The sequence below is a fragment of the Rhinolophus ferrumequinum genome, chromosome 22 (genome assembly GCF_004115265.2).
Source record: "Rhinolophus ferrumequinum isolate MPI-CBG mRhiFer1 chromosome 22, mRhiFer1_v1.p, whole genome shotgun sequence".
Lineage (NCBI taxonomy): Eukaryota > Metazoa > Chordata > Mammalia > Chiroptera > Rhinolophidae > Rhinolophus > Rhinolophus ferrumequinum.
In genome coordinates, this window is record NC_046305.1 from 23464149 (window position 1) to 23536237 (window position 72089).

General features: G+C 41.7%; 1 protein-coding gene across 1 annotated transcript; it reads left to right on the forward strand.

The window, feature by feature from the left end:
* Positions 1 to 35857: 35857 nt before the first annotated feature.
* Positions 35858 to 57698, forward strand: CD34 (CD34 molecule). Its single transcript, XM_033094028.1, has 8 exons — positions 35858 to 36115; positions 45625 to 45807; positions 46481 to 46722; positions 47771 to 47851; positions 55401 to 55551; positions 55801 to 55853; positions 56169 to 56336; positions 56940 to 57698. Exons 1-8 carry the CDS (start codon positions 36037 to 36039, stop codon positions 57120 to 57122), a joined length of 1140 nt encoding a protein of 379 aa, XP_032949919.1. The 5' UTR covers positions 35858 to 36036; the 3' UTR covers positions 57123 to 57698.
* The last annotated feature ends 14391 nt before the right edge of the window (positions 57699 to 72089 follow it).

Sequence of the window (72089 nt, forward strand, 5' to 3'; positions counted from 1 at the left end):
CATTGCTTTATGTTAAATGGCATAGTTGGCCTTAAGATAGGAAGATTATCCAGGTGGGCCAAATCTAGCCATTCAAGCCCCTTAAGAGCAGAGAGTTTCCTCTAACCGGTGGCAGAAGAGGAAGTCAGTGATCTGAAGCAGAAGGAGTCACGATACCATTGCTGGCTTGAAGACAGAGGGGGCTACCTGTCAAGAAATTGAGTGGCCTTCAGGATCCAAGAGCAGCCTCTGCTAACAGCCAGCAAGGAAACAGGGATCTCAGTCCTACAACCACAGGAACTGAGTTCTACCACCAACAAGAATGAGCTCAGAAATGGATTCTTCCCCAGTGCCTTCAGGTGAGAGCCCAGCCTGCTCAACTCCGTGGTGCTAGCCTTGTGATACCCCAAGCGGGAACCAGCCACTCCGTACCAGATTCAAAACCTGAACTGGGTGTTGTTGTAAGCCACTCGGTTTATGATCATTTCTTATGCAGCAATAGAAAACTAATACAGCTCAATGAAGAACTATGTGGTTGAGTCTCAGGACTTAGAGGTGTGTCCATCTTCATCTGATTTAACTTTGGTTCTTTCTAAATGTATTTCCTTTTTGTTTTCCATTAGCTTCTTTATAATTTTTTTTTAAATCCACAATCTGATTACCACAGGCTAGAAAGAATTTGACTATACTTACATGTTGATAAAATATAAGAAAGCATAAGAAAAATATAAAATCTGCATCCTGCTTCTGCCACTTAATTTGTGTAGCTTTGGGGAAATTTTTTAATCTTCTTACATCCTAGTTGCTCATCTATAAATTAGAAATTTTAATGCTGACACTGCATTTAAGTCAAACTCAAGTCACATAATGTATTCAAATGAGCTTTATAACCTATAAAGCTGTATACAAATATGAGTGACTATATTTATGAAGCCAGAATAACCAGCAGGATGCCTGGGGAAGCAAAAGGAAGAGCCAGAGGCAGTTAAAATCCCTGAAAAACCTAATAGAAAGGAGAAAATTAGTAAAGAGGGCCCCTTGGACAATGCGTTGAGGAATAGCTGCAAGGGCTACTTCCCCTCTTGAGTGTGCTTTCCTTATGCACATGAAAAGGGTGTAAGACTGAGAAATATGCTAGACCAAGCCTCTATATCACCAAGAGCAGGGTTTCAAATCCTAGGCGGGAGAAAAAAGTAATATGACCCTCAAAATAGCCAAATTGCTTAGAGAGCTAAAGCAAAAAAGGAAGCCACACTACAGTACATTATGTAACAAGGATATTAAACAGAACCAATGAATGAAATCAAACACTTATAAAGCACAAGAGAAGCAGAAGGAAATTTCTTGGAGGAAATGTTATCATTGGCTAAAGACAGAACACGCCTGTGCTTAACAATGGTGTGTAAAACATCTTACACAGGAAAGAGGTCCTTGGAAAGAAAGGCTGCAGGCTCTGCGTATGGAAATTCAATCTATAACAAAGAAAATCAGACGAGATGGATGATAAGCACACCCAAGAAGGACAAAACGACAGATGTGAAAATCAGATGAGTTCTCCAACTACTAAAAGCATCCAAATTAGCAGAACGTTTATTAAAGATCAGATTACAGTAGCTATACAGAGAAATTCTTTGGAGAAGATTCAGAAAACAAAAAACCAGCACCAGTTGCTATATTTACCCAACAATGACAACAAAGTGTTTTGTTTCCTGCCTGTTCCATTGTTCATTGGCAATGAAGCTGCATTTTAAAAAACATAAACCCAGGTAATATGAAAAACAAAAACAACAGCATAGAAAAAATAAAATTCTAGATAAATATACAGAAGTAATTAACAGCTTTCAAAAGCACATAAAATTTTGTACTCATTCTAGAAATGGGCAAAACTGAGAACCAACTGAGACCAGGTAACTCCATGCTATGGAGAAGACCCATGTTTAGGATCTTGAGTTAACTTGAGAATAGACAGTTTTGAGTTCAGAGCTCAGCTCTATAATTTACCATTTGTGAGATGCTCAGCATGTTAAGTAGCCTTTGAAAGCATCCGTTTCTTGATCTGTAAAACTGAGATCATGAATACTTTATAGGGTTTTGGAGAGGACTAAGTGGGAGAATGTATATAGAATGGCTGTCATACAGTCAAAGATCAAAACGATAACTAATTTTTAAACTACTAATGTCTCCCCAGGCGAAATATGCTCCAGGATCCTTTCTGTTTGTAAGCATTATGGTTCTACCCATGTACATTGTTGGTGAGAATGTAAAATGGTGCCATCACCATGGAAAACAGTTTGGCAGTTGCTCAAAAAGCTAAACATAGAATCAGCATACAACCCAGAAATTCTACTCCTAGCTATATACTCAAAATAATTGAAAGTAGGGATTTAAACAGATATTTGTACACCAAAGTTCATTAAAGCACTATTTACAGTAGCCAAAAGGTGGAAATAACCCAGTGTCCATCAACAAATGAATGGACAAATAAATGTGATACATATATACAGTGGAATATTACTCAAACATCAAAAGGAATGAAGTTCTGTCATATGCTACAACATGGATGAACCTTGAAGACTTTATGCTAGGTGAAATAAGCCAGACAAATATTAAATGATTCCACTTATATGAAATATGTAGACTAGGGAATTAAAAGATACAGATATTAATAGTACAAAGTATTATGGGCTGAGGGAAGCCAGAGGAAGAGTTACTGCTTACTGGGTTCTGAGTGTCTATTTGGGATGATGAACATGTTTTTGGAAACAGATTATGGTGGTGGTTACACAACAGTATAAATGTAATTGATGCCACTGAGTTATACACTTAAAAACCGTTAAAATGGCATATTTTATGTTATTTAATATTTTTGCCACCAAAAAAAGTGTTTTTCTACCTTTCAGACTCTTCTCCTGCAATATGGTAATATCCAAACTAGAGAAATGAATACTACATGCATTTTCTTATTCCCTACAGTTACGAATGCAGACTCTAGAGTCAGTTTGTCCAGGTTGAAATCCTCCCTTGGTCACTTACTACCTGTGCCTTCTGGGACAACATACTCAAATTTCTTGAGCTTCAGTTTCCTCCTCTGTAAAATGGAGATGGTATGAACAAAGACCTTATGAAATGTAGATTCTTATCATAACTTTATAAACACTGCTAAAGTGGTAACAGAAGGTAAAGAGATCCAGAGGGTGGAGTGCCCAGTGGTGCTGGGGCCAAAGCTCTTGACACCCTCACTTCTGATTTCCCAGATGCTCCCCGCTGAAGTGGGAATCCAGGGATTCCTCCTCCCATCCCCAGATGGTTGGAAGATAACAGAGTACTCCTTGAAGCTCTACTTCAAGCCCACTCTATCTTTTCCACTTTAGGCAGAGAGATCATTCTAACCCTACAGTAATAGCACCTCACTGCTCTCAGAATCTAGTTCAAACTTGCATAAGGCTTACAAGGCACCTCATGATCCAGCCTGTTTAATTTTTCCTTCTCAACAATCACCACACCTCACCTTCCCTTAATGCTCCAACCATGTTGAACTGCTCACAGCTCCATCTGGAAGCTTCCCTACATCACCACCTCACCTGGACACCACCTCTCTCAGGCGGGTTTCTCTGACTCACAGAGGCTTCTCCTATGAGCTCCCATAGTGCCCTTTTCTGTCTCCTAAAATTGCATACTCACTCTGCTGTTACTGCCTGTTTCCTTATCATCTCTCCAATAAGATTGTATGCTCCTTATGCTATTAACCATTTCATCTCCAATATCTAGCATAGTGCCTGCAGTGCCTGACTCACAGAAACAGATGCTAATTGAATAGATGAATGAACTTGAAAGAGTAGAAGAATAGATGACCTGGCATTGGTTCTATAAATCACATCACGTGGTGAGATGGCAGCATCAGCTCCTATAATTCTTTTGCCTCTTTCAGACTTTTATCAGGCTGATATGGAACCTTTGACACTCTGCCAGTATTAATGGGGAATAGTAAGTGATATCACAGGTCCCAAACAAAAGAGGTAGGATGACTGTTAGTTTTTTAGAACTTTCACTGGCCCTAATCTTCCATCTTCAAATTGATTTCCACACATGGTCCCTGTTTCTCTACCACCCAAACCAACCTGGATCTTAACCTTCCTATTTCTGAGCTATTAAAATGTAAATTTCCTGTCTTCTTTGACTCTCCTATAGCCCCTCAAATCTCTACAGTCTCTCAGTCCTCCGATTTGGCCTCCGATTTACACTCACTTTCTTATTCCTATTATTACTATTTAAAAGTGCTTTGTGTAAGAACAAAACTCTATTAAAGAATAAATTTTCCTCTGCATTGTGAAATCATCAAGGACACCAAGCCAATTCAACGTCATCTAGTCGTCTAGTACGTAACACCGGCTTCAGGCTAGCCTCTGTTTCTTTAGCACCTCTAGGAAAACAGTAATAAGATTCTCATGGTAGATACAGTACAGCTTTAAATAGTGTCAAATGGGGCAATGACCTAATACTGCTCCCTTTTTAATCTTTATAATACTAGGAAAATTTGGGGCATGTCCCTCTGCCATACGAAACAGGAAGGTAGTTTTTCTTCTTTGAACCAGGGGCATTGTTTTATTCTTTGACTAGGAGAGGTCTTAAGAAGCAATTGAATTTGCAGTTTAGCTATTGCCGGAAGGAACATTAATTAATATTAATGACACCATAATTAAATCATAGAAATAAGTAAGCATTCATCAAAATTTAAAAGGGCAATTTTACACAATCTTCTCCAACTAGTTAAATCGAATCATTCTGCTATTTAAGTTGCTTTTTCACATTGTTACTTATTTTTAGACACCTTTTTCAGAAGAGAGTACAGAATAATAAAGAAGTTTCCTTTGAGAAGGTGTAGACAGGTGGGAACGTCCAGTCTAACCACTTGTCAAGCTAAAGTCTTGTTTTCCCGAGTAGTATAGACTAGAGTTCTTAAGTCTTTTGGATCAGTTTTAACTTTAACAGTAAGGGCAGCGCCTCTGCAGGCCGTGCTTACATATGACTTTTATTTCTCTGAGCTTCAATTTCCTCATCTGAAAAATGTAGATAGTAACAACACCTCCCTCGTAGAGTTATTTAGAACAGTGTTTAGCACATCATTCAACTGTCTATTATCCCTAGCTCTCCCCCTGGTCCACCCTTTGTGACTCATGCTTCTCTTGAAGTGGGCAACCTACCTGAGAAGGATTACAAGTCCAGCTCTTAATATTCCAACATAGAATGACATGTTGATTACTTTCTCATCTTATATCAATTCAGGAAAAATCTATATTGTTTAGAGGATTTGGTCATTATTTATAGGTAGATAGCACCTGCCCCGAGATTGTTTCAGCATTTAGTATTTGAGAGTGAAAGCATATAAATCACCCATCAGAGATTCTCCAAGTTCTAATCATGTAATTTTAGCCCTGTAGGAAGCACAGCATCGTATTTTTTTAGGCTTTGGAGGTGCTTTAACAAGTAGCAAGTTAGTATGTAAGGGTATCTGCTCTTATTTAAAAATAATATGACAGCCAACTATCTGAATGACTCTTCTGTGTCTCATAAAACCGGAGTTAGATGTTTTCCATGTTGTTGCCTAATTCCCTTTATTTAAGGACTCATACGTTAATTCTTACTTGAGTTGTCTGCAGCTGAATTTTATTTTTCTTATTGTCAAGAAACAAAAAGTATGAGTCGTATGTGTTTAGCTTTTGCTTTCACTGCCGGAAAGCTTATAGCCACCTTATAGCCCATGTGTGCCAATCAGTTCAATTTAAGTGCTGTCTACTTTCCTTGCATCCTTCAACTGTAGTCTACAGGACTTTACTGTAAATTATTCTCTCTTGCATTATGTTTTATTCTTGAGTCCCTTCTGAAATATAAGGCAGTACAATTTTCAACCTTAAATGAAAAAAAAAAATAGTTCATTCAATTCAACAATAGCAATAACAGCAAAATACTGGGTAAGTGTTATAAGCAAATGTGAGTAAATCACTATACAGATATTTAAAATCTCCTATCAGGAAGGTTTAATAGAAGTGACAAGTTGGAAAAAAAACGAGAGATGTTTTATATAGACACATGTCATATATGTACAGGCACACATATATGTCACATATTTCATATATATGTATATATATACACACACACACATACATACACACAAAGATATCAAATTCTAGAGTCATATTGTCTAGGTTTGAATCCTAGCTACACCCTTTACCAGCTTTATGTTCTTCTTGGGCAAATTATTTATCATCTCATTGCCACAGGCTCATCATTTCAAAACTTACAGATAAAAACAGTCCCAGTCAATGTTACTTTGAGGATTAATGAGATACGTAGGATATGGCAAGTTCTCAATAAATACTCGCTTTTACTCATAACTCTGTTTTTTCTCATTTATTTATTTATTTATTCTTTTAGATTCTTTAAGTTAATATTATTATTATTTTTTTTAATTTATTGGGGTGACAATTGTTAGTAAAATTACATAGATTTCAGGTGTACAATTCTGTATCACATCATCTATAAATTACATTGTGTGTTCACCACCCACAGTCAGTTCTCCTTCCATCACCATATATTTGATCCCCCTTACCCTCATCTCCCACCCCCCACCCCCCTTGCCCTCTGGTAACCACTAAACTATTGTCTGTCTTGTCTATGAGGTTTTTTTTTTATTTTTTTTTCTTAGACGTTTATCATTTATATCCCTCACACTGTGGACCCCCTCCCCCCATCCACTATCTCTCTGACATCACACCGAGCCGTCCCATTTCCACTATCTCGTTTTTTCTCATTTATGATAACAATATTCCTGACAACATTTGGATGGCTAATACTCAGAAGTTGAACCACAGGCTTACATGTTTTAAGGCAGATGGGGTATCTTCTCCAAACGCTAAAGACTGGAAAGTCCTTAATTTTGCTTCCTAGAGGCATTGCCTCACTCAGACTCCAATAATCTAGAACATATGGAAATCTTTAACAGGCACAGCTGGCCAGGGCAGAAGCAGCTGTGATCATGGGAGAGGGGCTCGGGGGTTGATCACCGGTAGGACCAGGGAAGGAAAGCCATGCAGCCCCTTCCTTGACCTCTCTGCAGGACATTCTGGGATACACAGGGTCAGGGCCAAAGGAAGAAGATCTCTTTCTTGCTTCCAAAATAATTGCTAAATGAAGGTTTGATCTTCTGTTTCCTCCAAGCTTGCCCTTGGGTAAGGTCCTCCACTCAGTGGCCAGCATTCCCTAAGCGCATTGTCAGAGAGCAGGAGGCCTAGCAAGAAGATAAGAGCTGGAGATGATGACCTCATGTGGTGAGCAAGCTCCACACCCTGGCAGTCAGGGATGGGGTCATAAGTCGGGGAGGGGGATGGTGATGAGGACAATGCTACCTTCGAAGCACGGCCTCAGCTCTCAGCCATCACCTCCTCCCTTGGCCCTGCCCTCACCTCCAGCAGCAGTAGCAAATGGACTACAGCACCAAACCCTTTTAGCTCAAAATTATCAACAATCAGATGACAGAGGGGAAAGAACCAAACAAGTGTGTGGCTTATTATGCTCCATTGTATTAAATGGTTTACTTGCAATATCTATTTAATAGAATATGTAATAAAGAAAAATTGGAATTTGTGAAAGCTAGATTTCTGAAAGTCAAGATTTTTTATTCTTAATATATATTGTTATTTCATTACATCCTTATTTAAAGGACTCACAGTGAATTATAGCATTAACATATTTTTAGAATAACTGTTCATGTGTGTTTTTAAATATTGACATAGGGAAATGGAATAAAAATCCCTTTACAGATAGAGAGCATTTAGATTCAGTTAGGAGTCTACCAGGTCTAGTTACTGCACAATTGGAGGCTGTACTGTCTAGTTTTAGTTTTGGAACCACTAGCCACATGTGGCCACTGAGCACTTGAAATAGAGCTGGTGCAACTGGGGTGCTATATATTTTTTTTAACTTAATTGTAATAATTTACATTTTTAAAACAAAGCCATGCAAAATATTTTTCCAGTAACACAACTTGATCATTTAGCTAAGACTACGTTTTACTTAACAGTTTCTCACATAAGATGTTATTGTTTTACAGTATACATGTCCAGCACATGCATTGCTTCTAGTATTACATGTAAACACTTCACTGATCTAGTTCATGCCCACGTATTGGTTCAAAATGTGTTTTTTTGTTGTTTTTGTTTGTTCGTTTGTTTTTTGTTTTTTTTTTATTTAAAGATGGAACAGTGTGTTTCTCCAGGGCCCATCAGCTCCAAGTCGTTGTCCTTCAATCTAGTTGTGGAGGGTGCAGGGGTTGCAGCCCACCATCCCATGTGGTAATTGAACTGGCAAACTTGTTGAGAGCTCACACTGTAACCAACCGAGCTATCCAGCCGCCCCTCCTTAAGCTCAGAGGCCATTGTCTTCAATCTAATTGTAGAGGGCACAACCCACTGGCCCATGTGGGAATCAAACGGGCAGCCCTGTTGTTCAGAGCTCGCACTCTAACCAACTGAGCCATCCGGCCGCCCCAGGATGGTTTTTCCTATCACCTCCAAAAGTTTTCTTGTGTCCCTTTGTTGTGTTGCCAGTGTTTTTTGGATATTGTGTTTTGTGTTTACACATTTCATCGTGTCTACAAAATGCCCATCTGTGTCTCCTGCTTCTGGTGAGAAGAAAAAGAGCCAATTAGTCTTGAGGTGAAATATCTTGAGATGAAACTCAAGATAATTGCCCAGGTGTAGGTTCATGCAAGTGTTCTGAGCACATTTAAGGGAGGCTAGGCTAAGCTCTGATGTTCAGTAGGTGAGGTAAAAGCATTTTCAACTTAACAATATTTTCAACTACGGTGGGCTTATCAAGATGTAACCATAGGCGTTATGTTGCAGGGCAGATCTCTAGAATTTACTCGTCTGGTGGACCTGTAACTTTATAGCCATTGAACCACTCCCTACCACCCCTCCCTCATTCTCTGGCAACACTCTATTTTCTGCTTTTATAAGTTTGACTAGTTTAGATGCCTCATATAACTGGAATCATGCAGTATTTACCTTTCTATGACTGACTTATTTCATTTAGCATAATGTCTTCTAGGTCCATCCATGTTGTCACAAAGTTTTAAGACTTTTAATAGGATCTGAGCTTGTCACTTTGGCCAGATATAAAATCGTTTTGATTCTCACATACACATACACTTACACATACATTTTTAGATGGAGAGATGGTAAAAGAAACCATTATTTCAGTTATAGAAATTTTTTGTTAGAAAATTATAAGGAAAATACTACGTAAAAAAAGATACTTCACAAAAAGTAAGAGCTTCAATGTAGCCACCAAACAATTGCTCATAAAATACAAGACCTTTTTTAACAGTATCAAATATCAATTAATTCAAAATCTGAAACAATTGCAAGGTTTGTTTTTTATTTGTTTTGGGTATTTTTTTTGCTTTTATTTTTTTTTAACTTTAAATGAGTCACAAGATATAAAAGACACTGCCCAATTACTACTTTGGGTATGTTTTGTCTCCAAGCACTTCTGAATTTACAAAGAAATATTGTCCATTCATGGCCTAGAATATCAAACTCCTGGCATAGGTATTTTTCAATATTTTACATCTGTCAAAGAATTTTGGCTAAATATTAAAAAATTAATTTCTAAGACAACAAACAGTTTTTCAGTTATGTTAGTTCAAAAACTCACATTTACTGGAATTTTAAAAAAGAAACTGATGTTTCCTTTATGTCTTTGTTCCACTGTATGATACATCTTACAAATATTTATGCTCAGTTTTCTGAAACAGACTGCATGAGATTTGTCCTGGATACAGTTGTTAAAATCACTCAGTGCATACATGCAAATTTAATGAATCATTACAAGTGAATATTATAGAACTGTTGAAAGAAATAGAAGACAGTGAATTTAATGGCCTCATGACTTCTTCTCCAATGCTCTTTGGTGGAATCATGGAAGAATTTTACAAAGATTTACTATACTATTAACTCCAATTCAAGATTTTCTTGAAAATAAAATAATATTTGCCAAACATCCAATAGTCAAAGATGAAAAATGGTAGTGTGATTTACATTGTCACACCAATATCACACTGCATATAAATAAGCTAAATTTAAAGGTCCAAGGAAATGAAATGTGACCTAACTGGACAAATGTAAGTTTGCAAGTTGAAATTGAAATCTTTCATAATATAATCAATAATAATGATTTTTATAGTTTTCTTACATGAGTCATTACACAGAAGATTTTAATTGTAATTGATAGTGTTATGTAAACTGGCTGCAAAAACTACAAGAAGAATATGAAAAACTCAATACTGATAAAGAGTTTCAACCTGTCGATACCATTTTGAGTTCAATGTTAGTAATACTAACACATGTTAATGAATTTACTTAGACAGACATAAATTTGAAAGTCAAAGCAATTATTTTCTTAAAGATGAACTAATTTTGTCAATGTGGATGCAAATATTAAAGGAGAATAATTTTTCAGTTATAAAAAACTTTTAAGTATGTTTGGAACACCTTAGGCATATGAATATACTTTTCCAACTGTAAATTATATAAAGCCATATACTTCAACTACTCCCCATAAAAACTGAGTATCTAAATTTGGTGTATGTGAGTGTAAAGTATGCTTTTCTTCTTACTATGCTTAGTAAGAAGAGAAGTCTAAAGTACCTCATTAATATTTTTATATTGAAAGACAGTATTTTGAGTGTATTGTGTTATATAATGTATATTATTAAAATTGATTTACCCGTTTATTTTTACTTTTTTAATGTGGCTATGAGAAAGTTTTAAATTACATATGTGATTTATGTTTCTATCAGATAGTGCTGGCCTGGGGGAATCTGTGCCAACTGCCTCCTCAATAAATACTGTGCTTGAGTGCTCCAAAGGACGAGGAAGGGTGAGTGACAGGTGCTTTGACTACTAGGAGAACTTTTTGCCCTGTTGTTTGTCAGTGCTTGCATTATCTTCTTTCTTTTTCCTCTTCTAAGCACAAAAAGAAAAGAAAGAGGAAGGTCGCTTCTGAAAGATTAAAGCCAGATTTCCTCTGGAAGTCTAGCTGGCCAGTTAAAATACGTTAGAGTCTGTTCAGAAAACCAATGAGTGGAATCGAATGCCCTTTCTCTAGTAAGTATAAGTAAATAGTTGCAAGCTTTTGACCCCAGAACTATCAGAAGCCCTGAAGCAGAGAATGGAAGAAAATCTGAGCTCCTGGGACACTTTGAAGAAAAAGCTAGGATTTTTTGACATTGGAAACTTCATCTAAGGAAGTGAAAGCTTTTTTGAAAAGGAAAAAAAAAGAAAAGGTTGTTTTTGCAAAATAAGAAAAGCAGGGTTAACTGAAGTGATTAGGGTTAAAAGTTGAAGTTTAATGGGAGAAGGATACTTAATTTGACCGTATGTATTTTTATTTCTTTCTATTTTTCCCTAAAATATACATGAATCATACACAATGATCAGTGGTTAGTCACAACCTAATAATTCATGCTCTTATTTTAATAATCACATTTTGGAGGAATATCAGTATAAATGATCAGATTGTTTTCTACTTTGGCTTGCTGGTTATGGTTGGGGAATATTTGGTTTGTTTGAGAAGGTGCTATGGAGAAATAACCCATTTGCTTAGTAGCAGATACATGGAATCCTGACATGGAAACTGGGAGGAAACAAATACTTTTTGGAGCAAACTTACAAACTCAGCATGGTGCTCCATCTGTGTCATAAGCTGCTCTCTACCTGGCACAGTGCTTGCCACCATGTAGGCAGCCAGCATCATTTGTTGGATTGAATTGTAAAATGGGGTCATGTCCAATCAGAAGACACGATGCAAACTATAAGTAATTAAATGAGTGTAACTCGTTTTATTTTTTGTTTGTATTTATTTTCTAGTTTTCATTTTTTTTGTTGTTTTTCTGTTTGTTTGTTTCAGATGAGACAGTGGATACACAAGACACAATACAGATATTGAATTTACTACCCAAATCTCACTCTCCAAATATTCTCTGTAATGACGTGAAACCATTTTTGCCCCACATGCATTACCTTCATTGAAATCTTTCTACAAAAGTGTCTGCATGCCAGGGCTAGTGAAATCTCATCATTTGATCACAAGTCTGGGCAAGTGCACACAGGACGCCCTGCAATCTATCTGAGCTATTTCCCCTACAAGGTGGCTCCTCTTTTGCTTGCGTTGTTGACTGTTGTTTAAACATGTGTGTTATGGCCGTCATCTTCCCCACATTGTTAAGTGAAAATGCCTTCTAAGGAAGTGGAAAAGCCTGTGAAAATAGCACGTGAACCAAAGAGGCTGCTGAAAACCCAGTCACTAAAAAGAGAGTCAGTGAAAAAGCACTTTGAGAAAGGAGAATGAATAAAAAAACATAAGCAAGCGGAGAGGACAACAGAATTTGTTTCAGATACTAAACAATAGAGCATTTGTCTATACTCACTAATGAGTTCATTAAATATAATTTGTGTTTTAAATTCTTCATACCTTTAAGAAATCCTCCATGGATTATTATATAGATTTCTAAGAGTGTTTTAGTGATATATATGGAGATTGGTTCTGGCTTTAAGATTTTTTTTCTCACTTAAAATAATAAAATATGGGCTAAAGCTATTTGAAATGTCAATATCTAAAACATTTGCAGGAATAAACTGGATTTGTACAACACAGGATACCTAAGGTCACAGAGTGAAAGCAGAATTAGATGCTGTTATGAACAAATATGTTTTAGAGCTTTCATATCTAAAAAGGCCTTTTAAACTACAAAGAACTTAATATTTTTATGTTACTTAGAGATACTTGGCACACTAATGACTCTAGATAATGTTCCGTAATAGGAGTTCAAAGCAATCCTGTGATGTTGAAATAAAGTTGGAATCTTAAATAAAAATTTAAAAGAATATAGTTGAAATTTTTGAGATCTTTTTAAACTCCTTTTCCCCAAAAAGAAAAAGAAAAATTTGAGTGTGGAAGTGATAGTCAGTCCCTGGACTGTTGTGGTTGTTCTTAGCTGGTTTGTCTATCTCTAGTCATCCCTATTTCTCCATGTCCCAGTGGTCAGCACAAAGTTCTCAGAATCTTCTGGTGAAACACCAATCATCATAGCCTCTGGTTGAGGAAACATCAACTTCCCATTTCTTTTTGTTTCAGACTGAAAAATGTCTCTTTCCAATGATCAAGTTCCCACTACAATACCAAGTCTCCTTTAATGACCACCACCAGTCTGTTTAGTTGTCCATTTTTGTATGTTACTTCATGATTCTTTCAAACCTCCTGGGTTGGCAGTCCCTCTTGTGCTGGGTTAGGGACACTACTCAAAACTGCTCTGTTCTGTTCGGTTCCCTAGTTCTTTTGGGCACATGTAAAACAGGAATATATCCCTGTGTAGCTTCAAGCACAGTTCTAAACACAGGAAAATGTTTGTTGAATGAGTGAATGAATGAATATGACATTACCTGCTTGAGTAACCATCACCAGTCTTGAGAGACTTAGAACTAAAGGAGACTTCCATCTTTAATCATAGGGTGGATTAGATACCCTGAAATGTCTTGCTGTAAAATAAAATAGAATACAATCCTTTTAAATGCAAAGCTGAGCTAACAAGAAAGAGAAATCTCTAAAGGAAAAAGAAAACAGAGCCATAAACCTGTATCCATGAGAAGATGCCTACAGGAATTCTTCCAATTGGCCAAGTAGATGTTTTGGTTTAAAGGACCATAAAAAGGAGAAGAAATAAAGCCCACTCAACAATGAACCTGAAAACAGGCCTGTGGAGACCACTATGGATGGAAACATAAAGGCTATATGCTTGGAGAAGGAGGATCAGAAAATAATGGATCCTACTCCTCACAGATATGGAGGGTGATTACATCATTTACTGCTACCTTTTCTGAAACCCCGTTAACATTAGAGCAAAGAGAATTTTTAACAAATGAACCACAAGAACAAAGAATGAAGGAGAGAAAGTATAATCATAAAATATTGGAAGCTTGAAAATGTACAGAAAAGTGGTAGTTGACTCAGAAAAATCCTTAGAATACTGAATCCTAAACTTGCAGTAGGGAAAGCTGAGAAATAACAAATTTTTACTGCAAAATTACCCTAAAGTTAAGAATTGGCACAAGGAATCTCTAGAAAGGGGCCAGGGTTGGGGGGCGGAGTAAAGTTGAGGTAAAAATGAAATGATTGGTTTGAAGGTTTGCTTGAAGAAGTAGTTGATGCCCAAATTTCTGCCCTGTACCTGCATGCCCCATCCTGCCATACCACTGGTGACTGCTCCTTCTAAACCACAGCAAGATGACTGAAGATTTAGTGGCTAAAGGATATAAAGCGGAGTTCCTAGACTTTCAGACACCAGGCCTTATCTAGAACAGGTGCATCATTCTGAAAATAGGGACACAAAGTGAATGCTCGGATTCCCAGCCCACTTCTCCCGCTAGATTCCAGGTTATAGGCAGCTAGGACTAAACACTCCAGGCAGGATAATGGAAAACCTCTGGAGTACCTGGCAAGCACAAAAAGAAAGATCTAAAGCTACTGATGTCAGGGGTTTCCCAAAGATACATGCCAGCCAGAACACCTTCACAGTGGTGAGCACAATTGCCAAGCCACACCCGCTCTCTCAGTCAGCTTCCTAGTGTTTCACTCATAGTTATCAAGTCATCAAATATCAAAGAAAGCCTCTATCATGAAAAACATAGACCAAAAAAAAAAAAAAAAAAAAAAAGCAACTTGGAGGAAATGAAGACAAATTAAAAAGCACTCGGGAAAAAAATTCTAGTAGAAATTAAAAATGTAATAAAAGCGTTGAAAATTACCCAGAATAGAGTAAAAACACAAGATGGAAAATATTATTGAAAAGATAAAGCCAAAGGACTAGTTCAGAAAGTCCAACATTCAAACAATAAAATAATTTAAGATGCTTTCCCCCAATAGGCAAATATGTGTTTTCAGAGAGAAAGGACTGAGCACCAGCATTATAAATGAACATAACACACACCAAGGCACATCACGGCTTCTCAGAACACCGAGGAACAAAGAAAATACCCTACAAGTTTCCATAGAGAAGAGAACATGTCACAACCAAAGATCAGGAACTGGAATAGTTTTTGACTTTTTAACAGCAACACGAGTACCTAAAAGACAATGGATCACTGCTTTCAAAATTATATAAGGAATCAATTTACAATCAATAATTCTATTCTTAGCTAAACTAAGTATGAGAGTGGATAAAGACAATTTCAAGTGTATGAGGCAGGGGTGTCCAAACTGCGGCCCGCGGGCCAACTGCAGTCCGCAATCCATTGTTAATTGGCCCGCAGCAAATTCCAAAATTATATTTCGTTTACTTAAATAAACCAGGTGAGGCAATACGTACTTCACCTCGAGTGAGTGGCCCGGCTGTTTGTGTACTTTACCGCTTATGGCCCTTGGTGAAAAACGTGGAAAAAAGTTTGGACACCCCTGGTCTAAGGTATTAAAACATTTGCCTCTGTACACTGCTTCACAGATAGCTGGTAAATATATGTTTGTCACAAATAGGGAGCAAGCTAAAAAAGAGGAAGATTGGGTGCAGGAAACTAAATTCAACATATGAAATAAGCTGGTAGTAATGAGTCCAAATGGATAAGTAATCATAATAAATGTAAATGGGCTGAAAACTTACCTGTTAAAGGACAGATTATTCAAATGGACTTTGGAAAATTCTGCTCACAAAAGTAACATCTGAAAGTAAGAACACAGAAATGCCAAAAGCAAAAAGATGAAGAAAGATATTTCGGGCAAATACTAATACTGTAGAAAGAAAGCTCATGTAACTACCTTAATATAGAGCAAAATTCACTTTTAATACAAAAAATATTACTAAAGATTAAGGAGATCATGAAATATTGATATATCTTCATTCACAATGAAAATACAAGAATGCTATTCTTTTCCATATCTAATAATGTCGTTTCAAATATATAAAACAAAAATTGATAGAACTACAAAAAAGAAAATAGCAAAATTCACCTACTCAGTGAAAGATTCTAATACAAATCCTTCTAAAAATGATACATCAAACAGGCAAAAATTAGCTAAAAATAGAAGATTTAAATGACATAATTAACACTTATTGCAGTGGTTGTATATCAAACTCTATATCCAACAACTGGCACATGCACACTGTGCTCAAGAAGACATGGAATACTTATGAAAATTAAATTTATATTATTAAGCCATTAATCAAGTCTCTGTAGGTGGGAAAGCTGTCATATCATAGATACTATCTTTTGTGATCAAAATGGAATTGTTTTTATCAATAATATAACAAACTCAATATATTTGAAAATTTTAAAACATACTTATAAAAAATCCACTGGTCAAAAAATAAATCAAGGTAGAAATTGAAAGATACATAAAATCAAAGGATGATAAAATAGTACCTATAAAATATGTGTAAAGAACAAAGGTGATATTAGTGGAAATTTTACAGACATAAATATTTATATTAGAAAATAAGAAAGAATGAAAATATAAATGTCTTAAGAAATTGCAAAAAACAACAGAATGCACACAAAGAACAAAGCCAAAAGTTGGTGTTTTTGGAAATCTTAAAACCGATATTTTTTTAGTAGATTGGGTTTAAAAAGAGAAAGAAGGAAAAATTGATACTAAGATTTAAAAATTGTTTATAACTATAGATGTAGGAGATATCTTAAAATATTAAGAGAACAGTATGAACAATTCTATACATTTAAGTTCAAAAACTTAGATGAAAGGGAAAACAGTAAATCCCAAAACTGACTCAAGAAGAAATAGAAAATATGCAGATTACTATAACTATTAAGTAAATTGAATGAATAGTTAAAAATTGACCCCCACACATACTCATTCTTCCCAAGACTCAGACATTTTAGTGGTGAGTTCTACAGAACAGTCAAGGAACAAATAATTCAAATTTTATGCAAATACTTCTAGATAATAGACAAAGAGGAAATACTAACCAACTTATTATATATATATAATATATATATATAATATGTATATAAAAGCAACTTATTATATATATGTAACTTTAATGCAAAACTCTAGTAGGACAGTAAGAGAAAGAAAAATAACACATCAACCTATTAACAGAGGTACAAAATTCAAGACAAAAATACTAACAAATCAAAGCTAGTAATGTATTAAAACTCACACACACATACACACACCGAAAAAATCTATTAGCATAATTATCTATGTTAACCCATTAAAGAAAAACAATATTATCACCTCAATAGATGCTGGAAAGAACTTAATAAATGTCAACAAAGTTTCATGATAAAAAGAGATGTGAATTTCCTAAGCCTGATAAAGAGTATTAGGATTAGAATCATCTGCCCATGACAGAAACCTGCCAAAATATCAAGAGAGAAGATAATTTATCTCTCATGAAAATGACACTCAGAGATAATCACCACTGATACTTTAGCGGCTCTATGGTATCATCAGGGACCTAGTTTTCTCTCTGCTTTGCCATCACAGTGCTTCACATCAACTTCCTGGTCCCACTCGGACATCAGAGTTCAACCATCACATCTTCCTTCTATCCCTCTTGTGGTAGTTTTTATTTTCAAAGATGGAGACAGAAATCTCAGGTGCTCTTTTGCAATATGACCTTTCCATATCCCCACCAAAGAGTAGAGCTGTTTCTCACCCCTTTGAACATGGAAGGGGCTTATTACTACTTTGATCCATAGAATATGGTAGAAATAACACTCCTCCAGTTTCAGGCATATCCCTTAACTGAACTGACAGCTACTGCTTCCTACCTCTTTACAGCAAATCTCCATGTAAGAAATGTGACTATTCTGAGACCACTATACTGTGATAAGCCCAAGCTCTGTAGAAGAGACATGGAGGAAGAGATACCATGTGAAGAGAGACCAAAGAGTACGGAAGTGCCAGACATATGAGAGAAGACCACCATCTTGGAGTGGACGCACCAGCTCTAGCTAGAGGAACCACCCAGACAAATCCTTCCTGAATTTCTGACCCACAAAATTGTCAGCAAAGTAAAATGCTTGCTTTAATCCAATATATTTGTATGGTTTGTTTCGCAGCAATGTACAATCTGAGCACTTTTTTTTTTAAGGAGATTTCCCAGACATCTCCTACAACACTGGCTTTATATTTTGGTGTCCCAAACTTAGTCACATGGTCACACCTAGCTGTAAAGAAGTCTGGGAATTGTAGTCTTTTTGCTAGGCTGTAATGTTCCCAACTGAAAATCAGAGTTCTGTTACTAACTAGGAAGAGGTGACTAGATGAGAGGATCAAAAAATAGCAGCCGCTGACAAAAGTTACATCAAAACCAGTGATTCACAAAATGTGATCCCAGGACAGCAGCATTAGTATCACCTAGAAGCTTGTTAGAAATGCAAATTCTCAGGTCTGACCCCAGACCTACTGAATCAGAAATGCCGGGAATGGACCCAGCAGTCTGATTGCTACAATTGCTCCAGGTAATTCTGAAGCAAGCCAAAGATTAAGAACTATTGGTGTAAACTTAGAGAAAATGTTACTTCCCAGGGAAATGTCAGAAGTATTTCTTTTAAAATCAGGAACAGAGCAAAGATGTCTAGCATCACTGCTTCTATTGAACATTGTACTTCCTGTCCTGTCCAGTGTAGTATGGAAAGACAAAGAAATAAATATCATAAGAAATGTAAAGAGATAAAACTGTCACATTCACAGTTGATATGATTGTTTATATAAAAAGTATGTATAATAAAAAACCCAAAATGGTTTTTCTGGATAAGCCAATTCTAAGATTTATATGAAAGAGTAAAAGTTCAATAACAGTCAAGATGTTTTTGAAGAAAAAGAACAAGGTGGAGGGGATTAGCCCTATCTTCTCTATACCAAAATTTACTTTGAAGCTATAGTAATTATGATAGTGAAGTATTGGTACAAGGATAGAAATGTCAGTGATGGAATAGAGAACCCAGAAATACACTTATACATATATGGAAAATGTATCTAAGATCAAAGTGGCATTTAAGGTAAGAATATGATAGACTATTAATTAATTATGGCCGGGTCAATTACCCTCATGCAAAATAACAACACTAGATCTCAACATCAGTACAACACGAATATCAAAGCCAATTGGATTAAGAATCAATGTGAAAAGCATAATTTAAGATTTTGGGCCAAAATTATAGGAAAATGTCTTTAAAACTATAATGTAGGAAAGAATTTCTTATACAAGTTACAAAAGGTGCAAATGATAAAGGAAAAGATCAATAAATTCAACTACTTTACAATTTAAAACTTCTATACAACAAAAGAAATCATTAAAAAAAGATAAGTCACAGACTGGGAGAGATATTATAACATATAACTAATAAACACTTAATATCCTGAAAATATTCTCTTGAAGCAACCCAATCGTTCTGTATGTGTTAATGTATTTTACAACATAAAACTAAAAGTCTGAAAATTTTAAATATATATTTTTTAAAATACATAAACTATATACATAGGGACTTAAAATGCAGCTAAAGAGAGAATTAATGGAATTAGTTGAATGGTAAAATAGAAATGAAGAAATTATCTAAAATGCAGCTCAGATAGTCAAAAAGGTAGGAAATATGAAAGAGAAATAGATTAAGAAGTTCTAATAAGTATCTAATCAGAGCTTTAGGGAAAAAGTACTCAGCATATGGGGCAGGGGAAATATTTGAAGAGATAATGGTTGAGACTTTTCCACAACTGTTAGATAGGAACAACCACACTGGAGAACAATTTGCTAATATTTACTAAAGTTGAGTAGGTTCACTTCCCAACAATCCAGCAATCTTACCCCTAGGTGTGTATGTACCGTAAATAATTTCTTATAAGGTAACACATAAGAAAGTTTATTACTATGTCAGTGGAAACTACTGCAAATATTCACCAATAGGAGAGAAGATAAATAAATTATGAAATATCTATATAATGGAATACTATACATCACTAGAAATGGATAAACTGGAGCTACATATATCAACACAAATAAATATCACAAAAATATTGAGGGGTAAAACCAAGTTACAGAATACATACAGTGTGATGCCATTTATTTAAAATACACAAATGGGTAAAACAATATCTATAACTTGGAGATAAATACAAATGCATTATAAGTAGCAAGAAAGGCTCAGAAATAATAAACACCAAAGTCAGGGAGAGGGGAGGAGAGGATTCTGATCGGAAAAGCAGTACAAGGAGTCTTCAATTGTACTGATAGTGTTCTATTTCTTAAGGTCAGTGGAAGACTCACAAGTCCTTTCCATCACTCTTTATAGCCCTTTCATGCCTAAAATATTTCAAAATATATTTTTTAAGCAGTTAAACGGTCTTTGAGATATAACTGAGTATGTCCAAGAATTGAGGCTATTTAACTGAAATGTTAATATAGCAGGTTCTGGAGACATTTAAAGATTCATAAAATACAGATTATCCACGTGTTATTCTTGACTCATTCTTTTCTCCCCTGGAACACACTGAATTTCCTTTGGACCAGCAATATAATATATCTTCATTGGTATGTATGTTTTACGCTTCCTTTCAACATTCACTGTGTTCTCAGCTTTTAGACGTACTGAAGTCTCTACTATTCTTAATAAAATACATACATACATACATACATACATACATACATACATACACATACATACATACGGAATACCTGCTGTGAATTCCTTGCCTCCCTTCCCACCCAGAGTTCTTGGAGGAGCAGCCTACACTTCTTTCCTCTAACCCATCATTTCCGCTCTGTGAACCACTACAATCTGGTTCGTGTCCACTTTGCTGGTAGAGCTCACACTTGGATTACAACCATCACTTGAAAGTGAAATTCAAAGTAACTTTTCAGTTTAATAGACATCTGCTATATTTGACACTGTTCTCTCTTCTTCCTCGCTGAAGCTCTTTTGTCCCTTGGTTCTATGATACTCTCTTGTTCTCACATTTCTCTCTTCCTCTTCTGTATTCTTCATAATGTCTAAGTTGTCACTTTGTTATGAATCAGGTGATCACATGCATGTAGGTATATTTCTGAACGTTCTCTTCTGTTCCATTCATCAGTTTATCTATTCTTGTTCCAAAACCACGTGATCTTAATTGCTGTATCTTCACAATTGATCTTGATATAGAATAATATAAGATCTCCAGCTTTGTTTCTCTTCAATATTGTCTTGGTTAGTTTTGGCTCTTTGAATTTACATATCCATTTTAGAAAATTGCTTTTGTTTTAGTCTTTTTTGTCCCCCTAGCTCTGGCCCCAAAGTTTTTTGTGTGCTCTTTTTTTTTTTGGAAAATTTTGAAATTCTAAAGTCTGAGAATATTTAACCGAGTTATTCTTACTCATTTTAAGGATGAACTTAGGAGATGGCTTGTTCAGAAACCTTCCTATGTCCCCCACCACAGGTTGCTTAGGTTGCCATTTTATATGTACTTGTAATTTCCAGGGCACATTTTTCTCCAGAGATCTTTTTTGGGGATAATAACTATTATTTATGTGTTATAATTATTTTTGTTCGGTATCTCCCACAACCTTTATACAGTAGATATTATCCCATTTAATAGATTAGACAACTGAGATATAGAAAAGTAAGCCCATCGGCCTTTCACACAACTGTTAAGTTTTAAATTTGGAATTCAAATCCATGTCTGTCTGATTTCAAAGCATGATTTTTTCCCCCACTTTTTACTCCTCTTATAATGACATAACACTTAATCACAGAATTTAAAGTGTTAGAGAGTTGATGTGTACTTGCTATCAGTATATCCTTCCATTTTTGTGAAATGTTCAGAATAGGACAAATCCATACAGACAGAAAGCAGATTAGTGGTTACCAGGAGATAAAGGGAAAGGGAAATGGTGAGTGACTGCTTAATGGTTATGGGGTTTCCTTTTGGGGTGATGAAAATGTTCTGGAACTAGATAGTAGTGATGTTAGCACAACAATGTGAATGTGCTAAATGTCACTCATGGTAAATTTTACATTATATGTGTTTTACCACAGGGACAAAATAAACAACAAAAACCTGATGGATTATTAACTTTATAGCAAATAATATTTAACATTTGTAAATAAGGGCCCACGATACACTTTAATTTTTTAAATACCATATCTATATTTTCTTATTCTAAATTTTTAAAAAATGTACCTTCTGTTTTATTATTTACTGCTGAATAACAAATCACCCCGAACATATTGGCATAAAACAACTAGCATTTTATTACATTTGTGAATTCTGTGGGAAGAGCTTGTTTCTGCTCCACCAGGCCTGGGGCCTCAGATGGGAAACTGGAATGGCTGGAGGCTCCATCATTTATATGCCTGATGCCTGATCCAGGATGACTGAAAGGCTGGGCTCAGCTGAGGCTGTCAACCAGAGAGTCTAGATGGGGCCCTCCATGTGGCATGTGGCAGCTGTGTTCCAAAGGAGGGAGCATGTCAGAAGAGCATATATTCCAAGAGAAAAAGGAAAAAGCTGCAGAGCGTTTTCTGATCTAGTCTCAGAAGTCACACAGCAGTTTTCCCATCATATTCTATTGATGGTTGAGGCAGTCACAAACTTGCTCAGATTTAACATAAGGGGCATTGGAGCCTGCCTCTCAATGGTAGGGGTGTCAATGAATTGGGGCCATATCTGAAAACCACCAAAGATAACAAACCATATCTAGACTTCAATCGTGTTGTGTTTTTTTCCCCGTTTTTTTTTTTGTTGTTGTTGTTGTTTTAAGGAGGGCGCAGCTCACGGTGGCCCATGCGGGGATTGAACTGGCAACGTTTGTACTACAAGCACCACGCTCTAACCAATTGAGCTAACTGGTCACTCTTTTAATCATGTTTTTGATAGCTTCACCTTTGTTTTTTGTCTTTACTGTTAGCATCGGATCCGAGAGTGACGCCTTCACAGTCCATATTCTAAGGACAGGTGTGACATTCCAATAAACATTACCATCACTCTTCACATCAGGAGAATTTGGGGGTGATATTAGGAACCAATTCTTAATCTTCCATTTCTCTCTTCTGGGATTTTAACATTGTCTTGTGATTTCCCCACGTCATTGTGAAAATGATTGGCTTCATATGGTACCCAAGAGTTGTAACAGGGAGTGTTTCCCTAACATCTGCAATTTTTTAAAGTTATGATAATAAGTAATTTATGGGGAGATATTTAAATGACAATAAGTGAACATTTTACCATTTCGTTTGAATAGTAACATTACATTGATCGAGCACTTAACCACTTGTCAGCACCATACTCAGCACTCACTTGATCTTTCAACATTCTATGTCATTGCTACTCAAACTGTGGTCCTTAGACCAGCAGCATAGATACCACCTGGGAGCTTGTGAAAAACACAGAAGCTTGTGTTCCAACCCAGACCTCTTGAATCAGAATCTGCATTTTGACAACGTTCCCAGACAATTTGTGTGCACATTAAAGTTTTAGACATCCCATTTTCTGCCTTAAGAAACTTGCTGAAGAGTGCACAATCTGTGAGTTAATAGAACCAGAATCCAAATCCAGGTCCGACCTATTCTCCTAACTAATACTCCAAAATGTCTCTCAGTAAATTTCATGATCATTGTAGCAAGGTTGTTGCTGTATGGACAACGCTCGTCTGCTTAAAGGGAGGTTGTGCAAGTCTTCAAGGACTCTGAAACAGAGGCTCTTGAACAGATTTCTTCACAAAAGGAGCTTCGTTCCATCACTCTGCACATTACTAGGCTGAGTTCCTTGAGAGGCGGAATTACTGCCCTGTTTGTTTATACCTCTCCAGAAATTAACGCAGAAGCTGGCACGTAACATGATCTGTTCCTGACATGTTCATTAATGAATCAACAATGGACCTGTTTGTTCAAGTGAGCAGTATAGATTGTGGACAATTCACCGGGAGCTGATGTCATTTTGGAATAAAAGAAGGTGCAGGGGTTCTCTCTGGGGGTTGCTACAAGCTCAGGATTTCTGCTACAGAAAATGAACGAACGAACGAGACTGCTCTTGGTTTGTCAGTGCAGCTTATCTCTTCGTCCAGACAGCCCCCCACCCCAGACAAGCAATGGAACTTCCTGAGAAGGTCTTCCTTTCCTTCCCGACTCTGGAGCATAACTCCTCTGTGGTTATAATTAACCTCCACTCGATTTATAAAGGATGGGACCTGTGAAATGCAAGGAAGCTTGGTCATAATCCTTTGATTTCTGTGGTCCGTCAATTTCTAAAGTTCTTTTTTTATCTGTTACATTTCATCTCTTCTTATGGAGAAATCTAGGGAGAGAACATGGACACCCAGCGGTCAGAGAAACCAGATGTACTGGTTTTCCTGGGACTGTCTCCGTTTATGCTTGCAGCCCTGGTGTAGTTATTAACAATGTCATCTTTCACTGTCAAAAACGTCCCTGTTTGGATCATAAATTATATGCTCATCCAGTCCCTGGGGCCTAGTAGGCGTCCTAAAGTCCCCTCAGGAGCCACAACGTGGCCAGTCCCTCACACAGGGATCTGCTTTCCAGACTGGCAAATCTCTGTCGCTAGTTGTTTCTCCAGGTCGACTGCCTCAGGCAGCTGTGGAGCTGGGTATCCGTGCAAGTGTTCAGGCCCCGCCTTGGTCCCACTCAGTCAGAATCGGGAGAAACTAGAACCTTCTCTTCCCTCAGGGCCTTAGTCTGACACTCTCTGCTGTAACCATGGCTTACCTGGAAGACCTCTGTTACTCCTCTATTCCCCCAAACACACATAGTCCCAAGCCTTGGCTCCCAGAATTGGTCATTTTCAGTTCCAAGGCCCCCAGCGTCCCACCACCCTTCAGCGGTGGCCTGAATGCCACCCTTCCCTGCATACCATCGCACTATTATTAGCTGGTAACATCAGAAACTAGAACAGCAATCCCTGGTGTTCCTTTGATCCCCAGAGCGGAGGAGAGAATCACCGGAAGGGACAGCCCAGCCTGAGGTTAGATAGTCCAGCTCTCTTTCCTCTGGGCTCCGGAGGACTGTAGGGCAGCAGGAAGGAGCAAAGCTATTCTTAGCCAAGGTGTGGGAGCCTGGCAGGAGCTACAGACGCTGCCCCAAGGGTCAGAGACAGGAATTAGCCACCCACTCTGGCTGCTTCCCCTCTCTCCCTTGGCTGCCCCTCACTTCCCTCACCCAGCAGCATTTTCTGGCTCAGATATGGGCCACCTCTTCGTCCCCTCTGCAGCGAGCATTGCTCAGCCTCCCTCTTATAGGTCAGTTTGTGCGTACAGTTTGAGCTAGGAGTCACCTTGGCAACCATCTCAGTTTCTCCATAGAACCCTATCCTTCTGCAGATGCCAGAACTGAGCCCCAGAGAGGGGGAGTGACTTGTGCAGGTCCACCTGGATGTTCAGGGTCTGACTCCGAACTCTAACTGCTGTTGGGTGGGGACAAATGTTGTAGGAGCTGTAAGACTGTGCCGAGTTTTCCAAATGCCAGTGAGAAGACATGGGCGACCTGTGACAACATCTTCACAAGTTCTCAGTAAAATGCTAAAATATAGATCACCAACTTTGCTTTTGTGGAAAGGGCTTTCTTTTGAGTTTATGCTCTTCTTACCTTGAGGTTATAAAAATGATCTTGTTTACATGAAATGACTATAATAGTATATAATAATTCTATGTCAGTGCCTAACATTAAAACATTTTATTTTACTGATATGTGAAAAAAAAAAAAGGAACTAATACAGTGGAGAATATCCAAAAGAAAATAAAGACAGTTCATTCATGCATTCAGTAAATATTCAGTGTCTGTTATTACAGGGTACAAAATACACATGGTTTCTGCCCTGGTGTTGCTCACAGTCAAATGGGGACAAGTAACAAACAAGTGAACATACGACTGTAAAATGTGATTTACGCTGTGAATGACTTGTTAAGAGGTGGGGGCTGTGAGCAAGAATAGAAGACACTGACAGGAGGACTTATTTTCAGTCTGGTGGTCGGGGAAGACCAGAGAATGAGGAACCAGTTTACAGAAAGTGAGCAGGGAAGAGGGGCAGTCAGGTGAAGGGACAGCATGGGTAAAGACTTGAGGTTGGCAATGACCTTGGCTGGTTTAAGGAATCCAAAACAGCCAGCATGGTGGACAGACTGGTCAAGGAGGTGAGTCTAGGAGAGGAGGCTGAGAGGTGATTTGGAGTCCAGCCCCTTTGGGTCTTATCAGCCATGGTGATGACTTTGGATTTTATTTTAGAGCAAAGAGAAGTCACTGAAGGGTTTTCAGCAGAGGAATGAAATGGTCTGATTTTAATTTTGAATACATCATCTCTGCCTGCTGTGTGAAGAATGAAATGGAGAAAACTCAAGAATGGTCACAGGGAGACCAGGTTAGAAGCTACTGATATTCCAGGTGAGAAATGCAGGAGCAATGGAGATATAGAGAAGTGGTAGACTTAAGACCTCCCTAGAAAACATTGTGTTCTACTGGTACTTGTCAAGGAAACATACATGTATACACACATACACATATATGCACACACATACTCATACACACATACATATATGCAACACACACACATACACATATGCACACACTAAATGAGTCAAGTTATCTGGCAAATGTAGTAAAGACATGTGCCAGATTTTTGGACACAGATTTTTAGAGAGAAGAGCTGAGAACACTCCAGGACCCTCCCACTCCCTCTCCAGTTCTAATCCTCTGGCTTTACTATGGGGTCTTCAGTTGGTCTCTGTGTTTGCTCTCCCAGGCCAATACATGCTCAGAGGAATCTCCCAGGTGCTGTTCCTACTGTCCTCAGCCAATCCTTCCAATGCTCCTCAGTTTGGATATGACCATCTCTGGAGAAAACATACATCTGGGAAGCAGCTGCCTGGCCACTCTCACAAAATTATCTCTGTCTAATCCAGTTGAAGCTGGAATGGAGAGGAGACGTGGAAGACTGAGGGAAAACATGATGTCTGTCCAAAATGGGATCGGGATAGAGTGTCAGGGGCGCCACCTCAAATCTTTGGAGACATGCCTCCAAGGGTGGCCATTGGGATTTCAGCTGGCCTTTGTGCCTTCTTTTGATCCCTGCAAGACCAGATGTGTCTCACAGCTGTGTGCCATCTGCCACCCTCCACCCCAGAGGAAGCTGCAGTTTGCCGGGTAAAGAAGTGAGGGGGAAGAGAGTAACTTCCTTGGCTCTGGAGGGTGAGTTGTGAGTATGAGGAGTCTAAGACTTCCCACGAAGTAGGCAAATGGTCTGGCATCTGTCTGCACAGTGGCTCCCCAAAAACTCTCCTGGCATGGGAAGAATTTTCAAAGAAATCTCAATATTTTGGGCTTCCAAACTCCTTCCTTACAAAATGTTTCAGAGACTCTAGCTTAGAAACTTCATCTTTCCTATTTACTCTACTCCCTTACGCTTTCCCTTCTTCCACACCCCAAACACTTGCACCCCAAGTTCACAGACTCATGGGCCATCATGAGTCTGACAGCATCAAGTCGAGCTGACATGTAATCGTCCCCAAAGGAGGAAAACTGCACTCCCATCCAGCAGATGATGTTATCGGCCCCCTCCCTAGCTCAGAAATTTGGTGCAGCCCAGACATATGGATCTTTTTAGAGACTCATGAAATTTGGCAACCGTGTTTCACACCCTCCAAGTCCTGCTGCTCTGACACTGCTCTGCTGGGAGTGTACCAGGAGAAGGAAGGAGTGGATCCCTGCAGCCTCTTCTCTTTTTCCTCTTCTCCTGTCATTCTCCTGGCAACTCTCTACTCTATCTGGAAAACAAAAATTGTTTCTATCCTTGTTCAGTCTTTGACTGAAAACAGGAAGCATGGGGGGTGGGGAGAGAGAGAGAGAGAGAGAGAGAGAGAGAGAGAGAGAGAGAGAGAGAGAGAGAGAGAGATGAGAGTAAGAAAGAACACAGAACTACACTTTGGTCAGTTTTCCAAGACAAAGAGGGAGCCCCTCAACCAACTACGCACTCTGTTTGCTCTTCCTCCTATTCTCCACCTCCAGCCACTTGCAGGGGAGCCATTTACATCCCCAAAGTCTGTGTGAATAGTGCTGCTGGCCCTGTGCTACGCTATTTGCTGCAACCCTGTCTCCTCCTCAGGTAATCCATCCTGAGCCTCTGATGGGTCAATTCGGCCCATGTCTGTGTGCTCAGACAGATGGAAAATGCTTCTGCTGAGGCAAAAAGATGTCTCTGAAACTTTGCAGGCTTACACTTGCCCCCTTTCTTCCCCCAGTCAGATATGCAAGCGGCTGGCATGTCTTGGAGGAAAGGGAACTTTCTTGCTGCCCCTAGAAGAAAGAATGACTTGTCTGCTCAGAGACCAGCAGCCAGATCTGCCAAGGGAAGTGTCGGACACTCAGAGGTCCTTATAGCTGAGCAGAAGACCTCTGGTGACTTCCATCAGGGGAGTCTGCAAAATTTAAACCCTAAAGGGTGGAACCATCTTGGATGAAGATGATAAACTAGGAGGGGTTCACAAAGTTCACAGGAATTGGGCTGTCCTTGAGCCATTTCCACACCCTCTGCTACCCAGGCAGTCTCTTCCAGGCCACAGGCTCAACTCACAAGATAAGAAGTGAGAGAAACGAGAAACATTGCCTTTTTCTTCTAGAATCAGGCCTGGACCTACCACCTTATTTTACTTTTGATGGTTTCAAGAGAGAAAAGGCATCTATATCATGGGCAAGAGTCAATAGTTTGGGACAGATGTTTCCGTTCCAGCCACATTTTCCTGCCCCAAGTTAAAAATAGCTACCCCCTTTGCTGTAACTTCCATAAAATATATCATTAAAGCTCTCCACTTGGGTTTCCAGAGACAAAGACTGATGAGTCCCTGGATTTTATAGCTGGTTGGCCCATGAACTAGATACAGTATCAAGTTCAAGATGATCCAGTTCCTTGAGGCAGATTCCTGGACCCTCTTGTGAGGGAAATTACTTCCCTATACCTACCTTCAGGTAGCACCAGAGAGAGAATTTCCAAGTGAGGAGGATAGTTTTTCAAGTAGATCCACTTTTGTTTCTCCAAATAAATCCTTCATCTTGGAATTTTCTTGAATCAACCACATCTCCATCCCCAGGGTAGTTTAGATCCCCATTGATACTCTGGCTTCAATGGAAGTATAAACGCTTTCCAGTAGCACTCCTAAGCAATGCTGAGATAGGCTGGCACTGTCAGGAAGATTTATTGAAAGCCTAGAAAAGACACAAAGGACAAAACCAGAAGTACACACACCCATTCACAAACAATGGATTTCTGACCCTTTCTCAGAGCTGCTTCCTGGGACTTAAAGGACCTTTACCCAAGTTGCCCTCCTCGCTGACTTTTTCACCCTTTAGTCAAGGTATTTTCAGCCATCACACAGGTACTCCCATAGACAACCCAGGTCCTGACAAATCTAAAAGAAAGGACTACAATAACTAATAATCAGCACATCTTTTTCCTTTTTCATAATGAAACTAGCATTATTTATTATTTTTGTTTGTAAAAGTAACACACAGTTATTGTAGAAAAAAACAAATGGACATGTTGCATACAGAAGTGATGAGGAAAGTTGAATGTACCCATAATTCCACCACCCAGAGATAATCATTGTGTGTGTGTGAGATGCATATTATGGTGTCACACACTGATCTCTTCCCCCTTCCAACAACAAAACAGCATCATGTTGTGATGCACTTTCCCCCACTCACATGTCATATCACCAGTTCTTAACAGTTGTATGCACAGAAAATCTATGGATTATGTGTAGGTCTAGCTGAAATGCCACACCTTCCTCTCTTACTCAGAAGCTTCTCCCTTATGAAGGCGTTCTGAGCCAATGCTTGGAGGGGAGGGAGAAATGAGGCATTGCACTTTATGCCTCTTTTCTGAACATCATTACATTTTTGTCTTTAATGGTATCCCAAAGGACCTACAAAAGATGCCAACTGATGATCTCTCGCTTCTGCACTGGTTGATCAGCCTGAGCTCACTCCCTTCTAGGGAACAGGCCCACCTGCTCAAGGACAAAAGAGGATGTTATCCTAACGTAATAACAATCTCCAACCCACTTGAAGATTTTAATATATGTATATATACAGAGTAGATATCTGTATGTACACATCTCTAAGTAATTTGCAAACTTTTGTAACTTAAATATTTATAACAGATGAAGACACAAATTATTCACAAACAAGTAGTGATATGGAAAAGGGGACAGGCTCTAGATAAAGTACAGATTAATGAGGTAAAAGGAATTTTATCAACAATTTGAAAACTTTGATAAATACATAATTTCCTAGGAAAATAACAAAATCTACTCAAGAGGTAATTTTTTTAAAACTGAGTACTCTTAGAATAATTACAGAAATGAAAACAATGTTTTAAAATAGTCCCACACTAAATACCAGGCCCAAACAATTTCATAGGCAAATTCTAACAAGACTTTAAGGAAGTGATCAACCTAATATTAAAAAAACTCCTCTTGAGAATAGAAAAAAAACAGGAAATACTCTCCAACTCATTTTATAAGGATTTCATAACCCCAATGCCAAAATCAGACAATGACACAATAGTGATGGGAAAATTACAGGCTCATTTCATTTATGGATATAGAAGCAAAAAAGGTAAGTAATTTGGATTAGCAAATTAAATTCTACAGTGTGTAAAAGTGATGATAAACCATGACAAATTTGGGTTTAATGCAAAGTTGATTTAATGTTATTAAAGGAGAAAAACCATATTAAAGGAAAAAAACCATATATTATTTCAGTAGATATAGGTGAGACATTTTAAAAATCATGTTTATTATTAAAGAAAGAAATATTTTAGTAAATTAGAAGCGGAAGAGAATTTCTTTAGGATGATAAAAACCACACATAAAAATTAAGCAAATGTAGTAGGGAAACATTAGAATATTAACCTTTGAAATCTGGAATGAGACAAGGATGTATGGGGTTACCACGACTTTCATCCTTGTAACAGATGTTTTTGCCAGTACATTAACTTTAAAAAAACAATTGAGAGGGAGAAGGATTAGAAAGAAAAAGTAAAATTGTCACTATTTGCAGTTGATATAATCATTTACATAGAAAACCCCAAAGAATCTATAAATACTTAGAAATAATAAAAGAATAATAAGGTAGCTCAATAAAAGATTAAATAAAACAATGAACTGTTATTTTCATACACCAGCAACAAAAATAATTAAAAAGGAGACACTGTTTACAATAGCATTAGAGAACATTAATAACCTAGGAATGAATCTAAAAAAAGATGAATTAAAAATACTACAGGGAAAATCATAAACTTTAAAGAAGACCCAAACAGTGGAGACCTATGCCAAGTTGACTGAATGAAAGATTCAGTTTTCTCAGATTAATTTATAGAGAATTTTTTATCAAAATCCAAAAGGCTATTTGGGGGAAGAAACTGATAAACAGACTCTAACATACATAGAAGAGTAAAGACCCAAGAATCGTCTGGCTGCTTTTCTGAAGAAAATAAGAGTCTTCACTTACTCTACACATGTCAGGACTCATTTGAAGTGGCAATAAATAGGGCAATGAGAAAAGCACTGGGGTACATATGGTGATCAATGGGTAGACAGCCCAGAAACAGGCCCACATAAATATGAACTGTTGGCATATGACAAAAATGCCATTTCAGATCAGTAGGTAAAGGACAGACTACTGAGTAAACAGAGCCGGGAAAGTGGTTATATCTGTATGAAAAATATATGACACTGGACTAGTGCCAGTTATTTACCCTGTGTCTCTCAGTTCCAACAGCATGTTTCTATGCTCTTCTCTGTAATGCTGGGTATAATGTGTGTTTGCTCTATTATGTGAGAATATTCAATTCTGCTACAGAGGACAAGAAAAGCAATTAGGATGGGTGAAATTCATCAGATGTATTAACTATAGATAATAAGTAAGCAAGTAGGTTGTGAGACATAGGCAGAATTCAGATGTGCTAAAAACAGGTAGTAAGTTTGTAATCTGTAAGACATGTAAGACTAGAATAAATGGAATATATTATAAAAAGAATAGAGCAAACAAGAGTGTTCCTTACAGAGAGAAAAGCATGGAAAGATCAAGCCATAAGTTATAAGGTATAGAGCATGCCACCTTGAGACCACAGTCCAGTCATCCCTAAGTTTACCTATTGGTGACACCGTTCTGATCCCTGTATGCTCTGTTCTAGAAATGTTGGCAAAAGAGACCATTGCCCAGAACACTGAGGTACTGTGCAAGCAGACATGTGGCGAAGTCTACTTGCCCTTGGGTCTCCAAATAGAGCGAGCATATGTTCGTTCCAAGCATCTTCCATCTACTGATCCCTGATTTAACTTCAGTTCTGGTCCTTACAACTATATTATCAAAGTATAACACAAGATTCAGATAGTGCAGCCCTTTTACCCTGCTTGCACCCTTCCCCAGTGGGTTCACCTACCCCAGTCTTTCCTCTTAGCTGTATGTTGTAGATGGACTCAATAACCTTTGTGATTTGATCAGCGTGATTTGGTCTGAGCCTTCTTGGCCTGTAGCCTCCAATGCCTGCCTACAGCATACCTGGAGGCTACCAGTTGCATGGAGCTAATTTTCTACAGGACAGTGGGGGTGGGAACCTACACACCACATTTTCCAGACTCCCTTGTCATCTGGTTTCCAGTTAGGTTCTGCCAAAAGGGGGCACTGGAGAGAGATTGGCAGGTAAAAAGGGAGAAGAAGGGACTAGCTTCTGACTTCAAGTTCTCCTTGCCTCCCTCTGGCATCTGAACATCTCTGCCACCAAGGACCCCTTCCTGCCAAACTGGGATCCAAGCCCAAAGAGCTTTGAAAGACCCCAAACAAGTTTGCAACATGGAGGAAAAGTCTTGGTTGCAAATTATGAACTTGAAAAATCAAAATGAACAAAAAGTTTTATTAAATACTTACAAAAGGTAAATTTAGCCAACTTGTAAACTGCAATTCAACTCTGTAACAGTTGTATATAAACATAATAAAGCTTGAATTGCAAAAAAATGAAGAATATATTTTAAAACTAAAAACATTTAAAATCATTTCTTATTTTCACATCAAAGAAGTTACATTTAATATGGGACAAGGGTCTATTTTAAATCGATTGATATGATGTGTGCATGTTTTGAAGCTGGGGAGAGGGTATCTTCAATGGCAAGGGTGATCACGACCTGGAAGTCTAAAATGGACCTGACAGAGCCCTCTATAGATTTCTGTTGCCCCTTCACTATGTGAAGTGTAGCTAACATCTGATTCTGGCAACAGCTTATGTGATGAAGTAGGGAAGCAGAGACACTGAGGATCAGCCAAGACAGGCTAGAGTTTTGAAGAGACTTGATAGTTCAACTCTATCTAGCCTGTGAGGAAACAAAAGGCTGAGGTCCCAGGATGGACTCATGTTCTCTGACCAAAACTTGAGTTTGTGGGTGGTTGGAGGTTGTGTGTGCTTGGAGTGATGAGTGTCAGGGAGCCTAGAAAATAGGAAGAGTAGCCAGTTATCAACCAGGGCATAGTTCGGGTGCCATCCATAGCCTTGCAGGCCAGAGAACAGCTCTGGTTCTCAGAGAAGGGATTTGTCAGCCTCCCATCCCCCACTTCTGTTTTCCCTCCATAAAGTCTGCCGTCCACACCCACATTGTACCTCGCATGTCTCCTCTCTATGCCAGGACTTCTGGAACGTTGGTGTGCATAGGCATCATGGACAGCGCCTATTAAAAGTGCAGATTCCTGGGCCTTCCCCTTGATTCTGTGCACACCACTGTGGGGACACAGCCAGGAGTGCAGTTTCCAGGCTCTCGGCCTCACGTGGAAAGGTGCTGGCTCGGGTAGTAAATGGCCATCATCTGTGGCTAGTTGGCCGTCAGCTGTAACCGTTGAGCCACTGGCCACTAATATAACTGCTGTGGCTGCGCTGCGGAGTCAAGGAGAGTCGTCGGTCGGTTGGCAGAAAAGCGGACAGCAGGCTGCACGTCGTGTGACTCCAGCCTCAAGTGAGACTATAGTGGTATGACTCCCCTACCTATGGCTCTGTGGGTGTTCCTTTTTGGCCTCACCATGTCCTGCGTTCTTGTGTGGGGAGCGGGACCAGAGACCCCGCAGGCCGCCCCGCGTGACACCACTCTTTGAGAAGCTCTGCTCTGTAGGCTCATTCTCTCTCCTCTGCTCCCAAAGCTATTTAAGAAATTCAGGCACTAGAGACAAGTTCTTTCCTGTTTCCCATGGTCCAGCTAGAGGAGACAATGGCATTTGAAGTGACCAGAAGAAATGACTGGGAATGAAGGAAGAGCCAAGTGGACCAAACTGATTTTCATATCTAGCAAGCATTGCAACCTCATGTTTTGTTTACAACCTCCCATTGGGTGTACAACAGACCCAAATTTTGGAGCTGAGTTGACTGGTTGGGAGGGGAGTGGATAACTCCTTTTCTCTGTTAGTTGGGAGTCCCATGGACAAAGGCCCGATTTTAAAATGTATTTTGCAGCCCTTTCTGTCCCCAGCTGCAGGCTCTTGAGATCACAACGTAGTCAGATCCTAAACAAACATTTTCACTTTGAAACAGATTCATACCACACCATCATATTCTATCAAATTTACATCTTAAGCCTTTGGTTTTATTATGCAATTAAAGGCTTTGTTTCCTATTTAAAGGAAAGTTAGGGAACAAGGTCAGATTAAAGAGTGGGGGGGGGGTGTTTGGACCCGGACCCCTTCTCCTGTGCAAAGCAAACTTATCGTAGGTCTGAGAAGGACCATAAACATAAACCTACTTTCATAATGCAAGGGAGTCTACAGAGAAGTAAATCAGAAAGGATCAGAGGGTGCTGGTCTGGCTTCCTCTGTCCGCTTTTGGGCTGTGTGGTGCAGACCTCATGGAAAAGACTGGACTCGGTGTTTGTAATCCTGTTCCACTCAGAATCTTGGGGCGTGTTCTGCCAGATTGTGCCTTATCTTGTCCCCTCCCTGGTGCTGTCGTCTGCTTCTTCTGGCTCCGCTGTCTTACAGTTTTTACCTCCCCAGTCCAACCTGTGACTAGGCCACCTGCCTACCTCAGTTTTTCCAGTTCAGTTTACCAATATCTTGAACAACTAGTGAGGAATAGGGAGATCCAGGATTGGCCAGGTAGGAGAGGGGGAGGCAAGGGGAGTCTTTTTCCTGACTGGGGAGCAGGATGAAGCCCCTAGAGTCTGGGACCCAGGGCTGCCTAAAAAGAGTCCTTTGTCTATGATGATGGCGGCAGTTAGGCTCGCACCATCTGGGAAAACCCTCCAAATGAACACAAATAGAACTTGCAGGAAAAAATGGAAAATGAAAAGAAAAAGCGACAAGGATGGTTTGGATGGGTAAAATGCACAATTACAGTCATTTATGTGTCCTTCTCACACATTACTTCATTAACATGCAGCACAGTCTCTGGCGCGGCTATCATCAAATGCATCAGCCAGGACACGTGGTAAGTTTTACCTGATTAGTAAAATACTCACACTGGTCAAGTCGGGTTCTCACAGTACATTCCTTCTGCAAGATTGTTTTTGGCTTCAAAGTTAAAAATAAAAAAAATTTAAAAAAAGGAATGGAAAGCCTCCCCCCCACACCCCACCCCCCAACCAAATCAAAGGAAACTTGCCCCTGCCCTTGCCACCAGCAGGCTGACACAAAGGGGTTAAAAGTTAAGTGGAAGTCGAGCCTGAAGAAATAAGACGGGCCTCTACATAAGCTGAACAAGGCATCTGGGGCCCGTACAAACCTCCACCTTTTTTGGCCTCGAAGGCGGCAACCCCAGCCTCCCTCCTTACGTCCTCAGCCTTTGGGACTAAGCAGGGAAGCTCACGTTGGTGGCAGCCAAGGAGAGGGGCCGGCCTTGCCAGGACTAAAGAGGGAGGGGAGGGGAAAAGCAAGAATCTCCCACCCCGCTTCCAGGCGGAGGGGCGGGAGCATCGGGTCCCGGCCCAGAAAGCAGTGTCTTGGGCTCTGTGCATCTCTCCGGAGCGGCGCGGGAAGGATGCTGGGCCGCAGGGGCGCGCGCGCGGAGCGCGGCATGCCGCGGGGCTGGACCGCGCTCTGCCTGCTGAGTCTGTTGCGTGAGTACCGGCTGCGCGCGCGGCCCGCCGGGCTGGGCGGCGAGGAGAGGCGCCGCTCCCCCGGAGGCCGAGCGCGCGGAGTCCGCTACACAGAGGGAAGGGACCCCTGCCTCGACCTACGCCCCACGCCTATGGCTGCTCCAGCCTTTGGTGGGATGAGGGCTGTGTGAACTGCTTCCAGCCGGGCCCAGCGCCTCACCTGTGAAATCGCTGGGGTGGGACAGGAAGGGAAGGCAACCACGCCGCGAGTGAACTAGCTCAGGTGTTAACCTGCGGTGAGCCCTGGGCTTCCTGGAGTCGGACGGTGCGACTCCCCAGAGTTGTCTCTAATATAAAGAGCTCCGAAGTTGCCAATGTCTCTTCGAGTTACCCAAGGTGCGGAGCGCAAAGTTGGAGCCAGAACCCGGAGAGGGGGAGGAGAAAAGCAGGGAAGTTTTACCGCTGATAGTTGATTCAGAAAGCCAGGGTCTGAGCTGGCTGCGGGGGAGGGGGGCAGGCGCCCATGGACCACCAGGACAGGGGGAGCCAGAATTGGACATTTGGAAAGGGAGCAAAACCAACTTGGGACCAGGCCGCGCGGGTGCAGCCCCCAGGAGGCCCAGAAGGCAGACCTGAGTTAGGGTGCCAGTGAAGTTTGGAATGAAGAACAGTCCCTGCAAAAAATCTTTGCATTTAAGATCGCAAAGCTGTTACAACTCCCTCTTCCGACACCCACACTCGTTCCACTGGAGAGAAGCTGGTGATGGATGGAGTTTGTTCTGCTCCCTGCCTCCCTCTCCCCACCACAACTCTCCCTGGCACCAACGCAAGATTGTCACGTTTGGGGGTTTTCTTAACCCTGCCCCCCTCCAAGTTCCAAAACTAGTGGACGGGTCAGCAGACTAGTGGACGCTCCTCCTCCACTCATCCACATACGCTCTTAACTTCTTAAGCTCTTGCTCTCACTTTGGTTAAAAAAAAAACAACAATAAATGTTTATTCTTAATTGCTTTCATTTGGGAATAACATGCTCCATCTCATCTCATTGCACTTAGAAGATTTTAAACATTGTCAGTTTTTCTCCCTTTTGCTCAAGATTCTGTTTCCAGCCCTCTAGAGCTCCCAATTCCCTGCTCTTACTAAAGGCCACCCACCACGGCCCCACAGGGTGGCCTGGGCCAGCCAGCTAGGCCTCTTTGCTCTCACTCTCCTCTGCTGTCCCTCTTTGGGTCCACCCAGTTGGAGAGAGACTCAGGGGACGGAAGAAGCTCTAAGTTAAGCTCTGGGGTGACCTGTTGGCAGCCCCAGACATGCCCCGTGAGGTAGAGAAAAAGCTGCCTCAGAGGTGTCCAAGCCCTAGAACGGGGACCTCCCCTGGGTGCTAGGACTGCGTCCTCATAACAGGGATGAGTTGATCATTGGCTCCAATTCCCATCAGATGCTCCACTTTGCTTTGACTACACAGCTTGTGATGGTGACGTGGTCCTGGGCTGAGTGAGGCCCACCCTTTCCTTATTTCCTCAGCTGGCCATTCTCAGTCTCCACTTGGCCTGCAGCAGTAGGGATGTGGGGGAAAGCAACTTAACCTCTTCAAAACCTCAGGTTGATATGCTGAGAATTTCAGTATCTCTGCTTGGGGTGAGGGGTAGGGCATGGGTCCCCGTTCTCAACCTTACCAGACTGCTTGGGCCAGTTTGTAGCTCAATGCCTTCTCTGAGAACTTTCTAGGGCGTGTGTTTTTTGAATACTAGGAGTTTTTCCATCCTGGGATATATCGAGGAATAAGTGAAATGAGTAACTATACCTTGAAATGTTAACAAAGGGGTGTTGCAGAAATTCTGTGCTATTATTACTGTGAAATTTAGGACAGAAGGGGATTATTAGTTTTCTCATCACTTACCGTGACCCAGAGCTTTGTTCTGGGAAGGTCTTTCTCCTGTCTCTGTGAGTTGGCATGGGGATGAGCACAGCAGCCAACGCAAAGGAGACTTTCTTTGTTGGAAATAGGTTGGCTCTGGGTGGTAACCAGTGTCAGGGTGGGGACTGAGAGGCCACCAGGTAGCACTGCCCCACAACCAGCTGGGAAGAGAAGACTTTCAGGTCATTAGGGAACCCCATTTGTCAGTCTCAGGGTATTTGTTTCCTCAAGCCTTCCATGGCCTGTCCTTTCTCTCTCCCTAACGACACCCCCAAGTCCCACCCCTTCACATTCCTCTTCTTCTTTTGGGTCCGTCGTGCCTGCTGACCCCACACCCATATCCTGTCTGGGGCTAGTGTAAAAGGGGGAAAAAGAAAAAGGAAAATAATTTTATCAGATATTTTCCAGAAGAGAGGGGACTCCACCCTTTGAATCTCTGCCACATGAGACCACGGAGGAGCAAACTTGGGGACCCCTGACTAATTCAGTGGTCCCCAGTGCTCCCCTTTGTAGGGGCAACCCTGCTGGCACAACCTTTGTAAATGCAAGTCTTCAGCTGCATTCCTGTTTGACAGATAAAACATGCCACCAGGGCAGTCTTTTTCTCATCCCTTTGGCTCCACCTCCTGGGAGCTTCATTCACTTGTCTTCATGGCCTTCATTCTCTGAGTCTTTGTCTTCAAAAGCTCAGGGCAAAGAGTGCCAAGCTGCAGCAGATAAACTCCTGCACAGTCTTACAAAAACAAATAAAAGGGAGGAACAAATTCCACTTCTTATGGCCTCACTGCCTGATTTCCTTTAGACCCTGGGCAGGCAGGCCTGGGCTGACTTTCAGGGTTGGATGGTTACCCAGCTCCACCCTCATGGTGCCTGGGCGTCCCTCTCTCATTGACTTTGCTTGACCTAACTAAATGGCCTGAGTGTAGAGAAGTGAAAACGTGAAGGTATGGAATCAAAAGAAAATGCTCAGAGTTGCCAGGGCAGAATTTCCATATTTTTCTGGGCTTTGACTCTAATGAGAACATTTTCTTCCCTCCTTGGCAAAGAAGTAAAAACACATTATCAATGACCTTTAGTCCCAAGGGTCTCCGACTTTGCTAAGGAGAAAGATGCATACATCTTGGGAGGATGAGATACAAAAAATGGGGATGCATCCCAAGGTGTGCTTCCTAGGACCTAGGCACCAGAGCCCACCTGGGAATGAATCACTTTCCTTCAGATGTAAAGGCAAAGGTCTTTTGACTTAATTGGAAAGGCTGTTCTTTGCCGATTTGGGGGAAAAGAAAAACCCAAAGAACCCACAACTGATATCTTCTAGGGGAACAGCATCTCTAGGGAGCCCGTTCCATTGTTTAAGAGAATTCCTTAAATAGTCTTCGGGGGAAAAAAACCTTGACCCCAGGACGCAATTCAACAGAAGGCTGAACTGATGAAAGAAAGTGGAACTTTGTGTTTGATGGGGCCAAGAGACACAAAGCTGAAGGACTGCAGGGTCCAGAAAGGTATGTAGAGAGGAGGAGAGGTGCCTGGAGTAGAAGCGTAACAGTGGTGAGTGGAGGGTGGAAAAGACCTGGCAAGGAGAGATTCCTCATGGTCAGCATGGCTGCTTAGCACAGTAATGTCTAGAATTTCAAAGTGATGTGATCGTCTCTTCTGGGCTGTGCTGTAATCTTGCTCTATGTTCTCACCTCCTCAGTAAACACACACTAGCCCTGTGTTAGTAGTGTTCTCGGGGAATAAAGGAATGAGTGCTTGGCTAGTCTACAGTGAAGTAATGCAGACAGAGGACGCCTGCAGCCTGAGGAAGGGGAAGCACGGAGCTTCCATCTGGGAGTCAGTGGCAATCAGGAAAATGGAGGAAGCGATGACGGAAAATGCAGGTCCCCAGGGAGAGCTCAGAATATTGGGGTTCGAGTAAGTAGATGGGGTCCAAAGCATACCATTTGAGCAGTAAAGGGAAGTCTCAGTGCACTGGACACACTCATGCTACAGATACTGGGTTTATACTCACACTTCAGTGTACCACTGACACGTAGGAAGGCCTCAGCCCAGTTCTTTGTTCTAGTCTGACATGGCCATACTCACCCAGGCCCATAACAAGGTTGCTTCCCGAATATTCCCAGGAAATATGGGTGGCTCACTATCTCCCAGAGTAGTTCATTCCGTTTACAAAGGAATAAGAACCCCATTATTTTCAGCGTTTCTTTGTATTGCGGTGAAATTAGCCTTCCTGTAATTTCTAGTCATTAATTCTAATTCCTTTCCTTGAACTACCACAGAATTAACCTGATCTTTCTTCATGACAATCCTTATAGACATTTCTAGTCAGATCCACTAGAAGATAAGATCCTTGAGGACCAGGATTGTTGTTTTTTCCTAATGACATTCACACCTAACAGTGTGAAGGAATCTTCTCTTATTTTGTGCTGCCCAAGCACTGAGCATGGTCCTTTGCACATCACTGGTGCTTATGAAAAATAAGAATGAATAAATCAGTGAAACGAACTTTGAAGAAAGTTGTTTATTTTCCCTCCCCAAATTCTTCTTTTCTAGATCAGAGATCAGCAAACTTTTACAGTAAAAGGCCAGATAGTAAATATTTTAGGCTCTCAAGGTCACATGGGGTCTCTGATGCATGTGCCACTTTGTTTTATTCTACAACACTTTAAACATATAAAAGCCATTCTTAGCTCACTGGCCATGCGATAAACAGCCCTTGGGTGGGATTTGGGCCACCATCTGTGGTTGCCAACCCCTGATCTAGATGAAATAACACTAGGCCCTCAACCGTATGACTTGGTTTCTAAAACTCTCTTAATTTTCTTTATCCTCCCATGGACACTTCCCAGTTTAATAAATTTCCCCTTAAAATATAGCAGCAAATGAAACTACCTAGAGGTGTTTGGTGTGAACACGCCTGATGCAAACACCCTTCACTTCCAGTGCTTATTCTGAACTCTGAGGATTATGCTAAGTGCCCTGAGTAAAACAAAGGAGTAGAAGAGATGGTTCTGGCACTCAAGAATTTTATAATGGAACGGAGGTGACAAGACCTATACTCAGGAAACAGCATACATGATTTGTTAGATAAGTGATGGAGTTATATGTCATAAGGTCTTGGAGAAGCAGAAGGAAAGGGGCCTATATTAAAGACAACTACTGTTTCTTGAGCATTTACCAGACAGGCTAATTGCTTTCCACCCCTTATCTCCTTTATTCCTCAAAACAACTAGAAAGTAGAAATTATTTTTATCCCCATTTTACAGGTGAGGTTTAAAGAGTGGAAGAAGCTTCCCAAGGCCACACAGCTATAGATCATGGTAGACAAGCCTTCCTTCCATCATGGCCTGATTGCAGACCCCAAGCTCTTTGTTTCCAGGCTCTGCTGTCTTCTCAAAACAGGCCATGGGCTCCCAGCACAGGCCAGTGTGTTTCTTCTTTCTACTACTGTATCTCTATGGACTAAGTCACCCAGGAACTCCTCCAAGAAACTCCTCTTGGGCGGGGTGCTACAATTTGAAAGGATGGGTAGAATGGAGCTGCTTGGCTAGGAGATCAGAAAACAGCACTAGCTAGCAAAACAATAAAACTAAGGGTCTGTGAAAAACAAGATCAAGTACAGGAAAACCCATTCTCTTAAAATACGGGAATTTAGTTATTTAGGTAGCAGAGCTTTCTGAATCTGAGGATTTCTGAGCCCCTTTTAAAGGTAAATGGAATCTTCAATTTACTAATTGTAGGTAGAAATCTTATGAAAATTCATTTACTCTTCCTCTGCTTCCTTAAGTGTACCAATAAGAGAGGACTTGGGCCTTCATGACTCAGATGTACCATAAACACAGTTTGGTCGTGGTGCCACTCAGTGACGTCGTTAAGTAAGGTGCATATATTTATTTACTCCTACCACGAACCGTTCCAGACTAGTGTGGGTTTTGATACTCATGTCTGTTTTTCATTTATTTCTGTTTCTTCACTTTCAGCTGCTGCTTCTCCTTATTGTTTGTTTCTAAGAGTCTCTTTCTAATTTTCAGTTTTAACTAGTATATTAGATATCCAAGCTTGTTAGAATTGTGTGTAAAACAAGAATAATTGCCCCTGAATAAGTACCGGTAAGCTAAATGGATGACTTTTACTACATGAATTTTGTGATATCTATTTGGCGTCTTAGAATCCTCATTTTGTTAACTTCCTGAGACCTTGTCTCCTCCCCTTGCTCCAAGTTCCAGAGTTGAGGTCAAATATGGTACCTAGGGTCAAATAGGGTCCCTAGGGAGACACAGTTAATAAAGATGGAATGAGAACTAAACAGAGAAGGTAGCATTTCATTTGACTTTACATCATTCTCACGCTCTGTGGGGTTAGAGTAAAGGCTGTGCCTCCAGTCTAGAATGGAATATAGTGGCGGTTTCATCAACTGCCTTTTAGAATCTGACTGGTAGGTAGGCTGCTATTACTCCCCTGCAGAGTAGGGGATCAGAAATTCAGATTAAAAAAAGGTCAGGATGTGATGGTTTAATGCCATGGATATGTGTGGGAAGATAGGATAAAAAGAGGACTGTGGTCAGTCTTGATTCTTATAAATGTCATTCCTTCAAGACCCCAGTCTCTTCATGGGCACTCTATAAATGAGGCCCTGGAGATTGTGAAACCAAGAGACTCCTCACTGATAGTCCCTAGGCCAGTATTGACTCCCAAGGCCCTGCCAAGGTGCCCCCTGTCCTACACCAGCTTATACATACCCCACGCTCAGCCTTGCCTTTCTCCCTCACCACTTTGGCCAGTTTCTCCAGAGTCTCAGAAGCTTCCCTGCTCACCCTAGGCTCAGGGACATGAAGCTGAGGCTGGGGTCCTGTTCTCATTTGCAGCCGGATCCTGCTACCTGAGCCTCGGTGCTTGGCCCAGTGGGAGGTGGGAGGAGGAGGCTCCTGTAGCTGGGAGCCCGACCCTAGTGCACTGGTAGCTGGCCTGGGCCCAGGGTTGCTTCATTCATCTGGCACAGGCACTTCTGTCCTCACAACTAGCGGCAGGTCTCTCTTCACATCTGGAAAAGTTCAAAACTGTTTGTCTGGGTGAAGGAGGCCCTGGGGGAGGGGATTCAAAAGCATGACATCACCTCAACCAGGCCCAGCTTCCTTTGGGGAGAGAAAAGGGCTGGACCAGGAGGGGCCAGATGGGATTCCCAGGAATTGATGTATTGTGGGGGAAGAGGAAAGGGTGGGCAGGAAGGCTGATATCAAGGGGGGCTCCAGCGGTGCCTTGGAATGGTTCCTTGAGAGGATGACCCTTCAGCTCATTGTCCAAATGTTCCCACCCTCTGCCCCCTACAGTGAATTCACACCGTAGGATCAGATTGCTGAGATGGTTCTACTTGAGGACAGAAGAAAACTGGATCTGCTTCCCCATCTATCTGATTTTGATCAACGCACCCCCTAATTAAGCCATACAGAAGCCCCTCCTTTGCCCTCCAGAACTACAGCCCCTCTGACCCTCTGCTTTAGAGTCAGCTAAGCCTCAGTGGCCCTAGTGATCTTTGCCCGCATGAACTATGGCTTTCCTTCTCTGCCAAAACCTTGGTGATTCCGATTCTCATCTTGAAAATGGAGATAGCAATAGTATTTTTTCCTTTCGCTCACCTGCCACATAATATTGATATGAAAGTTGTACTCCCTGTTACTATCAATCTCCTTGCAGCAGGCTGGGGCGGGAGGTAGATGTGGGAGAGTGAGACTTGTCACCACCTTAAGGAGAAACATTCTGGGCCCCAGGTTAATTGCCTTGAAACTGAAACCTAACTTCCCTCTTGTTGCTGAGGGAGAGAAGAGGAGTCCTTCTACACTGCCATTTACCTGGAAACCTCTGAAAAATACAGACCTAGCTCTCAACCAGGAAAATTGGTTAGAGATGGACCCTCAGGAGTTTTTCCTCAAGGATGGCACTGCTGAGTGTGAGCTCTAGATGCCAAGTCCACCCCTAACGTTCATCAGGCCCAAGCCAAGCGTACAATGAGGCCCTCATACTATACTTCTAAATACTTCCAAGTTATAAAGGCCAACCAACTGATAAATAAAGTATCTTCTTTCCTCTTACCCTAAAAAACATATCTTCGTGTTCACCTGGGAGGCCGGGTTTGAATTCGGGACTCTCAGAGCCCTAGAATTCAGTGCCACAGTGTGGCTAAGCAGGGGGAGGTGGCCCTTGGCTCCAGCGCCCCCTTCTTCTTTTCTTCTTACCCATGACTCTGGCCCACACTACAGGGGATCTTGATGCATGGAAGGGATACCGCACCCACACGTTTACACTCTGACCCTGCCCCTGCAAAGAGCCCCCCTTTGCTGTCCTGGGGCCTTGGAGATGCACACTCTGGTGCTGCAGCCCACGCTCAGAAGGATGGGCTGTGAGAAAAGGCCTGTGCAGGTCCTCAAGTGAACAAGAAGTTCTAAGATTTCTGGTCCCCAGCATATGATCTGGAAGAAGGGGTACTTCTCTTTTGGCCCCTGGACTCCTCATGGTTTGGGGAAGGGCAGGGCAGGAGAGGAATAGAGTATGAACTCTAAAATGCAGGGCCCAGGCAGGAATCTTCTCCTCCCTGGTCCAAGGATGGCATTGCTGGGTACCCCAGGAAACGTGGAAAGGCAAGGACCCTTGTGAAGACCTTCAGAGAATAACTTGATGCAGGAACATGATCCTGTAGCAATTTAACATGTTTTCTCATTGATTCTCCCAAGAATCTTTGTAAGGAAAAACCCTCACTGTAGAGATTGGTGCACACACACACACACACACACACACACACATTAAATTACATAGTTATTGGCAGAGCCAGAACTAAGTTCTCTAGCTCCCCACTACATCTAATGAGAGACCAGGCCTTATGTTTTCTAGTCTATCATTTGGATTTCTAGGGCAGAGCTTCCTGAAAGAAATCTTGGGTTTGCTTGCTGAAGATCTTCAACCCAAAGAAAGGAGAATACGTTTAAAGGCCATGTGGAAAAGAATGAGGGGAATTTGGGAATGGGGAATTCTAGGGAGGATAGAAGATTTTTAAGGGGATTGTATAGAGAATGGTGGAATCTAGTGATTATTCCAAGAATTAATTTGGTGGATGGAGAGTGACAAAAAGAGAGATGGATACATTAAAAAGGAAACGGGTACATCTGCCCCACATTTTAGATCTATGTAATATTTATTCAGCTATAATTTGATCTTTTAATATTTTACTTAATATGTTATAAACATTGCCTCATATTCTCATGTTGCTATAGTTTTTTCATAATTTTTTTATTTATAATGATTATAGTATGTTAGGTACATATGCCATTTGTCCTATTGTAATTCACTTACTTGCAAATTTTCCCTCCTATAAATAGTACTATACATACTATACTAGGCACGTGATACGTACAAGCTTTTCCTTCCCTATTTCCTTAGGGAAAATCTAGTAGTGGGAAATTCGTTGCCTGTCCAGAAGGATGCTTTTGTTGCTGCTGTCTTGACAGGGATGGCAGGGGATGTTTTAGACGGATTCTACCTGAAGTCCAGAAAACGAATCAGGTGACATCATGAGGCTCCAGGACAATTTAGGTGCTGACCGTTCTTCCTCGTTTCCCTACAGCCTCTGCGTTCACAAATGTGACTAACTCGGATAATGTTACCTCAGAGTCATCTACCACAGGAACATTTTCAGCTGTTCCTACAATTGTATCCAACCAGGAAACAGCAACACCAAGGACTCCTGAAAGTACCACATTCAAATGTGGCTCTCAGGACAGCAATGCGACCACAGCAACCATCTCAGGTAAAGAGTGTTTGTCTCAGGCCTCAGAGGGAAGCTGCTGGTGCTTGGGTAAAGCATTTGATGCTTGCAGACCACCCCCCGCCCCCACTTTTGCCCACAGATGAGAACATACAAGTGCCTTGTAATAATGGCTTGGGATCATGTTAAGGATACCCTGAAATAAGTTTTAGATAATTCTTTCTACAGTGTCAGCTTCCTCAGGCCAACACCTTGGCAGCTGATCCTGATCAGTAATGCTCCTTGTACTTCTGCCCTCAAGCTGTGTTGAACTTAGTGATAAAATAAAGATTAAATGAGAACTCCTTAGACATCTCTGGTCTCTTCTAAGTGAAGGAAAGTGTGTACAGGTTCAAACTGGGAGTCTTTGACTTCTTTAGGGTGGACCAGCATCCAGTTAAGTTTTGGATCTTGAGGGCACTTCTAATACATTCTAGATTATAGCTATGGCTGCAACCGCTGGCTTGAAATCAGTTTGGTAAAGGTTAGGACATAAGGTAACTCTTAACTCTCCCAATTCCCTTTTCTGGGTTAAGTTATTGCCTATGTTGTTATCTATAAGGTCTTCATTCAAGACAGTGAACTGAGATGTGTGTGTGTGTGTGTGTGTGTGTGTGTGTGTGTGTGTTTATGCAAATGTGCACACAAGAGCACTTGTATTTTTGGTCTATTTCAGAGACTGCAATCAACATCACATCTACCTCTGAAATCTCCTCAGTTCCTGGAACCATGAGCTCTTCAGTGCAGACACAGACCTCTTTAACCGTCACAGTGTCTTCCACCCCAATCAACTTTTCGGCTGCAGATATGACCTTGAAGCCTAGCATGTCACCTGGAAATGTTTCAGATCCCCCACACAATAGCACCAGCCTTGTGACATCTCCCACATCATCATCTTCTACCCCAAGTACTATCAAGGTGGGTGAATTGGGCCAAAAATGGCAGATTGCTGCCTCACTTCATATGTATTCAAGCTCTCTCTTCCCCTCAACCTCTTCTCATCCCAATCAATGAGACTTGGGTTTGGGTCATTAGGAATGAGCATGGAAAATATGAAGCTTAAATATTGCTGAAAATTCAGGATAAGGGGAGGGGGAAGGTGGAGTCAGGTGGCAAGGCTTATCTGTGCTACGAGTATTGCATTTCCAAGGGAATGCAATAAAGGGAATTCTCTGAGGTGCATCCATTCCTCTGTGTCTTTTTCTAGTACCTTTTGGTCTGAGCTTTGACCAGGGCACCTTTCCCCTTTGGCCATACTTGGAAACCATCCTCCTTGATGGAGCTGCTTTTCCCAAAATATTGAGGACAAATACCATTTCCTCTATGTGAGGAGGTTTGGTGGCTGCGCCAGGCATAGAGAGGCAGTGTGGAACTTGGCAGACCAGAGATGGTGAACCTGCCCTTCTCAGCCTTGGGGCCGGTGGCTGTCAACGGCTTTCAGCAGAAAGGGTAGAAGATATGAGGATGTGGAGCCTGAGAGCTGGCATGAGATGGGGCCGGGGGGCTTCCTGGTTATTGTTTTTAAAGGAGCTAGAATAGGAGTCTGGAGAGACCTAGGGGCCAGGAAGAAAAAGAGTGTCCCGGGGATCTACCCAGCCTCTCCATTATCTATCTGTATGGCCTTACTGCAAGTGAAAAGTCACTGCAGGGAAAACAGACTGAATGGGAAAGGATCCTCTCCTCTTCCATTTTCACACCATCCAAGTCACTGTTTACCAAGAAGACCTACTTGCCTGCAAGCCCAGGCCAGTCACAAAAGTTGCAATTATCTGCTGGGGTTAGGCGTTGAGGTGGAATAAGAGAGTATGACTATTATAAATCGCTAGTCCTCTAACAAATTTTTAAATTTCTTTCTCTCTAAAATCTCTTGAGAAAGTACTTTACATAAATCAAACTGGAAAAGAGGTGGCGAAGAAATGAGGGACAAAGATACTGGCTTATTTACTTTGTTTTTGTTTTAATACAGGGAGAAATCATATGTTCCAAAGGCGAAGAAGTGAACTCGACACAAGGTATCTGCCTGGAGCTAAATAAGAACTCCTCTTGTGTAAGTCAAACTTCCCCCCACCCCATCTCTATTCCTTTTCCCTCCTCCTCCCCATGATGCCTTCTGAACCTCCTGAAGTCATCTTGGACTGAATGTACTTTGGTGGGTGGAGGACTTAAGCTTGGTCAGGCTGCTTCCAATACTGAGCTTTGGGTTTAGGGAGTAAGAAGCCCCATCTGGTGGACAAAGAGGAAAAAGACTATTTTATTTAAATTTATTAAATAGTTATTTTTTCCCCTCCTCTGAGTGCATTTAATATATACAGTCAAATTTAAGTTTCCTTTTATGTTAAGAAAGTCCTTTGTGAAATATAGTCACCTAAAATATTAATTTATTTGTTGTTCTTATTTGCATGTAATTCTTTAATCCATATAGAATTTCTTTTGCTGTAATGCTGTATTTTCCATATAACCATTTTCCCTAACATTATTTATTGAGTGGTCCTTTCCCTTGTTGATTGGAATGCTTCTTTTAGCTTGCATTAAGTTTTCATATGTCTCTGGGAATATTCTGTAGAGCTTTTTTATTTATTCAGTTTGTCTTATTTTTTTGGCCAGTTTTAAATTTTAAAAAATATATTATACTTTTACATTATAATACTTTTAATACCTAGCCAGGAAGGTCTTTGCTCATTATATTATACAAAATGTAAAGTATTTTCATCTATTCTTTTAGAAAAACTTTAGGAACATTTTGTCGAGACAGAAAAAAAATTAAAATTTTAATTGAACTACTCTAAAATTCCTCCATTTTTTCTGATCTTCTCTTGTATTGTTGAGCATCCTGTGCTTTTTTTTTTAGTTTTAAAATTTTTTCCTATAAGTTTTATAGATTTCTTAAAGTTATTTATGATATAGATTTCCCATTATATATTTCAATTGATTGTTGCTAGCATATTAGAAAGTTAATTAGGTTTTAAATTTTTATCTGAGGTTTAGCCATTTTCTTTAACTTGCTTATTAATTCCAGAAGCTTTTTAGTTGATTCTTTTCTGTTTTTAAGGTAAGCTATCATGTTATCTACTACAATATGGTGTTTTTCCCCTCCTTTTTAGTAGTTATGCCTCTTGTTTCAGTTTTATGTCTTATTGCACTGGTAATAATGTACAGCAAGTGTTAATTTTTAATGCTAGCAGACCTCCTTGCTTTGTTTCAATAAATTCCAGTTTCCTGACAGTAACAAGGCTCTAGGTGAAGGATGGGACAAGAAGAAGAGCAGTATTTACTTGTAGAAAAAGAAAGAAAAAAACACTTTCATACAAGTTGAGAATACATTTAAGGGAATGACATGTGTGATGTGTGACGTACATAGATTGGAAAGGGTCTGGGTAAAGACTAGTCCGTAGAGGGCATTAAGTTACGTATTTTGTCCATTCTAGCTATTAATATCTTACCTGCAATTATCAGTTGGGTGACTCTGACTCAAAGATCTTTTAAAACTATGCCTAAGAGAAGAATTTAACCTAAGACTTTAAAAAACAACAGAAATTGTGAAGATATAGCTCACACAATGGAATAACCAAATACAATTTGCAAAACAGTTAACTTAAACATGAATATACAATGTGCAAGTAATACTGCATGTTTCTCATGCTGATTTTCAACTCTATTCATTAAAAAATATTGCCAAACCCTTTGCCAATTGTAGCCAAGGAAACTGACCAGCTATTTTTTCTTCTTCTATTTCTGCCATCTTGGTTGAGTATGTATTTTCTTGTGTATCACACAGGTCTGAGCCAGAATGCTAATTCTTTGTGCCAACAATTTAGAGCTAATTGCAGTGTCTGTCTATTGCTCCTCAAAGCTCACGTTTAACTAGGGTCAACATATAAAACAAGTGCCAGAAATTTACTGTTACTCCAGAAATAGTTCCTCTTATGTTGCTGTGGGCTCTTTCACGCTGTCGTCTTTACTGTCTAATCTATGTGTATTTTGTGCCACAGATGAAAAGGTCTTCATTCTCCTCTGAAATTTGGGGAGGATCTGTGAGTAGTGATAGGGAAAGAGAGCAGTTGCCTCGGTGCCCTAAATAAGGCTCTGCACTGCCCCCAACGAAGCAACTCTGGTAGCACCAGTGTAGTGCTATTGCTTCATTGTCCTTCCACCACTATTGATCGATCCCCTTTTCTTCCTGAGGGCTCCTCTTCCTCAGACCCAAGCAGCAGTGCCTCATAGGACTCCCCAAGGTCATTTTTCCTCAGTCAGCCATCCTTGTTCCAGAATTTTTAGCCACAGCTCCCGATTGTGTCCCAGATAGATTCCTTTTCCTTGAGTCCTACTGCATGATTGTCTGATAACCAATCTGTTCCAAAGACTGTAAGTAGTGTAGCGTTAATTTTCCATAGGTCGCATTTGTACTTTTGGTGTCAGAAGGCTTTAAAGTACTGGTTCTAACCGTGGGAAACTCAGGCCCTACTCACAATGTCATGAGAAATCCAATCTCATGAGAGTCTGGATTTCCCTACCATCACGTCCTTGAGTACTTATGTAATGTTAGCATGCTCCTACATCTATATTCCCAAAATAGAAACACGCATGCATTGTTCTCAGCGATCCAGATACTCATTCTGCATTGGTACCTACTGAACATCCAACATGTTAGCTCCCATTCTGTAGGTTCTTTAGACCTTTTTTCTGTACCTGCTTTCTGTAGACATTTGTATTCCAACCACTTCTTTTGCTCCCCATCCTTCATCTCTAGGCAGAAGTCACCTATTTCATCCAGGGAGAGGAAAGGAAAGGCAATCCAGACTCTTCTCAAGCCCCTGGTATCACATGTCAAAACCCTCACTAGCAGAACGTGTCACTCTAAGTCTGACTTTCATTTTCTCTGCCGCAATGTCAAGTTAATTAAGTTTTTGTGCTTGTGGTTTCTCAACTAGTTTCTAAAATGTGTGAGTACCTTATTCTCTTATGCTATACCCATTAGTCCAGGGGAATCCACACACACACAAAAGTTTAATGGCAGTAAAACACACATAACATAAAATTTACCACCTTAACCATTTTTTTAAGTGTACCGTTCAGTAGTGTTATGTACATTCACATTGTGGGGAAGCCAATCTTTAGAACTCTTTTCATCTCCCAGAACTGAAACTCTCCCCCATTAAACAATTCCCCATCCCCCATCCTCCTAGCCCCTTGACAACCACTGTTCTACTTTCTGTCCCTATGAATTTAATTACTCTGGTACCTCATATGAGTGGGATCATACAGTGTTTATCTTGTTGTGACTGGCTTATATCACTTAGTATATATAATGCCTTCAAGTTTCATCCATGTTGCAGCAGGTGTCAGAATTTCCTTCCTTTTTAAGGTTCAATAATCTTCCATTGCATGTAATTACCCCATTTTGTTTATCCATTCATCCACTGATGCACACTTGGGCTGCTTCCACATTTTAGCTATTATGAATAATGCTGTTATGAACATAGCTGTAGAAATATCTTTTCAACACCCTGATTTCATTTCTTTTGGTTATATACCCAGAAGTGGAACTGCTGGATCATATGGTAATTCTTATTTTTAAGTTTTTGAGGAACTGCAATACTGTTTTCCATAGCAGGTGCACCATTTTGCATTCCCATCGACAGTGCAAAAGGGTTCGGATTTCTCCAAGTCCTTGCCAACACTTGTTACTATTATTATTTTTCAATATAGTAGCCATCCTAGTGGGCATGAAGTAGTATCTCATTGTGGTTTTGGTTGACATTTCTTAATGATTAATGCTGTTGAACATCTTTTCATGTGTTTATCGGCCATTTGTATGTCTTGGAGAAATTGCTATTCAAGTTCTTTGCCCACCAATTTGGTTTTTAGAACTACCTTTAGAGCCACATCTGTTTATATGCAGAGGCTTTATTTACTCAGCTAGCTCACATCACATTTATTCTGTCACACTGACTTCATCTGAGGTGGACTGTCTCCAGCCTCCAGATTATGTCCTCCAGGCCCACGCCTTCCTTGCCCTATGCCCAAACACTAAAGGTCAGTTTCCATGCAGAAAAAATAACTTACAGATGGAGGACTAATGAAGACAGTGTGTCTCCTGGAAAGAGCCTGAAATCTGGAGACAGTATAACCTCACCCTTGGTCAGCTGCCCACTTTTTGTGTAGCAGGTCCTTTAATTATTCCAGACCCTATATGAACATAGAGGTTGTGCCTGCACTTTCAAATTCACACTAAAGTAAACCAAATTATTGAGAGAAAAAGAGAAAGAGGGAGAGGTACAAGAAGAGGGAGATGGAGAGGGAAAAGGAGAGGGAGAGGAAGAGGGAGAGGGAGAGAGAGAGAGAGAGAATGGGGCAAGAAATAGTCAGCATTGGGAAATATCTTAAAGGTCATTTAGAAAAAAATACCTGTCTTTCTCTCCCCACTCCAATGCTTCACATTCTTCTTTAACATGTTAAGAGTCTTTGCACAGTTTGAAGATGCTAGAAAGGTTGCATAGTTTTATTATTGTGGTTATTCTGTTTGCAAAGTAATGTGTGCTAGCAGATGTCGTTAGGGGCTTGCAAATCTGATTCTCATGAGCAAAATGGTGAGGCTGTGAGTTCCTCCTGCCCACTCTCCATGATGTCTGCCCACAGCCTCTCTTGGGGGAGGATGTTTATTTCAAGCATCCGGAGAAGCATTGTGCTTTGTTCAGGATCCACCTGCTCCTCTCCAGGCCCAAATACAATTCACTGATGCCGTTGGATTCCAGAGTGGGAGGCTGGCTGCTGTTATTCCCTTGAATTTAGTCCAAGAAGCTAAGCAAGGGGTGGAGGGACTTTGTGTGAAGGCCAAACCAGTTGGGATGTTAGCTTGAACAACAATTCACTGAGTTCTTGTGTTTATTTTGTGCTATGCTTCATGCAGTCTGGGTTCCAAATTATATAATGTACACACTAAGGAGTCTTACAGTCTAGTCAGAGAGAAATGACAACAACAGTAAGGCAGAATATGATTAAACATCAACATGTGGATTCTAGATGATACAGTATATAAGGTATTGCTATTATTCATAGTAATAACTGCCATTTATCCAATGCTCATTAGGTTCCAAACACCTTGTTGGGACTCTTCATACAACACCTCCTTACTCACCACAACACCAACACTTCATACAACACCTCCTTACTCATTCTTCAGTCTTCAACTGAAGAATCTGACACTCAGACAAGTTGCATGACATGCGAAGAATCTAGTAAATAGCAGAGCTAAGGTTGATGCCCAATCTGATGGGCAGTAGGACCAGCCTCAGGAGGAGGTGAGATTTGACTGGAGTCTTGAAGGACGGGAATCCAAGGGAGAAGGCAACGTTCTTCATTTTCCTGTCGCAGGCTCCCACACCCTGGGCTTCCTCACTGTGGTGCCCACAGTCAAAGGCCTCTCCCGCCACCCCCGGCTTCTCCTGCACACATTCTGCCCGTTCTTCAAGGCCTATATTGAGATGTTTCTGATAACCCCAAACCAGATGTATGCTCACCCTCCTTTGAATGTCCATAGCACTTTAGTTGTACCTTTCTTTGGTACTTGCCATGTAATTAGCTCTGTGACCTCTTAGTCTCTTTGTGCCTCAGTTTCTTCATCTATAAAATGGGCAGGATGATAGTACCTATCTCATAGGGTTGTGTAAGGCCTAAATGAGTCAATATGTGTAAACACCTAGAGCAGTGCATGAGACAGTAAACACCATTTATTTTCATTGCCATGCACACAAACTGAGAGCTTGGACCATGTGGAATTCATAGCTAACACACACACACACACACACACACACACACACACACACACACCACACTCATGACACACACACAGAGGCTTTCACACAGTGTCTTATATTCAGGGCTTGATACATGTCAGAACAGCTGAATCTGGTTGAGGTGCAGCTTCTTAAGACTCTGCAGACTGAGGGAGGTGCCACTTCGTTTGGCTTGTTTACATTGTGCAGGGTCCCTGTCCCTCTGCCCCTCTCAGGAAAGGGACATATTTCAACCAGAGACTGTCAGAAACCCAGGGTCATGCAAGCAGGACTTCCATCCTCATTCAGACGGCGTGGCGTTAAGGAAGGTGTAGTGCTCAAGGAGAAGCCATGTAAGGCTCTGAAGAGAAATGGGCCTAGAAAGGAAGGTGACTGTTGATCATAGCCAATGTGGTGTGTGGACTACCTACAGAAAATGCAGTTTTAAAGAGGCAGATTTCTCCAGAAGCAGAGCCTTTATCCAAGGGAGACCTGAAGAATCAATCCTTTTCCTGAGGGGTGAAGCAGCAGTGGCCTGAGAATTCATTTCTCTGAGACCTCGGCTCTTGGGGACCTTCTGAGGCTACCGTTGGACTCATCTTTCTGTGACTTGGAGGTTCTGTAGCCCTGCTCCCCTAGCCTCATCCAAGCCCAGTGAGTTTCACTCCGCTCCCTAGCATTCCAGCTGATGCAAGAAAGCTGGCATCTGAGAGCAATGTTGACCTTGCCTTGTGCAGAAGCAAAGAAGCCTGGGTTTTCCTGCTTTGGGCCACAGCAGTAGGAAAGTACCCAGGCTGCTTTCCAAACTAGGAGGGCCCTCTGGACTTGTCCATGAAGCAGTCCTGCCCACAAACAGGAAGCTTTCTCCTCCATGGAGCCTCAGTTCTTATGGCTCTCACATACCTCAGGAGTTTTCCCCTAACAGGAAAGTTGTCAGAACTGTTCAGGCATTTCCTCCTCCACCATCTGCCATCTGGATAGAGGAGAGAGTCTTGGTTTCCATTCCTTTCCTGTGCAGGGGAGGCCACTCTGGTTGGAGGCTGCTGGAATAAATCCTGAGAGGTGTGAGAACAGCGTGTTGGAAGGGCACAGCTTGTTTCTAGTTCATCCATTTCCTGGGGCTCACTGTTAAGGAATGATCAGAGTTTATCCTCTGAGTTGAGTTCCTGAGTCCTATTGTCCAGTCAGCAACCTGGAAGAAGGTCTACGAACCTTAAACACATGGGTTCCATGCTTTTAATGGAAAAGGGGAATGGAGGACTAAACAAAAACCCCATTTCCATTTGAGCCATAATCTTTGTGAGATCCCCTTGGAAAGTAAGAGGGAAGGGACCGAGGATCCCAATGAGTCTATAGTCATGGATTTGATCTCCACTCATCACTTTTCTTGGCTCTCCTCCAATATTTTGAAATACCGTAACGTTGAAACAAAGACTTCTCTCCTTGTTAGTATTGCACTATTAAGATTTTCTGTTATTTGCAATTTGTTCTGAATTAATTTGAATAGTATATGTGTACATGGAAATGCTAAATAAGAAATTTCCTAAATTTGTTCTCTGGCATCTTACAGATGCCATCTTACACATAAGACACTAATAGACATATTTTGGTACAGAGACATTTTTGAGGTTTTTTTCTTATTATGTTCTTTCACATATATAATTCGTGATTTTTTTTTCCAGTTGGAATTTTATAAAAAGGATCCTTCTTGTTGAGGGGGATAACAGTGTGAATTTAACCAGAACTATTGTCAAGACTCTGAATGCAGTTTAGGGCTTCCCAGTAACTTCATCTCTTGCTCGTCATTTTTCTCTGTGTCCCCAGGAGGACTTTAAGAAGGACCATGGAGAGGAACTGATCCGAGTCCTGTGTGGGAAGGATCAGGCTGAGGCTGAAACCAGGAGGTGTTCCTTGCCCTTTACCCTGTCTGAGGTGAGGCCTCGCTGCCTGCTACTGGTCTTAACCAACAGAGCAGGTAAGGTACATATTTGTCTTGGGGGCTAGGAAGGGAGTGGGGCTGAAGTTAGAGGATGCTGAGTAGAAATCAGGCATCTTAGCTCAGAGAGCGCAAGTGCCAGGGAGAAAGGCTGGGCTGACTTTGGTAGAGGCTGTCCTGAGATGAACCACCCTGACCATCAGAGCATCTTCTAGAACAACATAGGAGGGTAGAGTAGGATGAGCTGGTCAAACTTTGAGATTCAGTACCTCCTGTTTCTAATTCTAGAACTTTCCAACAAGCTCCAACTTCTGAAACAGCACCAGTCTGACCTGAGAAAGGTAAGTTTTCTAAGATGATGTGTCGGGCATTCACTGAAGTAAGGGAGAAAATCATTATCTTCTCCAGACCTGCCCTTCCTACCTCTGTATCCTTCTCCAGCCGTCTTCACCTTTCTATGATTGAAACAAAATTTTACAGTGTACCTTAGTTAAGATGTGTCAGCCTTGAATCCTATTTAGAAAATCCTGGAGGTCAATGTCTTCTTGTGTTTGTTCACTGTTGAGTCATACCCAGTGATCTAGTGTAGGATGAATTCTTTTCTAAAATTCACATTCCACAAGTAACTGGGCTCTCTTTTCTGTCTTCTCTTCAAGCTGGGGATCCAAGACTTCACTGAACGAGATGTTAGGAGCCTCCAGACTGATTCCCCCCGCAAGATCCTGATTGCACTGGTCACCTCGGGGGTCCTGCTGGCTGTCCTGTGCACCATTTGCTATTTCCTGATGAACCGCCGCAGTTGGAGCCCCACAGGAGAAAGGCTGGTCAGTCTTGGGGTCCAGGCCAAGGGAGTACGGAAAATAGTGGTGTTCTGGGGAGGTCCATGGACAAGTCAAAAAAATATATAGCAGATTGGAAAGGGGGCACTAACTGGGGCCAACCCATATCACTGTGGTAACAGATGGTTCATGTCAACTATTTATTAGTTTCACTGGGATAGTTCAACTGGGTACGATCAGAACAGGCTGCTAAATCAGCCGCTTATTTGCAAGCACATTAAATGACCACAGGTACTACTTGGCTCACAAGAAGGGGACATGTGGAGGAAAAAATCTACTCTTGCAGTGTTCTGCATGAGGAAGGACACGACTGGGATTTGACTCTTGGTTCTGGGCGGGGGAGGGTATTATCCCCGGGGACTGCCTGGTTTCTGGCGGTAGCTGGCTGCTGAGCGGCAGTGGCGTGGCGTGGTGCCTGTCCTCTGTCCTTTCTCCTTTAGGAGCTGGAACCCTGACTGCTCTTCAGGAAGAAAGGAGTCTACACATGCAGCTTCAATGCCCCCTCTCCTTCCTACTCCCTTTCTTTCCCCACCGGTATCTCACTCCCCTGCTTACTAGATAATGCTCCTTTATTTATATACCGTTTAGGGTGAAGACCCTTATTACACGGAGAACGGTGGAGGCCAGGGCTATAGCTCAGGCCCTGGGGCCTCCCCTGAAGCTCAGGGAAAGGCCAGTGTGAACCGAGGGGCTCAGGAGAACGGGACCGGCCAGGCCACATCCAGAAATGGCCATTCAGCGAGACAAGTTGTGGCTGACACCGAATTGTGACTCAGCTGGGTGGGGCAAGGCTGGGCAATGTCTGGGGAAGGGATCCTCCCAACATCTGACCACTGCTTCCCTGCTGGAGGTGCCATCTCCTACCTTCTCCCTTTTCCACTGCACACACCCTCTGAGGCTTTTACTAGGGCCCTGTGCTGCACCACCTCGGGGTTCTCTCCACCCTGCCCTTTACACATTCAGCAATCTGACCCCAGATTTGGGTCTTCTTTGAGTAAAGGCATGATGGGGAAAAGCCAAGGTTCAGAGAAGCTCCCCGTGGGGGTTGATGATCTTGCAGCATTCACACATGACCCCTGCCCTCTCCCTCCTCTCTGCCTCATTACAGGAACTGCCAGGGGAAAGCATAGGTTTTTCTGGGCTACAGTGTCCTCCCAGGAGTCTCTGTCGTTTCTGTTACTTCCTTATATTTTTGTTCTCTACTTTAGCGAAATCAAACCCACCCATTGCACTCGCTCCTTTGCAATGATATAACCAGAAAAACTTGTTGTCTTACGCCATGGCCCTTATGTCCCCTCCAAGTCACTGTGGATTCAGTCACCAGCTTCCCTCTGGCTCTCCAAGTCCCCCCCCCCCCCCCCCCCCGAGCTCCACAGGTTCCCCTTGCATCTGTGTATAGAGAGCTGCCCCGGTTTCTGGCTGAGCCTGGAACTGGGCTCCGAGGTTTAGAACAATGTCCTGGGTCTCTGTGTTTGGGAGACAAGGTGGAGCTGCATGGACACACATGTTGCCACTCGTGGGGGCAAATGGGAGAGAGTATATGGCTCGGTCTTGGTCTTTCTGGAGCCTTGCAGAGCTTCTGATTGGGCTCCTCTTTCTCCCTGTGGTTAGACTGGACAGGAACATGGACCAGATCTTTGAACCAAGCCTCTTGAGCTGTGTGTATCTGAGGAAGCCTCTTGCCCTTAAGCGAGGTCCTGGCCTTGTCCTCTGATCTTGATGGCTTCCTCCTTCTTCCCCCGATTCCTGGGGTGAGCTGTGTCCTCAGTTCCCCAGTAGATTCTTCTGTCTCTGCCTTCCCCACCCTAACCCCCTTCACTGCCCTGCACCCCATGTGTTCAGGGCCTCGGGATATCTCCAGAGGACCCTCACCACAAGCTGCCTCCTCTGTGGATGAGCAGGTTCTCTTTTGTTTTTGTTTTGTTTTTTCCAAATGGGTGAGCAGGAATCCTGGTTTCAATGACGGTTGGAAATAGAACTTTCCAGAGATAGGAAGATAGGGTGGATTTTTTTTTTCTGAATAAAAAATGGTGTGTAAATACTGTAATTAAAGTGATAGTGAAACACATTTGTTCTGTGGCTCTGCCCCAGCTGGATATGTCTAAATGCCACAGCAGTGTGTCTCTCCAACAGATCTGGCTGCACTGTGCAGTGATGTGGTAGGGAGGGGCTAGCCAGGGAAGGGACGGGACTATCTCAGAGGACACAGGTACCAACCAGGATGCTGCCCCTTGGACTAAGTCTGGAAATACTCCCCTCTCTGCGGGGAAACAGAAGAGGTTGACATAGTAGCTGGACGACCCTAATCATAGAAAAAAAGGCAGACTAGAATGCAGCAGGGGCCTTCAGGATGGGAGGATGGTATGCTGAGAACTTAGGAGCCATACCCTTGCAAAGACTTTCAGAGAAGAGTCACGTTCTGGTAACTGTATGCAAAAAAATGCAAAACAAAGGGAAGGCACCGTGCCCTATGGACCCTCTATGGTCCTAGCTGGGAGCAAAACAGTGAAGGACAATGTGGGGAACTTCTGCTTTAGAGATCTGGCTGCCAACTCCAGGAGGGGGTGGTCTCCTCCCTCAGCCTCTAGACAGCTGGCCTAACTGCAAAACCTTCTGTACCCACACCACCTCCAGGGCCTAGACACCCCCACCCCCACCCCAGACCATAGGAAGTGGGGGAGGGCATGCTGACGGACACAACTGAGTAGCTTCAGGAAACACTCCCAAGTGTGTCAACAGTGGTACAGGCAGTTGGGGCCAAACAAAGGACCCTTCCATTCTTATCTCACCAAAGCCAGACCTTTCCCTTTAGCACTGCCCCACCCCCACACCCCCCTAGCTTTCTCCAAAGCTCTAACCAGAGGTTCCTCCCCAGGAGGTGATCTAAAGGCTTCCCTGGAAGGTGATGGCTGATTGTGGGAGGGTGGAAAAAGAAGTCAGGTTGGCCTCCATCTATCTAGTCACACATCCTGCCACGAGAGTGACAAGATGAGGGTCTGGCCAGTTAGGGGTGGCAGGGAAAAGGGGTGAGTACAGGGTACAGACTCCCAGGAAACATGGGAAGAGGAGAAAAAGCAACTGAGTCTTTGAACCGCCTCCAGCCTGAGGCCCAATAACCTCAGGGTATTTTACCCCGAGTATGTCAGAGTGTACAGACTTTGGGAGGAAGGGGTGCATGTGTGTATAGTTAAGGGTGGTAGGGTGGTGACTAGTTCTCTCTGATGGCTGGACTACTTGTTTTCTAGAAAATCACACTTTCCCCTTTGGCCTGAACATCCTGGTGTGGCAATAGCTCCACCTGCTGGCCTTCCTGGGCTCCTACCGCTCAGCTTCAGTTCAATTGCCTCCATGTTGGGTTTCTCCACCCTTGAACGGCCTAGTCCAATTGATCTCGTACACGAAGCTCATATAACCATAGAAATGCACCGCTGGAGAGGACTGCAAAGGTACATTCAACTCAACTCCTTATGGTATAGTTAAAGACAAACTAAGACCCAGAGAGGGCCTGTGGCTTGCCCAGATCACCTGGAATTCAGGTATCCTGAATCCTAAGTGCTCCCTTTCCTCATATCACCCCCACTCTTCTGCTGGGGCCTCAGGGTGTCTCCAGTTGGATGTCATGAAGCTGGTGAGGACAGTGTCAAAATACTTTAGGGGCTTAACCTCTGGAGCATTTCATCAATGTGTGCTCTTCCAGGCCTGGCCAGCCAAGCAGGACCTGAAGCTTTGGGACAAAAGAGAGGCTGAAGATACTGAAGACTGGGAGGCTCAGCCCCCTCTGCTGTGCCTGCAGCCCTGTCCAGAGAATTAATTCTGGAACGCATAACTGGAAGTATTTTCTGCCAGGTTTTCCTCTATGTGGATAAATCAGAAAATTCTGTACGTTTGGGAAATGGGTATTCTCCATCCCATCCTCTCTAGGTAGGTCAATCCCACACCTCCTCTTCACACAAGCTCAGTAGCAGGTAAGCAGTTGTGTGCAACTTCAGGATGCTGCTTCTGTTCCTAACGTCCCCATTTGAGGAGTTCACAGCCAGCATTTAGTCATTCAGCCAGTCTTAGGGAACACCTACTGTCCTAGAGGCTGGGGACAGAGCAGTGAACAAGTCCTCATAGAGCTTACAATTCTAGTGGAGAAGAAAGACAATAAACAAACATTTATCTAAGTCAATATGCTCGTGTGTTTTCAGATTGTATTAAGAGCTATGAAAAATATAAAATAGATTGAGAGTGATGGTTGGTATTTCATACATACCAAGGATGTATGAACTGAGAGCACAAGAACTGAGAGCACAGCTCCCTTGAATGAATGAAGTGAGGAAGAGACTATGCTACACATAGGAAATAGCAAGTTCAAAGCCCTGTGATGCAAAGCCTGGCAAGTGCAAGAAGTATAGCTGATGAAGGTGGACAAGAAGGCCATGGAGGCTGCATCAGAATGAGTGAGGGCGAGAAGGACACAGATCAGATCACATTAGGCCTTCCAGGCCTTGGTAAGGAGTTTGGGTTTTATTAGAAGATCGGGAAACCATGAAAGGGTTTCGAGCAGGGAAGTGACATGAGCTTCTTTATGTTTTAAAAATATCTTGCTGGCTTCTGAGTGGAGAATAGAGTTAGAGAGGCAAGAGATTGGAAGGAAGGTGAGCAGGTAGATGGCAAAAATAATATCAAGAGTAATATTTACGGCCAGGGCAGGGTGATGGTAGTGGAAGCAAGGAGATGAAGCAGAATTGAAAGATATTTGGAAGGTAGGGCTAACGGGATTTGCTCCATTCATCTATTCCTTCCAATAATAATAATGCCCACAATCATAGCTAACATTTACTGAGTACTTAACGTATCAAAATGAAATGCTATACCAAAAATTTAATAGTGTTTTTATTTAATATTCACAGAAACCTTATGAAGTAGGTATCATTATCTCAGAACAAGAAACTGAAACGTGGGGTGGCCGCCTAGATCAGTTGGTTAGAGCGTGGTGCTGGTAACACCAAGTTTGCCGGTTCGATCCCAGTATGGGCCACTGTGAGCTGTGCCCTCCTTAACAAAAGAAAAAAAAAAGAAACTGAAACTCAGAGTAACAAAGGGATGTGCTAGCAGCTCAGTGGCAGAGGCAAAGATCAGTAAGACATGAGTTTATTGGAACCCAGAACACTACAAGGGCATGAATACAAACAAAAACAACAAAAACAAATGCAAGGCAAAAAGTGAGAAATAACACAACACTAAACGTGTATCCAGAGGTTGGCAGGACTCCTAGCTGGGGAGATCTGGGGCTGGGTCATGGAGAAGTGATATCTGAGTGGGGCTGTAAAAATGGATAAAATTTGGATGACAAAAATGGGTGAGGACATTTGAGGCTGATAGAAGAGCATGCATGACATGTAGAGATGGGAAGTATAAGCTGCATTCAAAAAACAATGTGTTTTCCAGTATGGCAGAAAAGTAGGATGCGTGGAGAGAAGCTGAGTCCAAAAAGGTGCGTGTCAATTTGTGTAGGGCATTTAATGCCAGGCCACAGAGTTTAATTGTATTAAATAGAAAAGAGAAAGTCACTGAAGAGTTTCTATTTATTCATTGATTTATTCATTTATTCAACAAATATTTTTGAGTGCTGATTATAAGCCAGGCACCTGGGATAAGACACAGTCCTTTCTGTCAAGTCTTTACTCTAGTGGTGGGAGGGCCAGATGACAGAACAATTAGCATTGAGTGTGAGTACAATGGTGTAGGAAGCTTTGAGTGGGAGGGACATGGAAGCCACGTAAGGATTCCTAGAAGAGGTGACATCTCAGCTGACCCTAAGGAACATGCAGATTTAAAAAGGAGAAGAGGACAGAGATGGGTGTTCCAGGAGGAGGAAGGAGCCTTGGCCCAGGTGCAAAGTGAGGGTGGTCGTTCCTGAAATGTGAGTGGTTGTTTTAAGGCCCAAGCAAAGAACACGATTCTTCTCTATATCTTCTATTTCTGTGCTGAGAGTTTCTATTTGTTCTTTTATTTCAAGCGTGTTATAATTGCTCATTGAAGCATTTTTATGACAGCTGTTTTAAAATCCTTGTCAGGTAATTTCAAAATCTCTGTCATCTCAATGTTGGCGCCTGTTAATTATCTTTGTTCATTCAAGTTGAGATTTTCCTGGTTCTTGTTATTATGAGTGATTTTAAATTGTATCTTGGACATTTAACATGTTATGAGATGCTGGAGCTGATTTAAATTTTCTGTTTTAGCAGTCCCTGTTTGATACTGCATTGGTGGGATACCTCCTGGCTACCACTAGGTTGGTATAGAAGTCCAGGCTCCCCATTCAGCTGTCGACACCTGTTGGGGGAGGGGTACCTCATAATTTGGGGGCCAGAGTGGAAGTTCAGGCTCTCCACTAGGTCTCTGCTGATTCCACCCTGGTGAGGTGTTATTCCTTGAGTTATGAACTCCACAGCCGCCTTCTCTTTACCGTTCAGCATCTTCTTATATTTGTTTTATATATAATGTCCAGGGCTTTTAGAGGTACTTAGCCAGAGAAATAGGAAGAAGTATATCTGCTTTATCTTGTCCGGAACTGGAGGTTCATGCAAAAGAATATGAGGGGGAGAGGGATCACTAGCCATGAGGCTGGAGAGGCAGGCAGGCCCTAGACCAGCTGTTCTCAAAGCCCTCTTACAGCATTAAAAGTTATCGAAGACTTCCGGGAGCTTTTGATTTTGAGAGTTATGTCTATCAATAATTATTGTATCAGAAATTAAAACTAAGGAAAATTTAAATTATTCATCAAAGCAAATATTCATTTAAAAATAATATTATCTCATTTTATCTCATTATGTGAGTATATAAGTAGCCCATATTTTAATGAAAAATAATGGTATTTTCCAAAACAAAAGCAATGAGGGAGAAGAATGGCATTGTTTTACATCTTGGCAAATCTCTTCAATATCTGGCTTGATGCAAAACTGCTAATTCTCATATGTTTCTGTGTTTAATCTGTTGTCATATTCCATGTCACGTACCTCTGGAACACTACACTATAAATTTGTGAGAGAACGAAAGTAAAGAAAGCAAATAACATTTTACTGTTGTATGAAGATAGTTTTGACCTTACAGACCCTTTGGAAATGTTTTGGGGAACCCCAGGGAGACCCTGGATCCCATTAGAAGAACTGGTGCTCTAGAGGTGCACTCTTTCCATAGCCACCAGCCACATGTGACTACTGAGCACTTGAAATGTAGCTAGTGTGAATGAGGAACAGAACTTTCAATTTTAGTTAATTTTAGTTAATTCAAAATTTAAAACTGGAATAGTATAATTTTTTTAAAAAATATAACCTTGTTTGGTAAGAATAAGTTTCACTTTAACCCTTGAAAATGTAGCATCTTTATTGGTATGTGCTATACATGTTAAATACAGTGCAGACTTTGAGGACTTAGAAAAAAGAACATAAGACATCTCATTTAACATTTTTCATATTGGGTTTATATTGCTATGATAATATTTTAAATATATTGGATTAAATACAATGTATTTTTAAAATTATTTTCATATATATGTATATATATATTTACTTCTTAAAATGTGGCTACGCTAAATTTAAAGTTACATGTGTAGCTCATATTCTAGTTCTACTGGGCCTTGCTGCTCTAGATGAACTAGATGACGAAAGCTTTATAAAACCATGCAGAGCATGTGTTTTATTTTGAAGGTTATAAATGGTAATGTGGAGCCATTGAGAAGCCTGAGGTAGAGAAGTGACATAATCAGATAGAAAGTTCACTTTGGCAGAAGTGTGGGCATGGATTAAAAGACGAACCAGCTAGGAGGTGACTGAGCTATGGCAGAAAAGGGAAACTTGTGGCCTGAAGAAAGTGGCTAATTTGGAGAAAAAGTGGGAAGATGTAATCAATTGCTTTTAGTTCTTAGGTGTAATAATGGCTTTGTGGTTATATAGGACCAAGTCCTTACTCTTAGGAGATGCATGCGGAAATCTTCATGGATGTCATATCATAATATCTACAACCTACTTTATCTATCTATCTATCTATCTATCTATCTATCTATCTATCTATCTATCTACTTTTTTTCTTTATTTAAATTCCACTGAGAACATTTTACTGGCCTTCTGTATAGAAACGGGAATTTATTTACCTGGAAGGATGAACCCATCATCCTTCTGCTGGAACCAGCTCACAGCCACCTCTTTGCTAATTCTGTGTTTGGCCCCAATGTAGCCTGTTCTGTGTTTCTTGATGTGATGCTGAAACCTACCACAACTTAGTTTTAAATACAGCAGATTCACATAGAAACTTCATACATATACACATTGTACATCCATGAGAAAATGAGAGTGAAAAGGCAAATAACATCTTCGTATTATTTTGAAAAAAATATTTGTATATGGAGAGAGGAGGAAGGAACAGAAAGCAAATGTGACATAATATTAGCAATTGTGAATCTAGATGAAGTAATAAATAAAAGATCATTTTACTCTTCTTTTAACCTTTCTGTAGGTTTGAAATTTTTCAAAATGAAAAGATGGGGAAAATAATGAAAAAACAAAGTACCTGAGTACACTGATTGAATATGAGCGAAAGGGGAAAGGGTAGTGAAAATGATTTTCTGGTTTCTCACTTGCCAACACAGACAGTGTTTTCATTCTTGAGATGGAAACACAGGAGATGAAACAGGATGGTGGGGACGATGGTAAGTTCAGTAGTGTGGAACGTGTGTGCTTTGAGGAGCCTTTGGGATACAATAGGCATTGTACAAGCTGAAGTTTCCAAGAGATGCAGACTGGGTGTCTTTAGAACTAGACGGAAATTGGAGGTATTGGAGAGCGCTATGGTGTCAAGTGTGTGTGTGGAGAATATGAAGAAAGGAGGTCTGAGGATGGAACCCAAGGGAACACTGACTTTGAAGAGTCAGCTAGACAGCCCCCAGGTGGACCTCCAGTACTGCCCTCTTGTATTCACACCTCGGGTAGTCCCCCTCTCCCTCATTATACCCGCCTTGGTCTGTGTGACAAGGGCAGAAGTGATATTATGTCACTCCTGAGATTAGGTTATAAAAGACACTGTGGCTTTCATTTTGGCCACATATGCTTTTGGGCAGGGAGTGGGGGTGGTAGGTGGGGAAATCACTCGCTCTGTGGGAAGCCATCTGTCATGCCCTGAGCAGCCCGTGGAGAGGTCCATGTGGTGAAGAACTGAAACTTCCTGCCAATAGCCACGTGAAGGAGCTTGACAGAGCTTGGCTCAGGTTCATCATAAGTGAATGAATGAGTAAAACTACAATGTCATGAGCGATCCAGAGCCAGAACAACCCTGCTGAGCTGCTCTGCCCAGATAAAGCTTTCCCAAATACCCGACCCTAAGAAACTATATGAGATAATACTGTTTTAAGCTGCTAAATATGGGGGTAATTTGTCATGCAGCAACAGATAACTAACATGGATGCCTCAATGGAGACTTAGAAGGGTGGTCAAGGAGATATGAAAACATTGAGACTGGTCCTGAGAAATCAGGGAAGAGGATATTTTATGGAGGAAGGCCTGGCAAACAGTGCCAAATGCTACTAAGCAGTAGAGGAATGGAATTGTCAACAAAAGGGTGGTGGTAACCTTGGTGAAAGCAATCAGTAGAATGTGAGAGGGCAGAAACCAGATTATGGTAGAATGAAGAATGAGTAATAATAAAAGCTATAATTTTTCCATTATCACACTCAATTGGGGGAAAAACATGCTTGTGCTAAGTATCATAATCCCCATTTTAGGTATGAAAAAAAACCAAGTCACACTGCTACTTTGTGGTGACATCTGCACACCCCACCCCCTCCATTTCGGTAACCTCATTCCATTTCCAGTGATGTTTTCACATCCCTTATAATTTTGGTGCCTCAGCCAGCTAACCAGCTGGGATGGATGGTCTTTCATCTGGTTCTACCTAACTCACCCCTCTAGCCTTAGGTAAGGTCTTGGGAAGAGAACTAACAAATTAAAGTGAGTAATGAGCCGTTCTTTCATTCAGTCCAGAGTTATTTACTGAGGTCTTTGTAAGAGCCTCAGCTACCTGGCCAGCCTTCTTAATTAAATATAGATGGGCTACCAATGTGCTGTTTTACAAATAAAGTCAGCACTCCATAAGCAAAAGAAAATCAGCTTTGTCTTTCTAGAGAGGGGGCCCCTACCCAAGGTTGAATGCAGCACAGCAGAAGTCAGCAACTGCAGCATCAACGAGTGAGGCAATCAGAGTCGTCATTCCGTGGTGTTAATAGCAACAACTCCTCTTGGGTCTCATACATGAAGCTATAGATATGTAGCTGTTTCTAGCTCTAACTCTGTTTTTTAATGTTTTTGGCGTTCAGTCAATCAACTCACCTTCCTATGACCCACACTGCCTCCCCCACAGAAAGATTTCCTGAGAAAGGTTTGCCCTGTAAGTAGAAACTACCTCAGACCTGTTTGAGCTGCATTAAGTCACCACATGGTGTCATAGTCAATCTTTCTGGCTTTGCAATCAGGCAGGCCTGCATTGGGAGTCCAGCTCTGACATGAGCTATGTCACTTTGAGTGGGTTATTTTTCTAAAACCTTTTTCAATTCTCAGGCTCCTTGTCTGGGGAAAAAATAAAACAGGGATAATAATATCTATCTCATAGCATTACCACAAGTATAACAGGAAAAAAAAATTTGTGTACAAATATGACTGACATATCTCTTCATTCTAGGATGAGGCAGGACTCATGTCAGAAGTCCCTTGCTCATTTGACGAGGAAAACACTTTGGTAAACTTTTGTGGCTAAGAAAAGCAGCTGACATTCATCTATCTCCTTAGATTCTTCTCTGACCCCAGACTGAGAATAGCCCAGAATGGAGATGTTTGTTCAAAAGAGATACATTTCTTTGTGTAATAAAGTAATAGCAATTTGATGTTTTCAGGTAGAGGTGAGAAAGAGTGGAGAGTTGGAGGGGAAAACGGCTGCAGTCAGGGCTCTGGGTAGCAGAAGAGCCAGGAGAGAGAGAGCACTGGGAGAGGTAGTGGAGAGCTTCAGTGAGGTCATTGCCAGTTACCATTTGCTCTGAGTGGTGCTCTAACTGTCCTACATCGCCTCAGACCATCAGCAAACGTCTTCCATGCGAAATGGTCCTATGTTCTGGGGGCTTTGGGGAGAGAAGGACGAAAGGAAGGGGCTCAGCTTGCTGTGAGTGAGAATGATGGGACAAGAGGATGGCACTGTCAGGTGAAAGAACTTGAATTTAGCTGGAGCAGGAATTCATAAGGAAAATTGATTGTGAAATGTCAGCACACCCCCCAGTAGTCCTTGGAAATCTTGGGGAGAAGACAGACATCCCACAAAATTTGGTATGGGGACTGGAACGTTTTAGGAAAACATGTTCCAAGAAGTCTGGTAAAACTCAGGTTACATAGGATTAAATGAGAAAACAATTAGCCCACAGCCCAGTCTGGAGTTAAGCACTCAACTAAAGGTAGCTTCTTCTGATTTAGGGAGCAATTTCCTCTTCATCTGTTTGAACTTCGAGGGCTCACCACCTACTTGAAAATCATGATATATAGCCATTCTTTTATTCTACTAACATTTATCAAGTTCCTTCTATGTATTACGTAAGAGAAATAATTTCAGGCAGTAATGATTATCATAGCTAATGTTACTGAGGGTTTAGCATGTGCTAGGTACTGTGCTGAGTGCTTTACCTGGCTTGTTTCGTTTAATCCTCACAACAGTCCTAGGGAGGAGCAATTATACTCCCATATTACCAACGACGAAACTGAGGCACAGTGAAGTTAGGTGACTTGCCCAGACCACATAGCTAGCCAGTTGGAAAGCCAAGGTTTGAAAGCAAGCAGTCAATTTCAGTGCATGCTTTTAAACTCCACACTACACTATTGGAGTGCAACTGACACATGTGTGAGTTATGGCATACCAAGAGGGAGCGGTCATGGAGGAGGGTGTGGAAAACCATGAGGAGGGAAGCCTACACTATGGGTAGGATTCTCTTGCCTTCTTTTTCCCCCTACCTCCCATTCCCTTTCCAGCTCTGAGTTCTCAAGATGGGGTGCCATTAGGATCCCAACACTTAGTATCTGTGCAGAGCTGCTCATCAGCTGGTTTGAGTTCTCTCTTTCTGCCTGCGAAGATCACTAGCAAGTGGAAGGAAGAGAAAGAAGAGAAGGAAATGGCCCATTTGAAACAACGAATAGATCATTGGAAGCTGACTATTGTACCATAATGCAGCACAACAACAATAAATAAATAAATCATTTTGGGCGGTGGCAAATGACTTACCTATAATCGACTATTAAAGGCATGCACCACTAATTAGTCTATTAACTACAACTGCTCCTGTCCTTCCACAAGTTATCAGCCTGCCAAGGCAGAGAAAACTCAGCCCCCAGGGCAAGAGATAAGAGAAGTAAGGAGTAGCAGATTCAAACAGCTGGGCATGTGTATGTTTTAAAAGCACAGTTCTCGGTGCCCGAGGCAAATCCACCTGCTAGTAGGAAAGGAACGTTTATCAAAAACCAAAGGGCTGTTGTCTTTGTTGAGCAGAAAGGGAAAAATATGATTTAATCTTGAAAGAGAAAAAACCACCATAACCACATATGGGGATCTGTGAAGGGCAGTTCCACGGGGTGTTCCCTGGGGCACTGGACACAGTGAGAAACAAACATGCTTTGTGTGAATGCACTGTTACCAGAAGACCCAGGCGCGTGGGGACTCCACGCCCGATGTCAAAGACTGCACATCTTAAGGAACTAAGACATATTGAGTTCCTACTATGTGCCAGACACCACCTTTGTTCTTTATGTTGATGACTTCATCAACATTCTTAGAGTGCCCTAAGTTATTTCTGAGAGTCCCCCAAAAGGAACCTCATATGAGCCTTCACAGCTGTAGTCTGCAAAAGATGGCTGCTCTGCTCTTCTCCTCCTTCCTGGCTCCCAGTGGTCCAAGACCCCCCTACCAAGAGCTTGGAAAAGCTTCTCATCACTGGGGCTGACCATTGCATACAAACTCAAAGCGTCCAGAAACTCGTAAGTCACTCTTGAACAGTTCAAATAGGCTCTGAGCCCCACAGCTCTCCCACATGCTCGGGAGGGGCATGATGGCTGTGGCCTTTGTATTCTGTTCCTCTCTTCTCCAGCCCTTCAGCTCCTTTCCACCCTCCCGTGGTTACCAAGCAGACATTCCCACGCACTCGAATGAAAACTAGCGGATACAAATTGGGGTGTTGGAGGCAGGTGTCTCCACTAGCAATGGCCTACTGACAGCTGTTAGGTTATCTTGTTTAATCCTCATAACAGCCATGTGATGGCCGATTATCAATCCCATTTTGCAGAATGGGGAAAGTGCAGCTCAGAGAGGTTAAATCATTTGGCCAGGCTTCTACAGGCAGGGACAAAGCACTTAACAAGAGCTCAGGAAATATTTGCTGACAGACAGAATTGGAAATATCAGGCAATAGAAGATCTCCAGTTTCTGGGAAACTCAGAGCCCAGAGGAGTCCAATTATGTGGTGAAAAGGGGCTGTCCATCAAGTAACACCTCTAGGGTGGGAAAAGGAGCTGGGATAGGGAGTATAATGTGAACCCCAAGGTCAATTTTTCCCAACCGCACTCCTTCCTGCCCTGATACCCATTACATAGTTCACTCCTATCCTACCCTACACCCTCCCCAAAGAAAACCCTTCAAAAATGGTAAGCAGTGACATTTGTGAGCTACATGATCCATAGGATGTCAACATATATATATCCCAACATTGCTTCCTACTTTGGAGATGGAAGGGAGGGGCAGTGGTGATGTGTGGAGAGAGCCTGGGCTTGGAACCCAATGACAAACCTCTGTTCCCTGGCAACTAGCTAGGTGACCTAATGCAAATAGCTTTATATTGTCCACCTTCAGTTTCCTCGTATGCAAAATGGAAAATAACAGCTGCCTACCTCAAAATGTTGTGAGGATCAAGTGAAGTAATATAATACTACTATTATGTATATGAAAAGAGAGAACTTCAAAATTACAAGTCCTTCCACATGTATCTCTGGCAACCTTCAGAGCAACCCTGAGGATTAGAATCCCTATTTCACAGTTGAGGAAATAGAAAACTCGGAAAGATTGAAATTCACTTGAAAAGCGTGGGTGGTGCTATTATTCTGCAGGGCTGACTTTCGGATCCTACAGCACCGCTGCTTTTGCCCCAGAGTCTCTCATCTGAGTCCACGTCCTGTTCAAAGCTTTCACTCATTCAATAAATATTTGTTGCATTCCTACTTGGCACCAGGTATTGTGCTAGGCATTGAGGACACTATCGCAGATCTCTTAGTGTGCCGGGGAAGCAGACATTACTTAAGTGAGGCACAATACTGTGCAATGAATGTTATAGCAAAGGAAGGACAGGGTGACGTAGGAGGAAACAGTGGGGAAGCCTGAATAATGAGTAGGACAGAGCCTCATAAAAAGTTGGGGAAGGGTTCTCACCTCAAGGTGGGAAAGAACAGAGTGTTTAGGATGAAGGAAGCATAAAGGGTAAGAGGGAAGTGGCAAAAGAAGAGGCTGGAAGGTTAGCTGAGGACCGGAGTTTAGAGGTCTAGTGAGCTGGGTGAAGCAGTTTGGACCTCATCCTTAGTAAATATGGAGCTACCAAAGGGTTTTAAGCAGGGAAGTGATTGATGTTTTTGGAAGGTCCTTGTGGCTGAGATGTGGAGACTGGATCTCACCTGTAAAGATGGGAGGCAGGTAGGCCAGTTAACAGACAAATGCAGAAATTCAGGCAAGAAATAATGATGGTCTGAACTTGAGAGGGGGCCATGGGATAGAAAAGAGCAATCTTTGAAATAGATTTAACAACTGAAATCAGGATGCAGTGGTAGAAGGGGAATGTACCTTGAGGGAGGGATGTGAGAGGGAGGAATCAAGGAGGACATCCAGCTTGTTTCTGGCATGTGCAACTGGTGGGTGGTAGTGTCCCTCAACTGACAAGGAGACATTAGGAGTAGAATATCTGCTCTCTGGCAGGTGTATCCTGCATGAACTTGTATCTCAACTTCCTCCAGGAACCTCTAAATTATGACTGTCTTGCCCAGAGGAGGAGGAATGGATGAAAAGATTTTGCCAACTTGAGAATTCTGTTTGCCAGGTGCCAAGATGTGCCTGCGGATATGTTTGATGGTGGAGCATTGAGGCAGAGAGGTGATGGTTTCCTCTGGAGCAAAGGCATTCTTCTCCCTGGGCCTCCGGTGGGCCTCCTGTTCTCTCAACCCAACTTCCTTTGATTATTAAAGAGCTATCTGTCAAGGGCATACCATCTGATGCAGCTTAATAGTTGCAGAGGGGGAAACGGACCTTAAAAGAGTTTATAATCTAGAAGAAGCAATAGGACAACCAACCACAAAAATAATTACAGGTCCACAAGTATAGCATTAATAGACAAATGGCATAAAGAACATGCTCCCAGAAAAACCAGGTCGCAGAGGGCACTTCCGAATGGAAAAATCAGGGAGGAAGAGGCGTAGAGCTGATTTTAAAGGAGAGGTGGGGTTTCTATGGGCAGAAATGCAAGATTGGGATATGGAGGAGATATTTCTGAAGGAGGAAAGAGCATGAGCAAAGATAGTAGGGGTTCAGGTAATCACCAGCTCAGTCTCCTGCTGTCTTAGGCTATCTGCAAAGAGGGAGTTATTAAGCTGGGGGGCCATGGAGATTTGAGACGTCTGAGAATTCCGACTATGCCAAATTGTG

What these genes read in the sequence shown, in the direction of transcription:
- CD34 (XM_033094028.1), top strand. Translation starts at nt 36,037, where the DNA reads ATGCTGGGCCGCAGGGGCGCGCGCGCGGAGCGCGGCATGCCGCGGGGC. An exon ending in GACCACAGCAACCATCTCAG is followed by an intron (nt 45,808 to 46,480) that starts GTAAAGAGTGTT and finishes GGTCTATTTCAG; the next exon opens with AGACTGCAATCAACATCACA. An exon ending in GGTCTTAACCAACAGAGCAG is followed by an intron (nt 55,552 to 55,800) that starts GTAAGGTACATA and finishes TTCTAATTCTAG; the next exon opens with AACTTTCCAACAAGCTCCAA.